This window comes from Triticum urartu, chromosome 5, assembly GCF_003073215.2.
Source record: "Triticum urartu cultivar G1812 chromosome 5, Tu2.1, whole genome shotgun sequence".
Lineage (NCBI taxonomy): Eukaryota > Viridiplantae > Streptophyta > Magnoliopsida > Poales > Poaceae > Triticum > Triticum urartu.
Window position 1 is genome coordinate 532,391,358 of NC_053026.1, and position 71,345 is coordinate 532,462,702.

At 49.2% G+C, this 71,345-nt stretch overlaps 2 protein-coding genes and 1 long non-coding RNA gene across 8 annotated transcripts; 2 read left to right on the plus strand and 1 right to left on the minus strand.

Annotated features, from left to right (window-relative positions):
• Positions 1–905: 905 nt before the first annotated feature.
• Positions 906–4,525, plus strand: LOC125556613 (benzyl alcohol O-benzoyltransferase-like). Its single transcript, XM_048719306.1, has 2 exons — positions 906–1,465; positions 3,463–4,525. Exons 1-2 carry the CDS (start codon positions 1,025–1,027, stop codon positions 4,426–4,428), a joined length of 1,407 nt encoding a protein of 468 aa, XP_048575263.1. The 5' UTR covers positions 906–1,024; the 3' UTR covers positions 4,429–4,525.
• Positions 4,526–23,974: 19,449 nt separating this feature from the next.
• LOC125510425 lies at positions 23,975–27,009 on the plus strand. Its single transcript, XR_007284618.1, has 4 exons — positions 23,975–24,133; positions 24,237–24,401; positions 25,149–25,234; positions 26,670–27,009. It is a non-coding gene; the product is annotated as an uncharacterized LOC125510425 (long non-coding RNA).
• Positions 27,010–27,482: 473 nt separating this feature from the next.
• Positions 27,483–40,534, minus strand: LOC125510424. Of its 6 annotated transcripts, none has more exons than XM_048675599.1 (15): positions 40,262–40,534; positions 39,595–39,790; positions 39,370–39,498; positions 39,199–39,264; positions 38,975–39,111; positions 38,670–38,735; positions 38,426–38,511; positions 37,650–38,116; positions 36,778–37,504; positions 36,273–36,503; positions 36,040–36,164; positions 35,539–35,954; positions 28,716–28,833; positions 28,356–28,591; positions 27,483–28,270 (listed from the first exon to the last, which is right to left on the minus strand). In XM_048675599.1, the coding sequence occupies exons 2-15, from the start codon at positions 39,641–39,643 to the stop codon at positions 28,232–28,234; spliced, it is 2,892 nt and encodes a 963-aa protein (XP_048531556.1). In that variant the 5' UTR covers positions 39,644–39,790; positions 40,262–40,534; the 3' UTR covers positions 27,483–28,231. The 6 variants fall into 6 exon arrangements, with proteins under 6 accessions (XP_048531556.1, XP_048531554.1, XP_048531553.1 ...); XM_048675600.1 differs by having other exon boundaries at positions 28,055–28,207; positions 28,329–28,591; XM_048675597.1 differs by having other exon boundaries at positions 27,483–28,591; positions 39,595–39,707.
• Between the last annotated feature and the right edge of the window lie 30,811 nt (positions 40,535–71,345).

Below are 71,345 nucleotides of genomic sequence, written 5' to 3' on the forward strand. Positions count from 1 at the left end.
CCATCGTGGGCGACCTCCCCGCAACCCCTCCCCAACGAACATGTCAACCTTTGACTCACCTCGCGAACCAACCTCTGCTTGAGATGGTTAGGTGGACAGTGGTATCTCCAACCCACCAGGGTTCAAATCCTGGTGCTCGCATTTATTCTGAACTTATTTCAGGAATTCCGGCGATACGCTTTCAGTGGGAGGAGACGTTCCCGTCGACTACGAGACGCCTACGATGACTTCGTAAAATCTCAAGATGATATGCCGGATCAGTCTCTCGGAGGTGCTTATAGGGGTAGAGTGTGCGTGTGTGCGTTCATAGAGGTGAGTATATGCGCGTTTATATGAGCGCTTGCGTCTGTATTGTGTTAAAAAAAAAAGCCTTTGACTCACCTCCACCGGGTCCACCGATGCCGCATTGTACCCAGCTTCGGGTCGCTCTTGACTTGGCCTCGCTGCGGCGCCCCGTCTCAACCTCAGGGCTACACACTGCTCTCACCAGAAATCGACTGACACAAAAGAAATTTTCAGTTGCATGTGAAATAACAAAATTGCGCTTATGTTGTAGCCTCTTGGTGTGCTTTTGATTGTATCTCTCGCGAAAGTCAAGTTTATATATGGTATCAAAAGCGTGCTTTGGAAGTAGATGGACTAGATTAATTGTTCTCACTTGCCAAGTTGCTACAAGCCTACAACTCATTTGCTCAATAGTATTAGCTATGTATACTTTCTTTTCGCAAAAAAAAAGTTAAAAAAAACTGTGTGTACGTACTTGCCACCGCAAAGAAAAAAAACGTGTATACTTTGCTTGACCGAGAGCCACGCAAAGTCTTGAGTACTTTTGAGCGTACGGTGCAAGCTGTGCTGAAGTTGCGTCATACACATGCTTTGATCGCGGTCAACTTGTTCTGTGTAGCATTACGCTATATATACTCTACGTAGCAGCAGCCGATACGAAGACCCACACACCTCCTACCTCCTCCTAGTGCAATAGCTGCCGGCCGGCCAAGACACGGAGCACCGAGCGCGCATAGGCATGGCGGGGTCTCCGGCGTTGAAGTTCACGGTGCGCCGGCAGCCAGTGGTGCTTGTGGCGCCCGCGGGGCCGACGCCGCGGGAGCTGACGCGGCTCTCGGACATCGACGATCAGGACGCGCTGCGGTTCCAGCTCCCCATCATCCACTTCTTCCGGCGACACGACGGACGGAACGACGACCCTGCGCCGGTGCTACGCGACGCCATCGCGGCGGCGCTCGTGCACTATTACCCACTGGCTGGTCGGTTGAGGCAGCTCGAGGGCCGCAAGCTCGCCGTCGACTGCACCAGCGAGGGCGTGCTGTTCGTCGAGGCCGACGCCGACATCCGCCTCGACCAGTTCGGCGCCGCCCTGCAGCCGCCTTTCGCGTGCCTCGACGAGCTCCTGTTCGACGTCCCTGGCTCCTCCGGCCTCCTCGACACCCCAATCATCCACTTCCAGGTACCTGTGTACGAAAGAATATCTGGTGAAAACAAGTTACGATAGAAACTAAGTTTGAAAGTTCTAAAAAAGTTCTAAACATAATACAATATGTTTTCTTTTCAGTTTTACTATTTTTCAGTCGTCAACCATATGCCATGTGCCCCCGCAAAAAAAAAAGCATATGCCATGTGGTAATAATAATACAATATGTCAATAGGGTGAAGTTCCATTGGCATGTGAAATTCAAGTTCAAGCACAAATTCATTTATCTATACCTACTAATAAAATATGAAGTGCTTCTGCTAATCTGCCGTAGTAGGTTTTATAAAAAGCCCACTGGAATTTCTTTTTAAAATAACCCATGGTCCAGCGAAATCAGTAATTAAAGAGTACTCCTCTCAAAAATCACTCCCACCTTCTCAGGTTGTGACAAGTGAGTGGGAATTTTCCTTTTTTTCATACATCTGTTTATTCAGCGCCCAAATCTCGAAATGTTTTCACCGTTGGATTCATCGTGTCGAGATCTTCAAAACTAGATCCCATGTTAAGATTTTGATGAACTTTTATTCAAAAAAAAACGAACGAAAAAATTGGACGAAAAAACCGAACCGGGAGCACATTTTTTTCCCTTTCCGAAAGAGGCACGACCGTACCCCTCGCGGAAGAAAAAACATAGAACACGTTTTTTTCGAGAAGCACAGCCTTGTCCCTCGCAAAAGCATAAGTGCATAACCATGCCTCTCACAGAAGCAAAACCGTGCCTAAGGAAAAAAACATAAAACACATTTTTTTCTGTTTTCGAGAGGCACGGCCGTGCCTCTCACAAAAACACAATCATGCCTCGCGCGTAAGCAAAACCGTGCCTCCCGCAGAAGGAAAAAAAAAGACAAAAAAACCATTCTTTTTCTGTTTCCAAGAGGCATGGCCATGCCTCTCGCGAAAGCACAATCAAGCCTCTCGCGAAAGCAAAACCGTGCCTCTCGCGGGAGGAAAAAAATAGAAAACACACACACACACACACACACACACACATATATATTCATTTCCGAGAGGCATGGCCGTGCCTCTCGCGGAAGAAAAAAAATCATATTTTTTGGCGCAAAAAAAATTGGTCCAAAGGCCAAGGAAAGCCAGTGGAAAACCAAAAAATTGAAAAAAAAACACTTCAAAAGTCGAAAACGTGTGTGAAGAAAAACACTTAAAAAATCAAAAACACTTAAAAAGCCACGTTCAACCTCAGCCTGTCAGGTGGCACCGTCCGGATGTTGTCGTGTCGCATTGATATACATTTTGATGGACATATCAATTACTTCTCCATTGCAACGCACGGGCATATGTGCTAGTGAACTATGAAAAAATAAATTCATCAATGAATAGTGATATTTACTATTTGGCACTAATCATTATACCTCATGAATGAATTTGTGTTTGAACTTAGAATTCACATGGTAATAGAATATCATATTCATAACATATATAGTTTTAATTGAACTTTTGTTTCAAAATTTAAAAACATAGTTTCCATGTGGGTTTCATGGATTTTCACCATAACTTAGTTTTTTTTTGCGAGATACCATAACTTAGTTTCTAGAGGATATTCTCTCGCCTGTGTACATACAAAAGCTTTTCTTTTCGTCTGCCTACAGGTTAGAAGTAAGAGCTCGTATTGAATGCCTCAAATCTTTTTCAGTCTCAATCAATCTAACAAGAAAAAAAATACCATTTCAGCGAATTGAATCTGTAATTTTTCTAGTAGACTAAGACTTTAGAAAATTACATTTTCTATTATTTGGCTGTGTTTTTTTATGGAGTCGCGCTATCTCCCCTTCTGGTAAGCCTTTTTTTTCTTTTTCTTTTTTGCGTGTTCTGTTTTTTGCGTGTTTTTCTGTCAGTTTCTTTCGTTCTTTGTGTGTCTGGATGTGTGTTGTGCGTTTGGGTTTGTGTGTATATTGTGCTATTCTATTACCAAAACCAAACCTGCAAAAAGTTCTTACTCATGCTGTTAACTAACCAAGGTGACAAGGCTAGCATGTGGAGGCTTCATCATGGCGTCGAAGATACAACACACGGTGCTGGACGGGCCAGGGATGGTGCAGTTCCTGGCTGCCGTGGCGGAGCTGGCGCGGGGAGCAGTGGCACCGACGGTGCGGCCGGTGTGGGCACGAGAGCTGCTGATGGCTATGCACGACGACCCGGCGCCACCTACAGTATTCACGCACCGAGAGTATGACGACGTGCCGGATGCCAGCGGCACCATCATGCCCCTCGAGTCCATGGTGCGCCGCCCCTTCTTCTTCGGGCCCGGAGAGCTCAGCACCATCCGCTCCCACCTCCCGCCGGCCGTCCGTCGCAGCGCCACCGCCTTTGATCTCCTCACGGGGTGCTTGTGGAGGTGTCGCACCGTGGCGCTGGCCCCCGTCGCCCACGAGGAGATGCGGATGATTTGCCTCGTCAGCCCCCGAGGCCGGAAGCAGCAGGACGGCGGCACCCCCGTCGTCCCTGTCGGCTACTACGGCAACGCGTTCGCGTGCCCGGTCGCCATCTCCACGGCCGGCGACCTTTGTGCCAACCCGGTGAGCTACGCCGTGGAGCTGGTGATGAAGACCAAGAGGGAGGTGGACATGGAGTATCTGAGGTCGGTGGCACGCCTCATGGTGCGGCGGGGGCGGCCGCACTTCACGATGGTGCACGCATACGTGATGGCGGACGTATCTAAGTTTGGGTTCCGCGACCACGACTTCGGGTGGGGCACACCGGTCTACGGCGGAATGGCCGAAGGTGGCATCGGCCATATGACCGGGGACACCAGCTTCCTCATCGCCGTCAAGAATTCCAAGGGTGAGGACGGCCTCGTGGTGCCCGTGTGCCTGCCTAGTCCCGTCATGGACAAGTTCGTGGAGGAGATGAGAAGGTTGATGCACCCGGCCGTCGGTGCCGTGGCCGTACCGCGGCAACTTCCTGTGATCAGATCTCCTATATGAACCGAGTCCGGCCAGCCTACCATAAATAAGCCGGAGTTGAGTTATGCATGGTATACTCCCTCCGTTCCTAAATATAAAGTTTTTTACTGATTTTATAATAGGGACTACATACACAGCAAAACGAGTGAATCTACACACTAAAATACATCTATATGTTAAACTCTGTATGATCGTCTAGGCTAGATCCTTAAGGGTAGATGGGATGAGGAGTACAAGATACCTTCACTTCCTTCATATCGAGGAACTCCCGGTGCCGGCCATGGTGGATGGCAGCGGTGTGGGCGTGTGTGTGCGTGAGTGGCGGCGGTGGAGCTTCCCGTCGCTTCAGCGCCACCCTCTGGATCGGACTAGGGTTAGGAGTGGGCAACAGTGGCGGAGGCGAACCTCGTGATGCTAGCCGCCGACCCCACCTCTTTATATAGTGCAGGTGACAGGGGCCCGTCAGGGCGCGGATCAAAGGGTCCGGTGGGCCGTTGGGCCCACACGGTGGAGATCATCCTAACATTCTCCCCCTTGATCTCAACTTTTACTTTTGACCTTATACTTTTACTTTACTCGTTTCATAACAGATCAATACATAGAACATGTTTCATCGTCACAGCTCAATTGCCGATAGAATCAGACAGCCACAACGTACCTCTCTGTTTTGAAACAAATTCTTTAACCTTGGGCCATTTTATTGTCCGAAAATGTTAGACTATACCATAAAACCCATGTCGACTGTGTGTTCTCCGAACACACTGGGCAGTAAGCCTTTAATAAGCAGATCTGCAAACGCTTGTCTGTTGCTTTTATGCTTTAAGCATTTCTACATAATTCCGGACTTTTTCCTTTACAACACATAACTCTGTGTCAGTGTATTTGGCATCAACACTTGACTCGTTGACATAGGAGCAAAACTTAAAATGGTTATCGCTGTTGTCAACCATTATCAACTCCGGGTACAGATCTCCTTAACCATTTTGCCTGTCCCCCAGCCTCATATCATGCTATAAAATATCTTTGCATCACATTGATGATAATTGTTTCATTCTTTGGAGCTTTGCCACACAAAAACTCCAAGTGTGAAAGTTAGCGATAATTGTGGATTTCGCTATATTTTTCACAAGTCCTGTCTTTATACTCACAATCTTTTGAGAGCACTTATTTCTTTCAGCATGAGGCCGATATCTTTGACTCCATTCCAGTTATCTATATATGAGGTGGACATTGCCAAAACAATCTGGATATGTGAACTGTGTTAGGGTAATATATTGAGCTTCCAACAACTGAAGCATATGGTACCATATCCGTTTTGAATCTTTTCTCATGAATTTTTTGGAACACCATAGTTTCCAGTTCCATTACCCTTGACTATAAGAACAGGCGTAGGTTTTCTCGCATGCATACTTTAGAGACCTCTCTTAGCATGTCCATGCGACATCCCTAATACCCCTTTTATTTTTTTCTTCGTGAATCTCGATACTTATAACGAGAGACACTCTACCGAGAATATTCTTTTGAACTTTGAGCTTTAAGGACAAGAACTTCTTTTCTCCTCATGCACTAGATTGACATCACCACTAGCAAGTAGAATGTCATCCACATACACAGAATTAGGAAATGAATTTTCCATTCTATAACTTTGCATGAATACAATTGTCCTCTCATTTTCTTTAACCCAAAATAACATACGTTCTTTTAACTTTTAAAAGCCACTATCTAGAGACTTGCTCTAGTCCATAAAAGACTTCTTGAAACGGTATCCCTTGTGTTCTTTTCTTTCATCTGATGTAACTCAGATCATGATGTCAATCATGATGTGGCACTTAACACTCATTGTAATCTATTTCCTTTGGAGTCATATTGACCTTGTAGACCCTTTACAGCCTACTGTTTTGGCTCCATTGGAAATTACTTATGAGTCTCAAAGCTTGATTGAACGCTTTAAATGAGGTGGGATCAACCTCCATTTGAATTTCACTAACATAGACTTTATAGTAATCAGAAGTATCTGATTATCTCATTCCTTAAGACCATCTGTGTCTCAGTTACTAGCACTTCTTTCATATGGGGTTGTGGTTGCTCTGTCATTGCCAAAAGGCAAATTAATTCTATAGTCTTTGGTATTTTCATACCATGCTCCCCCATATTACTCCATCTTCACTAAAATGGGGTATCTTTAAACTTTATTATTTGGGTTTATTCTGGTAAAACTTTCTTCTTTATGGCACTTTTAAGCACCGTCTTAGTATTCCTTAGTCTGCAGTCGAAACTGTAAAAGATCCAGGAATAAAACTATTTCTTTTCTTTAGGGGTATTATTATGACCGTCGTACTCCCCAGACGATCAAATTCAATTTCATCATTCTTAATTTATCTCATATTTCTTTCTCCCCCTCGAAATGTGGCAAGAACTTTTCTGCCACAATTTCGAAAAAACATTCACAACTCTTGTGAATTGAGAAAACTTCGATTATCTACTTCATTTATCTGATTACTTCATACGAAATGAAGTTATCTATTAACTGGTATGGGAAGTACTTTTTCCTCATTCCATTTCAGAAACTCAACAGAGTTCTTTATCATTAGTACTTTTGCAAGTCACACTTGCATATCATTCTTATCTGTAGGTTCGTCTATAACTTTTATTCTCTTTGGATTTATTGAGAGCTTAATGACCGTTACACATAAGGTGTACGGTCGATACTATAGGAAAGCATAATAGCTACTCCATACTATTCTCCCAGAGTGGGACACATTAAACGCACATGAGCCATCTTATCTTTCTCCTGTCATAAAGGATAAGTCCTTTGCCAAAATTTCTCATGCCATATAGGATTTTTGACATAATACTATGTCAACTTTACCAGTTACGCATGTATTTTCCCAAACTTTTCCCCGCCATGCAAGTTTTATCATAATCATCTTTTCTCACTATGCGGGATAATTCCCTGTAAGGGACATAAATGCGAGAATTGGCTCTTTTGACTGCATATGCAATCAACAAATTCAGAAATAAATCCCAACGCTCTTTGACACACATGCTTAATCCGACGTTGGTCAAATTAAACACACATGTTGCTTGTTTTATGTCAAATCATGCTGACTGAAAAATCTTCTTCATAAAGAGCACATGAAAGACATTCGTCAACCAAGACTCCCAATGATCTATCTTTTTTATTTTATTGGATTAATATCCAAGAATTCTTTTCTTTTGACGCCATTCTTTAGAGAGAACATACTCCCTCACGTTATGAGCTTTCTTGGTCATCTTTCGGGTCACAAGTACCCAGCCATTCGCTTTCACGAATGAAAGCGTGGAAAACTTTTAGTCTGAGAAAACTTAGCCAATAATCAACAATAATGAGCATAAAAATAGCCCTACGTTGGTCTGATTAAAAAATATGCACATTAAACCTTTTAAAACTTTCTTTTATATTCTAAATCACCATTGTGGCAGAATTAGAATAAAACATCATCCTTCTACATTAATTCCATATCACCGTTGGGCGGAAATGGAAATAATGCATATAACTCATAAACAATGTGATGATAGTATTTCTATTAAAGAACTTTGCTAAGAAATAATCATCATCACCAACTTTATTGCAGCGTGTTACGGCATATCTCTCTCAAGGTAGTTTTGGTGATTGATGACAACATGTTTGCGGACTAATCTTGTGCTTTGAATAATTCATAGATTCTCCCCTGGCACGAGACGCTTTCTTCCCCTCGGAGTGTATTTCAAGACGGTGTAGCTCTTTCGTTTCTTTCTCGGTGGACTAGTTGCTTAGAGGGCATCGTACTATCAAGAGGGGGTCCGCTGGGGTATTGCATGGGTGGAATCATCACGTACACATCAGCTTCTCACCCTCCGAGCTTTTCCATTCCATTGTAGAGTTCTCTCCTCTCTTCCTTGTCCTGTCTGGGTCCAAGCGGTAGTATCGCGCAACCAAGCGGTAGTACCGCTGAGGAGCCACAAGCGGCAGTTACTGCTCCACAGCGGTAGTACCGCCCGTGGCTCCACAGCAGTAGTACCGCTGGGGTGCCTGGCACCTCCGCCTCATCCTCGGCATCTTTGGAGAGATTCTCTCTCTCTTATGTGCCCCAGCGGTAGTACCGCACTGCCAGTGGTAGTACGACCGAAGGGTCACAAGTGGCAGTACCGCTCCACGGCGGTAGTACCGCCCGTGACCCCGCTGCCGTAGTACGGCTGGGCTGTGTGGCTCCTACCGCCTCGACTCGAGGGGTCTTTTTCTCGTGTTGGGTTTTGCGGCACTAGTTGCGGTTGTAGAGGCGATAGTACCGTTACAGGAGCGGTAGTACCACCCCTACCACCGCGATAGTACCGCGTTTGGGTCCTATTCCCCCTAGTCTCCTCTGCGCGGCAGTGCCGCTGGCTGGCGCGGCAGTACTGCTGTCCTGGCGGTAGTACCGCCCCCTCAGCGGTAGTACCGCCCTGTGCGGGGCTGGTTGGTGGGGGGCAACGGTTGGATTGTTGCCCCCACTATAAAAGGGAGTCCCCTTCTTCTCTTTGACCCACCTCTTCCTCCCCCAAGCTCCATTTATTGCTCAAGCTCCATTAAATGCTCCAAACTCCATTTTCGCCCGATCTATCTCTCTAGCCAATCAAACTTGTTGATTTGCTCGGGAGTGGTTGAGAAGGCCCCGATCTACACTTCCACCAAGGGATTTTCGATTCCCCCACTCATCCCTAGCGGATCTTGTTACTCTTGGGTGTTTGAGCACCCTAGACGGTTGAGGTCACCACGGAGCCATAGTCCATTGTGGTGAAGCTTCGTGGTTTTGTTGGGAGCCTCCGATTAAGTTGTGGAGATTGCCCCAACCTTGTTTGTAAAGGTTCAGTCGCCGCCTTCAAGGGCACCAATAGTGGAATCACGGCATCTCGCAGTGTGTGAGGGCGTGAGGAGAATACGGTGGCCCTAGTGGCTTCTTGGGGAGCATTGTGCCTCCACACCGCTCCAACGGAGACGTACTTCCTTTCAAAGGGAAGGAACTTCGGTAACACATCCTCGTCTTCACCGGATCCACTCTTGGTTATCTCTTACCTTTACTTGTGCAAGCTCTTTAGTGTTACTTCTCTTGCTTGCTTGTTTGCTTGTTGGTATTGCATCATATAGGTTGCTCACCTAGTTGCACATCTAGACAACCTACTTTGATGCAAAGTTTAATTTGACTAAGAAAAGTTAAAAATTGGTAGTTGCCTATTCACCCCCCCTCTAGTCAACCATATCGATCCTTTCAATTGGTATCAGAGCCTCGTCTCTTTATTAAGGACTTTACCGTCCAAAGAGTATGGTTGATACCGTAGACGGTGTGGAGGAACACTCCGGTGTGAATCCGATCTCGTCTACGGGAGATGGGGGAACCTCGGTCTCTCATGAGGAGTTCAATATGGCCTTGGAGACATTGAAAACCTCCATGATGACCGAAGTTGAAAGCATGTTTACTAAATTTCTTGAGGGGCTTAAACTATCCATCGCACCGTTGAAAGTGGGTGACCCCGCCAACAAGGTGACGGATGCTATCCCCGACAAGGGGGAAGCTAGTAGTGAAAAGGCTCCTTCTTCTAGTGGTAAGAATGGCACCGGCATCTTTGCCCATGTGGAACCACCACTTGTTTATGGTGGACCGGTTCCTTCCACTCATTTGAATCACGCCGGTCCTCCCCCTAAGATTGTGAAAAATGAGGATTTTGATTCTTGGGTTTACCGCTTTAAACGTCATTTAAATCATGTGAATACTAACCTTTGGAGAATTATTGAAGAATGTTTCTATCCACATGATCCAAGCAACTTCACTCCTCGAGAAGCCGCGGACAATCAATTCAATGAGAATGCTCTCTTCATCATTCAAGATGCAATTCCACCCGAAGACCTACCTCATCTTCGTCCCTTCGCCTTGGCCAAAGATGCATGGCATTGTGTTGTCTCTCTCTACCGGGGAAGCGCAAGCATTCAACGCTCCAACTATGAAGTGGTACAAGATGAGGCCGATGAGTTTGCAATGAAAGAAGATGAAGAACCTCGTGAGCTTTATCGGAGAGTAACCAAACTCGCGGTCTCACTACGAGATCACGGGAGCAAGGACACGGATGACAATTGGATCAAGCGCAAATTCCTCAAGGCAATGATGCCCTATCACAAGGCCATGTCCTCCGTCATTCGTCAAAGATCGGACTTCCACACTTTGACCTCAAGCGAAGTGTTGGATGAGTTTGTGGCCATGAACATTTTGGACAAGACCGCCGACAATGCGGTGCTCCATTCTCAACGGGCAAAGAAGCCTAACCTTGCATTGAAGGCCAAGCTCACCGTTGAAGAAGAAGAGGAGAGCAACCCCGAAGATACGAAGTATGCATATCATGAACACATGGCACTTGCTTCAAGGCAATTTTGGAGCAAGAAAAACTCGAGGCCAAACTTTAGCAAAAACAACTCGAGTGGCACGAGGGGCAAGCAACGTGTAAGGACTTGCTACAATTGCGGCAACGTGAGTCATTTTGTTGCGGAATGCGCGTATGAGAAGAGGGAAGACAATGGTGGCAAGCTCCCGAAAGGACAAGGCCAAGTCGTTCCCCAACAAGAACAACTTCATCAAGAAGACTCCTCCCAAGGCATTGGTTGTACAAGAAGAGTACAATGAGGATGATGACGATGATGAAGATGATGAGTCGGTTGCCATGGCCTCCGTTGCCATTGCGACGACTTCACGGGTGTCTCTCTTCGACTCACCCAATGAGATCATCACCGCCAAGTGCCTCATGGCTAAAGACACCAACAAGGTAACCCCCAATATCAAAACTATCATCATTAATCATCCTTCTCCGACGGATAGCATTAATGAACTTGAGGGAGCTAATGTGGAGGCTAACGAGTTTGAGGCCTTTATGGGCAAACTCAAGGGAAAATCCGAGAAGCACTTTGTTGCTCTCTTGGAACAACTTGGTGAAGCCAATGACATGATCGAGGCTCACGAAGACACCATCACTAAGATGGAAGGGCATAGTCGTGACTATGCCGATGAGATTTTGGATCTTTCCAATGCTCTTGAGGAAGAGTGTGGTCTTCGTTTGGCTCTTGAGGAGTCACACAATGTTGATCATGCTAAGTTAAAGAAAGATTATGATCATGTCCTCATAGTTTCTCATGTGCTAAACTCCGAGAAGGCCGAACTTGAGGTTGATCTTGCTAGACTCAAAGAGGAGTTTGATCTACTTGACAAGGCTCACAAGGTCTTGAAGGGTGCTCATGCTAGCCTCAAAGAGTCTCATGATCAACTTCAAGTAAAGCTAACCAAGGAAAAAGCCACTTTCCCTCGTATGATGTTAATTGATAATGCAAATGCTACTAACCCGTGTTGTGAGCATGTGCATCTCGTTGAGGAGAACGCTAAGCTAAAGGGGCAACTTGAGAGAGGTCTTGCGACTTGCATACAAGGCAAGAATAATCTCAACGATCTCTTGATCAACCAAAAGGGAGTTGTGGCCAAGGAAGGGGTTGGGTACGTGCCCGACTCCAAGAACAAGAAGAAGAATGACAAGACCAAACGACCTCTTCCTCTCATGAAAACCTTTGTGAAGGAGGGAGAGAGTGCCTCCGAGGAGAAGAAGAAGAACAATGTCAAGAAGGGCAATGTCACCCCTCCCAACAAAGCCGGCGATTTTAATCCTTCTTATGTGTTATGCCGTGCTAGTGATGGGCATGTTTATGCCAAATTTGTTGGTTCTCCTCATGAATACATTGAATGGTCTATTTGGGTTCCAAAAACCCTTGTTACTAACATCAAAGGACCCATTACAAAATGGGTACCTAAAACCAAGCATTGATCTCTTGTAGGTGTTTGCTTCCGGTGGGAGATCATGGTTGCTCGATAGCGGAGCTACAAATCATATGACCGGAAGCAAGGACTTGGTGGTGGACGTGCACAAGGTTCCATCTATGCCCACCAATGTTGAGTGGGGTGACGCCTCATCTTCTAAGGTATTGGGACTTGGCAAGGTGGTCATCTCTCATGATCTCACGATCGAGAAGGTCATGCTTGTTGCGTCCCTTGCATACAATTTACTTTCCGTTCGTCAACTTGCAATCATGGGCTTTGCCACTTTCTTTGATATCGATACCGTGGCCCTCTTGTGGAGCAAGACTCTTAAAGTAGCTTTTGTTGGGCATGTCGAGAACGGTCTATATGTGATTAACTTTTCAGAGCGACCCACTAAGACCGCGACATGCCTAATGGATAAAGTTGATGTGGGATGGCTTTGGCATCGCCGTTTAGCCCATGTCAATATGAGATCTTTGCAAAGTCTCCTCAAGGGGGACCATTTCCGTGGACTAACGAATGTTAGTTTTGCTAAAGATCGTGCTTCCAGTGCCTGTATCGAAGGAAAGCTACATGAGAAGGCTCACCCTCCCACGACTATCATTTATTCAAAGAGGCCTTTGGAGCTCCTTCACATGGATCTCTTTGGGCCTCCATCCTTCGATAGTCTTGGAGGTAGGAAGTATTGCTTGGTGATTGTGGATGACTACTCAAGGTACACGTGGGTGTTTTTCTTCAAGAGGAAGAGCGAGACCCAACAAACCGTCATTGACTTTGCAAATGAAGCACAACGTCAACACAATGCAAAGATCTTGACAATAAGAAGTGACAACGGCACCGAGTTCAAGAACTACACCTTGGATGAGTTTCTTAGTGATGAGGGAATCAAGCATCAATATTCTGCACCCTACACCCCTCAACAAAACGGTGTTGCAGAGAGGAAGAACTGGACGTTGATGGATGCGTCAAGGACCATGATGGTGGAGTTCAAGTCTCCGTACAACTTTTGGGCCGAAGCCATCAACACCGCGTGTCATGCATCCAATCGGCTCTACCTCCGCAAGGGCTTGAAAAAGACTCCATACGAGATACTCACCGGTAACAAGCCCAACCTCAAGTACTTCTGGGTATTCGGGTGTAAGTGTTTCATTCTCAAGAAAGGTGTTCGGTTGTCTAAATTTGAGGCTAGAGCTTATGAGGGCATATTTGTTGGCTATGCTACAAACTCTCATGCTTACCGTGTCCTCAATAAATCCACGGGACTTATTGAGGAGACGTGTAACGTGGAGTTTGATGAGAATACGGCTCCCAAGTGGAGCAAAGTGGCACTTGTGATGTAGGTGATGAAATTCCTTCCCAAGCCATAAGAAGAATGGGTGTTGTCTTTATCCTACCCATTGAGGAACCCATTTTGGCCGAAGGAGAAGGACAAAGCTCCACTCAAGTGGAGCCATCACCAACCCAAGGCCCACACGCTTCTGAGGTTCAACATGAAGGCCCTCATCTTCAAGAACATGACCAAGGGCAAGATCACGCTCAAGACGGTGTTGACACATCAAGTGATGCCCAAGGTCAAGTTCTCTCCTCCGAGCAAGTTCAAGAACAAGAACAAGCCAAGACGACGCTCAAGATGATAAAGTGACCACTCCTCGTCTCTCCCCCGAGGAGGAATTAGAGCGTCGTGTCGCCAAGGTTGCTTCCAAGCTCTCCACCAAGGATCATCTCATGACGAATGTGCTTGGAAGCTTAAGAAAGGGGGTAAGCACTCGTAGACAATTAGCAAATTATTGTGAGCATCACGCGTTTGTCTCTTGTGTGGAACCCCACAAGGTCTATGAAGCGCTAGAAGATCCGGATTGGCTCAATGCCATGCATGAAGAACTCAACAACATCGAGCGCAACAAAGTGTGGAGATTGGTGCCAAGACCAACCGGGAATCACAATGTCATAGGAACCAAGTGGATATTTAAGAACAAGCAAGATGCCCATGGGATTATCATTCACAACAAGGCTCGTTTGGTAGCACAAGGCTACTCCCAAGTCGAGGGTATCGACTACGGTGAAACCTTTGCTCCCGTTGCTCGTCTTGAATCCATTCGCATGTTGATTGCATATGCTTCTCATCATAACTTTAAGTTACAACAAATGGATGTGAAGAGTGCTTTTCTTAATGGTCCTATTAATGAATTGTTTTACGTCAAGCAACCCCCCGGGTTCGAGGATCCCTACTTTCCCGATCATGTGTATCAACTCGATAAGGCACTCTATGGCCTTAAACAAGCCCCACGTGCGTGGTATGACCACCTTACCGAGTTGTTACAAGACCGTGGTTTTGAAGTTGGGCTAATCGACCCCACTCTTTTTACTAAGAAGGTCAAAGGGGAGTTGTTTGTGTGCCAATTATATGTTGATGATATTATCTTTGGTTCTCCTAACAAAGCTTTCAATGAAGAATTTGCCGCTCTCATGACCTCAAAGTTCGAGATGTCCTCCATGGGAGAGTTGAAGTTCTTTCTAGGGTTCGAAGTGAAGCAAAGAAGAGAAGGAACCTTCATCAATCAATCCAAATACACTCAAGACATGCTCAACAGATTCAAGCTAAGTGACGTCAAGCCGGCTTCCACTCCAATGCCCACCAAGTGCCAACTTGACTTAGATCCCAATGGTAAAGTGGTGGATCAAAAGGTATATCGTTCCATGATTGGATCCTTGCTTTACCTTTGTGCATCTAGACCGGACATCATGTTGAGTTTGGGAATTTGTGCACGGTTTCAAGCCGCACCTAAGGAAAGTCACTATGTGGCGGTCAAACGAATCTTTCGATATTTGGCTCATACCCCAAACTTTGGCTTATGGTACCCAAGAGGATCAAACTTCAAGCTTGTAGGGTACTCGGATTCCGATTGGGCGGGAGACAAAGTGGATAGGAAGTCCACTTCCGGAGGGTGCCAATTCCTTGGTTGCTCTTTGGTAAGTTGGTCTTCCAAAAAGCAAAGTTGTGTGTCTCTCTCGTCCACTGAGGCGGAGTATGTTGCCGCCGGTAGTTGTTGTGCACAACTCCTATGGATGAGGCAAACTTTAAAGGATTGTGGTGTCACTTGTGACAAAGTGCCTCTTTGGTGTGACAATGAAAGTGCCATCAAGATCTCTCTCAACCCGGTGCAACACTTCAAGACGAAGCATATTGAGATTCGGTATCACTTCATCCGGGATCACATTAGGCGAGGAGAGATCGAGCTCAACTATGTCAACACTCATGACAACCTTGCAGATATTTTCACGAAGCCCTTGGATGAAGCAAGATTTCGCGAGTTAAGGCATGAGCTAAATATCATTGATTCGAGCAATGTGGCTTGAACCCTTGCACACCCCACCACGCTCTTTTTGTTGTCTAGTTTAGGTGTAGGCATGGACATAGGGGGAGTGTTGTTCTCTCAATGAACTCTCCCTCCCCCCATTATGCATAAATTGATCAAGTCTTTCACTTTAGCCATTGTTGATGGTACTTGTGCTTCAAAGACGAGTTTTGGTCATGGGCCCAAGGTTAAAATCTTCGCGGCGCCATACCTTTTGACTCAAACATAGGTGGCCTCGGCCACCGCCCTCTTTTGAAGAGGTGTGTCTTGGTCGTTTGCTGGTGTGCTCTTTTTCTTGCCATTTTTGTCTTTTCTTCGAGCAAAAGCCTTGTTTGTTTGGTTGCCGTGGCGTGCTAGGCGGTACTACCGCTGGTGGTGCGCGGTACTACCGCTCATAAGCGGTACTACTGCCCCCAGCACGGTACTACCGCTGAGGGACGGGACCAGGGGGTTAAGTCGGGGCAGGGGGAGGTTTCTTCTCCCCCATACCCATTCACTTCGCCCCCTCTTTCCTCTTCCTCTCTCCAGCCTCCACTCGCCGCGGGAGGGCTCCGGCGGATCTCCGTCTCCGGGGCGTCCCTCTCCATTTCCTTTGGTGGAGTCGATCCCCACCTCGTTCTCTTGCCATGGATGCCGGTATTGCCCCCGTTCCTTCTTTCCTTTTGTCTCGTTTTCAGATCTTGTTTCTTAGGGGCAATGGTGGTTGCATCTCTAGATTTTTGGCTAAATCTAGGCTTGAGTTGGTTGGAGAAGGCAACTAGACTATCTCGATTAGAGTTTGGTAGGAATATTTTTGAATTTGGTAGGCCGGTAGTGCCGGATCTGACCACGGTAGTAGGAAACCGCTGTTTCTCTGCCTCGTGCGGTAGGAAACTGCTGTTTCTTTGCCTCAAGCAATACTACCGCTCTCGTTGGAGCGGTACTGTCGCTTGACCTCGAGCGGAACTACCGCTCTCTTTGGGGCGGTACTACCGCGGGCATGTCACGGTACTACCGCTGCATGTCAAATTCCATCATATTCCTGCTTTACCTTGATCTTTTTTGTTGTGTTTGTTGGCTTATGCTCGTTCTTTCTGGTTGTTTTGCGTGTTCTTGTGTTTGGCTCCAGGTGATGACCATTCCGAGCAGCAAGGTCGCCGTATCAACCCCGGGCGTGCTACATCAAAACGCTACCACACCTCAGAGCCAGCCGGTGGTTCCTCGAGCACCCAACCGCCTCCAGCAAGTGCATCTGCAAGTGTTCCTCCACCTCCTCAGCAATCAAAGCGATCCACCAACAAGCCAAAGGGGAAGACTGTGACTGAGATGACCAACAAGGAGTTTTGGGAGAAGCGTCGCCGCAACCCCTATGCGGTGGACCAAGAACCCACTTTGGTCAACCGCCCGTTCTGGAACCATTTTCAGTTTGCCATCTACTTTGATGTGATCAAGGCCAAGAAGAATCTTTTTGTTGATGTTCGCTCCATTGACACTGATGCTATGGAGAAGGACCCGGAGTACTTTGGCGAAGCCCTTCAGATGTGCACTCAGCTGAACATTCTCAGGATCATGCAATTCAACAAGGATTTCGATGCGGATTTGGTGGCTCAATTCTATGCCACCGTCCATCTTGGGACGGATGTCGACAGGACTCTGACATGGATGACCAATGGCAAGCTGCTTTCCGTCAAGTGGAAGGCTTTCATGGAGTTACTTGATGTGGTGGATCACGGGCTTGAGACTCCTGTCGGTTTCCGCCCTCACCGCAATGCTACATCCACCCACAAGCAAGCCCTTTGGCCCTACTACACTGTGAAAGTTCACCCAGTAACTGATAAGAAGACCTATGAGCTGCCTCCGTATCTGGACATTCTTCATCGCATCTTCCGTGAGACTCTCTTCCCTCGGATCGGGAATCTGGATATGGTCCACTCTTACCTCGTGGACATGCTCCTTTTCTGTCAGCATGAGAAGGAAGCAAGCACTGGAGAGAGCCTGGATATTTCTCATGTCATGTGGTCTGAACTTCTCTCTGTCGTGTCTGAGCGCAAGTGCCCTATATATGGTCCATTCATCATGAGGCTCATCGAGAGGGCCTGGGCACAGACTTATCCCAGAGTGTTGCTAGAAACTGGAGACTTGGTTTCTCATGAGATCAAGCGTCTGAGGAAGAAGGACAATTGGACCACCCCAGCGCCTCACACAGGGGGTCCGTCTGCTGCTGCTGCCCCAGGGGGTCCGTCTGCTGCTGCTGCCATGGGGGATCCGTCTGCTGCTGCTACTGCCATGGGGACCCAGGGTGGGGCTGCTACTGATGATCATGAGGAGGACTTTGGGCCCTCTAGTACAGAACCGTCGTGGGCACAGAAGCTTAAATGCAAGATGAAGAAGCTTTTCTGCATGGAGTCTCATGGTCAGTACATGACTCATGTGGCGGAGAAGCATGCCAGGACGCACCACAAGGAGCTCATGCGTCAGATGGGAGCAACAGTTGCCAGTGGGTCTGAGGGTCAGATCACTGAAGAGGAGGAATGGATTCATCAGCATTGCCCTTGGACCGACTCCGATGCCGAGAAGTTTTCGACCCACGATGAAGATGCAGAGATGTGATGTTCGAGATCTTCTTCTTCCCATCACCTGGAGTCGTAGCGTCACTCTTTGCCCTTTTTTGGTGTCTCGCTACCAAAGGGGGAGAGAGTGTAGGGATTTGTGTTGTTGCCGTGCTTTGAGTCGTCTTGTGGTTTCTTGTGTGTTCTCTCAGTGTCTTTTTTTGGTTTGGTTTGGTGCCTGTGAGACCTAAGTTCTAGACATATGGTGTGAGACATATGCTCCCTATCACTACTTTATTACTTATGTCTATTCAGAGCACTGTAGTTTATTATGACATGCATTCTTGTCCTGTTTATTCTCTTCTCTCATATATCTTGTGCTTAGTATTGTTGGACTATAAAATATAGGGGGGGTGTTGATCCGAATGTGTGTGTCTTGCCCTATCTAGGTGCACACATTTTGGGGGAGCCCGTCTATATTTTGTAGTTCTTAATTTTCTTTGTTTATTTCTTTTCCTTGCGCAAATCCCTAGTTGTCATCAATCCACCAAAAAGGGGGAGATTGTTACGGCATATCTCTCTCAAGGTAGTTTTGGTGATTGATGACAACATGTTTGCGGACTAATCTTCTGCTTTGAATAATTCACAGATTCTCCCCTGGCACGAGACGTTTTCTTCCCCTCGGAGTGTATTTCAAGACGGTGTAGCTCTTTTGTTTCTTTCTCGGTGGACTAGTTGCGTAGAGGGCACCGTACTATCAAGAGGGGGTCCGCTGGGGTATTGCATGGGTGGAATCATCACGTACACATCAGCTTCTCACCCTCCGAGCTTTTCCATTCCATTGTAGAGTTCTCTCCTCTCTTCCTTGTCCTGTCTGGGTCCAAGCGGTAGTACCGCGCAACCAAGCGGTAGTACCGCTGAGGAGCCACAAGCGGCAGTACCGCTCCACAGCGGTAGTACCGCCCGTGGCTCCACAGCAGTAGTACCGCTGGGGTGCCTGGCACCTCCGCCTCGTCCTCAGCATCTTTGGAGAGATTCTCTCTCTCTCTCTTATGTGCCCCAGCGGTAGTACCGCACTGCCAGCGGTAGTACGACCGAAGGGTCATAAGCGGCAGTACCGCTCCACGGCGGTAGTACCGCCCGTGACCCCGCTGCCGTAGTACCGCTGGGCTGTGTGGCTCGTACCGCCTCGACTCGAGGGGTCTTTTTCTCGTGTCGGGTTTTGCGGCACTAGTTGCGGTTGTAGAGGCGGTAGTACCGTTCCAGGAGCGGTAGTACCGCCCCTACCACCATGGTAGTACCGCGTTTGGGTCCTATTCCCCCTAGTCTCCTCTGCGCGGCAGTGCCGCTGGCTGGCGCGGCAGTACCGCTGTCCTGGCGGTAGTACCGCCCCCTCAGCGGTAGTACCGCCCTGTGCGGGGCTGGTTGGTGGGGGGCAACGGTTGGATTGTTACCCCCACTATAAAAGGGAGTCCCCTTCTTCTCTTTGACCCACCTCTTCCTCCCCCAAGCTCCATTTATTGCTCAAGCTCCATTAAATGCTCCAAGCTCCATTTTCGCCTGATCTATCTCTCTAGCCAATCAAACTTATTGATTTGCTCGGGAGTGGTTGAGAAGGCCCCGATCTACACTTCCACCAAGGGATTTTCGATTCCCCCACTCATCCCTAGCGGATCTTGTTACTCTTGGGTGTTTGAGCACCCTAGACGGTTGAGGTCACCACGGAGCCATAGTCCATTGTGGTGAAGCTTCGTGGTTTTGTTGGGAGCCTCCGATTAAGTTGTGGAGATTGCCCCAACCTTGTTTGTAAAGGTTCGGTCGCCGCCTTCAAGGGCACCAATAGTGGAATCACGGCATCTCGCATTGTGTGAGGGCGTGAGGAGAATACGGTGGCCCTAGTGGCTTCTTGGGGAGCATCGTGCCTCCACACCGCTCCAACGGAGACGTACTTCCCTTCAAAGGGAAGGAACTTCGGTAACACATCCTCGTCTTCACCGGATCCACTCTTGGTTATCTCTTACCTTTACTAGTGCAAGCTCTTTAGTGTTACTTCTCTTGCTTGCTTGTTTGCTTGTTGGTATTGCATCATATAGGTTGCTCACCTAGTTGCACATCTAGACAACCTACTTCGATGCAAAGTTTAATTTGATTAAGAAAAGTTAAAAATTGATAGTTACCTATTCACCCCCCTCTAGTCAACCATATCGATCCTTTCACAGCGGTAACAAGAAATATACATTTCTTTAGTTCAAGAGCATTTCTTCATCTTTAACTGTTCTCTGAAAATTGATCACTTTGATACAAAATTTATCAGAGATTTAAGCTTTGATCATAAAACTCATAGAATTATAGGACTGTTATCATCAACGTTGGTCAGAAAATAACAATACTATATTTTAACTTTAAAACAAATATCTTACTTTTGTCATAGAGGAAACTATGTGAATCTGATTTCACCCACAGGGAAAAAAACATTGCTAAGAACAGTTCTTCCAATTAAATTTTCCCGTTGGTTCCAATTTAATTGGAGGATAAAACTTTTACTTTGCAGCGGAAACTTTTCAATATTCTATACAGAAATAATTCTGTACTCTTTTACTCTCTAAGCAATTTTAACCGGTTAGTTCAAAAAAGCATTAGAGAAGCAACAATTTAATCTTTTACTTTAGCTCTATTCACTTTTAAAAGAGCACTTTTATTTTTATTTGCAGTGGAAAACATGAAAAAAAAACCATGAACTTTTTTCTTTTTCAGAAACTTTTCTTTTACTTTTCCATTTTCTAGACAAATTTTTTATTTTGAATAGAAAATAAGCTGTGTGCCCAAACACTGAACAGAAAAAAACAGCACCTCAACGTGGCCTTGGCCCAGCGCGCACCGCTGATGGGTCCGGCCCAGCGCGTGGCTGCGGATCCGGCCCAGCGTGCCGCTGCGGCCTGACGCGGCCCAGCTACCTCTCTGTGCTGCGGCTGGGGCTCGAGGCCACCCCCTCTTTCCCTTCCTTTTTCTCCCTCCTTGCTCTGCATCCTTCTCTGCAGAGAGAGAGATAGAGATCGATGTGGTTGAGGAGCAGCGGGTTGGAGCCCCGCCGGCCGCCGGCGACGGCGTCGCCACCGTGCCGTGCGGGCCGCCCTCTCTTTTCCCTTTCCCCTCCTGCTTCTTTCTCCACCTCCAACAACAGAGAGAGAGAGAGAGAGAGAGATCCGGGCGACCTTCAAACGCAGCGCCCCCGCTGACCCCTTTGCCGGCGTGCGCGAGCACCTCGAGGGTGAACGCGCCGCCGTCAAACGACTTGGTGGTGGTGCTCTTTGCCTTGTATGGGGTTGGTTCTTCTTCCGGACGGCTCGGCATGCCGATGCCCGTCCGGATCGAGAGGAACAGGCGCGGCCTTGTGGCGGCGCACTTTGCCGGCGAGCACGAGGCCCTCTCCGGTGATTTCTTTGCCCTGTAACTTTAGGGTTCTTGTGGGAGGGGAATTTTTCTTTCTCTATGATTCTTTTCTACCCGGAACTTAGCCTAGTTCGAATCTGATACCATTGTTAAACTCTGTAGGATCATCTAGGCTAGATCCTTAAGGGTAGATGGGATGAGGAGTACAAGATACCTTCACTTCCTTCATATCGAGGAACTCCCGGTGCCGGCCATGGTGGATGGCAGTGGTGTGGGCGTGTGTGTGTGTGTGAGTGGCGGCGGTGGAGCTTTCCGTCGCTTCAGCGCCACCCTCTGGATCGGACTAGGGTTAGGAGTGGGGAATAGTGGCGGCGGCGAACCTCATGATGCTAGCCGCCGACCCCACCTCTTTATATAGTGCAGGTGACAGGGGCCCGTCACCCATAATGGGTCGAGCGCCCCCGATCAGGGCGCGGATCTAAGGGCCCGGTGGGCCATTGGGCCCACACGGTGGAGATCATCCTAACACTATATGCATCCATATGTAGTCCGTATTGAAATATCTAAAAAAAGCTTATATTTAGAAAATGGTGGGAGTACTTATTTACTCCCTCCGTTCTAAAATGTAAAATGTTTTTGACACTGCACTGCTTGTATATATATGCCATACTTGAGTTTTAGTTGTGTCTGAATTGTAGTATGTAATTAAGTTGGCCATGTTGCTAAGTCTGGTTTTGGTTTGTGTTTGTGCATGGAATTATTCATCAGCTGTCTTTAGTCATATGGAACATTTTATCTCTTGAAGATTTAAAAAGGATGTGAACGCTTTTTCAGGCATAAATGAGCATTATATTGACATGAACTAGAATTTTATAACGTGTTTTTGTACTCCCTCCGTTCACTTCTATAAGACGTTTTAGAGATTTAAGACAACACCCAAACAGTTCAATTTGAGTTGTCTTAAACGTCTTACAAAAGTGAATAGAGAGAGTAGAAAAAAATGGAGGTGGCTAGGGGTCAGGTGACTGATTTTGTAATTTGGGTCAAAGGGAGTACTAAATAAATGCCTAACTAAATGGATACATACATAAAATCGACGCCGACATTTCCATATCACCGCCTCAATCGGTTGATACTCCCTCCATTTCATAATATAATGCATATAAATTTTTTGAGAAGTCAAAGCTCATCAACTTTGACCAAGTTTGTGGAGAAAAATATTTACATCTAGAATGTCAAACATATATCATTAGATTCATCATAAGACATAGTTTCATATTTTATATATTTGGTGTTGTAGATATAAATTGTTTTCCCTGGAAACTTGATCAAAATTTACAAAGTTTGACCTTTTAAAATATCTATACGTATTACGTTATGAAACGGAGGGAGTACTAAAACTACATAACGAGTTCTTAAAAAAGTAGCCAGGGATTAAATAGTGAACCCGTGCAATTAACAACTAAACCATCTAATCCTAAACCAGCCCATTTTTGTTTATGCAAAGACATATTCCTATGGAATAATGGGTAATTGCTCATGCATTGTAATGAGGGCCATAATTTGTACACAAGTAGCACTAAATTTTAGTGAGTTCTTTTATGAAACAACGGTTTACATATCATTTTATTGTACTTAGTGTACCCATACAACTAACAGCTACAACCATCCAATCCTAAGCCATCCCTTTTGTTTTCTTCATTACCTCCACGTCTTGATCAATCTACTCCACAACATATTCATAATGAAATATCTCTAAGTGGTGTGGTATATATCAGTATATTTTTCTAACATATACCATCATTTACAACTCCAAACTAGTTTAATTAGATTGTTACTTGTCGGAGAAATGGATAAAAATGGATGTATCTAAAACACGTCCATTTCTCCGACATATATCCATTTCTCCAACAAGTATTTTCGGACGGAGGCAGTAGTACACTCGTAGTATATGTATTTGATGTAGCATACATTGGTATATGTATTTGATCAAATTTTAGGAATATGATATTCAGACAAAGATATAATTTGGTGTTTTTAAGATAAGATATAATTTAGTTTTTTCAGATCAATATATAATTTTGTTAATTTGCTATTTTAAATTTACCTTTTTAGCGGTGGTTTTTTATTCACCAGAATGGAGAAGGTACAACATATATGTTTTTTAAACCAGCTACATGGTTGCCCACAGTGAGCTTCTCACGGCTAACTGATGAGGCCCACCAGAGTAGCCCGCCATCAAATCAACCCTACTTGTCCGCCGGTGGCCTGCATAGGAAAAACCCACCAAAACTCTCAGGATGACAAATGGCACACACGCGCTGCACCGGGAGCGACTACAATAGAAAAGCAGGTTGTGGTGCAAAAATAGAAAAAACTGATCTATTCTATTGGATGGGAGATTGATGGCTCAGATTCGGGTGGGGAGGTCTGTGCGTGAAATTTGCAAAAAAGTCCCTCCCTGATAGCTAATTTCGTCCCGATGCCCCTCCTCGTTGACCCAAATCCTGTGGAGGCAGCGCACGAACCAAATCTTCTCCGAGGGCGGCGGCGGCGGCCGCCGCCGCGCAGATCCCTACTCCAAGTTGGGTGAGCACTCCTGGTAGAGGTGATGCTCCTTCTCCTGATGGCTCCTTGCCGTTTTGTGGCTGGCGGCTCAGTTTGAGGCGGACCAGATCGGAGATCATCACCAACTAACCTCCGCCCCACAGCTTCCGTCGCAGATTCCCTTCTGAAGCTTCCAACATCGGTGGGTTCGTCGCCTCCTCTCTCAAGTAACAGCTAGCGCCCTCCTCCCCCTCGTCGGCGGCAAGCCAGTGGTGGTCTCCTCGGCTCCTTCCCCTCCAGCCCGTGCGACGAGGTGGTTCATTTTCCTGGTAAATAGATGCTAACTTTTATTTGCTAGTGAATTTGTGCTACATCCCAATTTTACTATCAAGTAGATTTATGCTGCATCTCTCTAGTTCTATTTTTTGTTCATGTCAAATCTTCTCAGTGAATGATGCACAATAACTTCGATTTGATGGTGTATTGCTACTGTACTAGCGTTTTGGTACTCGAATTTGGAAGTTTTGTTTCACTCATAAGTAATCTGGAGAATCAAGTTGGAAGATTGAATGCAGTCAGCTAATTTCAGCGTCTTGCAGTTTAGCATATAATTCACAAAAAAGATTAATACTCGCAGTTCCGTATTCAAAGGAGCTGTTCAGGATCCCTCCGCTCTGCAACTCCGCTGTGGAGCGGAGCGGGATGCAGCTATATTTCGGCGAGCTGCTAGCAGGGTGCTCCGCGCGCTCTGCTCCGTAGCGAAGGAGCAGAGGGTTGCCGAACACAGCCAAAGTCAATAGCATGAAAACTTGGAAAGAAAGTAAATTGATTCTGCTAGGCAAAAAGTAAAATGAAATTTGTATAATTATCAGCATATCAAAATCCTGATTCACGTATATATGATTCATCGTTGAAATTGCTCCAGTTTAACAGAGAATAAGAAGTGTCCTAGAATATATGAATTATGATTCCCAAAGATGGTGATATTGAGGGTCAACAATTTGTGCATCGAATACTAAGAGTCAACAATAGGAAGTGTCCTAGTATATATTCTGACACACAGACTGTTGCCATAGGTGGTGGGCTCCTCGGCTCCTTCCGAACCGACCTGTGTGACGTGGTGCAAATCTACAAGGTGTCAACACGATGGTTAATTTCTCTGGTAAATAGATGCTAACTTGATTTAGCTAGTACATTTGTGCTCGATCTTAATTTTATTAGCTAGTTGATTTTTGCCGCATCCCTACAGTTCTATTTTCTTGTACTTGTTCATGTCAAACCTGCTCATGTGTGAATGATGCATATTAGTAACTTCATTTCATTATGTATTGCTACTGTTTGTGGTGGTTTGAAAGTCTATTTTGCTTCTTCTGTTTCACTATTAAGTACTCTGGAGAACCAAGTTGGTAGGTTGATGATAATCTTCGATTTGAAGTTTAGGACATTTTACTGAAAATATTAGTTTATGTGGTTGTTCCATTTTATTTCCCATATGCATTCGTTGCATTCATTGTGGTCAAACAGAGTTTTTGTTTGGAGATTTATTTGTATATACCAGTGCACACAATAATCCCAAAAACCCAACTGATATAGAAAATCATCAGTTGTACTTGGACCTGGATTTCACATTTTCCTGCGGCTTTGAGACCTTATTATGAGCTGTGAGTCACCAGAAAGCCAAGGTTCTTGCTTGTTGTTTGAAAGATAGACGATCTCGGCCTCCATGAGCCGTGACAATTGAGTTATTGTTGTTAGTCTTCAATGTCGGTTTTCACTAAGACTGATTGATCATCATAGATTCTATAGCTCCTAACCAATTGTTGACCACGAGTATTCTGATGCACAAGTTGCAAACCGGATAAGTACTATTCCTTTTCTTGGCGAAACTATAGAAGAACTGTTGTTGTAGGCCGTGCCTATAGTGATGATGTTATGGTAAGTGTAGAAATGACTGTGAGGCGTACAGATTTGTTCATGCTTCACAATGTCAAGAATAGAGATTTTTATATGTCTATTCTTATACTAGGTACATGGTTCGCTGGTTATATTAGGGAGTCGCTCTGCTAAAATTGTTCTTGTCAAACTCATAACCAGTTTTGAGTGATTAAAATGTCAATGGCTTCGAGGGTTTGACACATCATTTTATCATACGATATATTTTTTTATTTGTACATACGATACTATTTGAAAATGCCAAGTTTTATAAAGGATGGATTTCTAATAGGATAATTATGTAAATAACTGCATTCCCTGATTCAGCCAGTTGTTGCGAATCTCTAGAATGCACTAGAGTGGTTTTTCCTGTACAAGTATTATTTATATAAATTTTTCATTATTAGTAAGTTAGGATTATCCTCAAAACATTTGGCTTGTCTGCCAATTGCAGTATAGAAACGTACTTTAGGTTGTCTTTTGTGATGAATGTGATTTCTTCTCTATTTTTCGTTCTGTGTGGTATGTGCAACACGCCGTCAGGTGGTCTTGTTGATGCATATTTATTTGCTCAGCTCATGATTACAAAGTTTTAAAGTGAATGTATGACACATACATGGACTTGCACTAACTGAATTGTACTTGTTATGTATGATCTCTCCCAGAACAAGAAGCTCGATGAACAAGAAGCACTTCATCTAGAGGCAACTATTGTGTGCCATCAAGATAGCAACGTCGATCTAGTTCTTAATGGCAATGCTTGCTCAATGATGATTATCATAGTCCTTCAGACTTAGCATAGCCCGCCATGTACGAAAGTTGAAGCAATTTTCGCTAGTAATTCTTGTTGATCTTGTCAGGTTATTGATAGCTCAGTTTGACATGTACTAAAGTAGTGTTCTAAACGCTCTTATATTAGTTTACAGAGGGAGTACTAAAAAATGTGCCGTGGATGCTTATGTGCCTAGAATGGTCCATTTTAACGTATACCCAATTTTCTGTTCCTGAGATGCTTCAGCTTAAACGTACTCACATATTAGTGCCTGTGAGCTGTGATACTCCAGTTTGCCCGGCTGGTTTAACTTTGTCATTTACTCAAATATCTTTGACATCCAATACGTATGCCCAGAGGGAGAGAGCAGGAATGAACACTGGAGACATGACACGGAAAATGGAGGTGGTTAGTGCAAAAGTCTATTTGACATCCAACTACTAGTAGGGGGGTTTTCATAAAATACACATTAAGTGGCATGGAATCCCTCCACTTGAATCTGTACCATCTACAATGGATCCGGTGGCCCAGATTCGTTTTTCTATTTTTGCACCACAACCTGTTTTTCTATTGTAGTCGCTCCCCGCTGCACCACTTCTCACCACAAGGAGTTTGGGAGTAATCTTTTGCAATGGGTATCCCTCAACTAGTGATTTCATCAGTATATTAAGATATCCCAGAGATAATTTTAAGGCAACAGGAAAGGTAACATATATGTGCCAATTTTAGGCGTATACACCACCATTCCCCCACAATATATCGCACTGTTGAAAGGTAAAGACAAAATCTGACATGAGATTTATTTAAAATGCAGAGACTGGATGATACTTAAAATGCAGAGTCTAAAGCTCTGCTCAAATCTCTACCGATGCTTGAAAGAGCAGCTGGATATTTTTTTTTTCTTTACCAAAACAAGCCATGATCCACATTCTCAAGTTCTTCGCAATTCAATACTCAAGATGGGTGTGACGCCAGGAGCATGTAAAGTCGTCAAAATGCACTCTAAAAGATGCCATCTGTTTGCACATTGACAAGATAGTTGTGTCTTCAGCAGACTCCTTGTGCAGTGGGTTGATGCTACAAAGATGCATCACGCAAGACATCAGGAATGCAAACGCAAGGAGCCATCATCACTGGATAATCGAAGACGGTTTATTCCTACTGCTCATCTCAGGCTTCTTTGCGATTCCGGTTGCATTTTACCAGCCTATTGTTCCTTTGATGCTGGAAATGCGAGGGAGAGGGAGAGCGCGCCTGACATATCAGTAGGCTGTGTATCTCCTTTATTCAACTTTTCTTCAACCATGGGCTTTCTAGAAGATATGTTGTCCCCCGGTGCTGGCTTAAGATCTTGTGTGTTCTGTTCAGGTAAATCTTCAGACAGACCGGTTATGCTATTTCCAGTCGCTGCATCATCCACCATGTCTATATCTGCATCATCCACCACGTTTAGATCTAGTGGAAATGTGCACTTTCCATTACTCTTCGAGATTCCTGCCATGGTCTTATTGTCAGTGCAATCATGAACAGGTAAAGCTGCTAGAGGGTGTACCTTGGATGATAACCTTCCATCTCTGACCTTCCCACTTAAACTAGACTCCACAGTGGACGATACATTATCCAATTTAATTTTCTTGTCTACTGATCCATTGGCTCCGTCAGTCCAGTTTGCCATATCCACATTTCTTTTTTGTGCACTACGTGATGCATGTGAAACAAGATCCACTGTATCTGAGTTCAGTTCAATATTATTTGCATGATCTACATCCATCAGGCTCTCTGCATTGTTAAGGTTGATGGCTCTGTTCTGATTATCTGGTTCGTTAACAAGAAAAATCAGACTACTTGGTTCATTACCAAAATAATTTGGACTGAAGCTAAGACAAGGTAACGTTCATAAATAACAGACCCCAGCTGAGATGGAGAAATAATGCATTACCTTGTTTGTGGATTGATGAGATAGAGCAAGTAACTGGCATCGTATTTACATCAAAAATGGGTTCGACAACATTGCCACCATCGCACATTTTCTTTTGAGAGTCTGGATATACAATTATCTGCACAGTTACAGCTAATTGATAAATTTAGATATCAAGAAGAGCAACCATCTGAATATTGTGCAAACTACAGCACATAAATTTAGACATTGAGAAGAGCAACCATCTGAATAACTGTGCAAACTAAAGAGCATAAATTCAGGGTTTAGAAGAACAAAAACACAGGCAGGCACGCATTGATAGTCTGTCCACAGTTGTTAAATTACTGAATCAAATGCATCAAGAAGAAAGCCCAAGAGAAATGAGAACAACACAAATAATAAAAATTATGGATCACTGTGAGGAAAATTATGGAATTCTCTCTATTCTCTATTCTTCTCTCTGCTATACATACTAGTGTACACACAGCCCAAAACAGCCGACACTCCCCCTCAAGATGGGCCATAGATATCTATCATCCCCATCTTGTCACATGCTGACAAAGACTCCTTGATCCCTAACCCCTTTTTAGACAATCAGCTATTTGTTCTGCAAGAGTAACATGGCTTAGCTTCAGTGTCCATCCCCTCATCAGGCCTCTCTTTGATGAAAAGCCGATATATCTCCATGCATCGTTCGGTCATGCCGAACTTGATTATTTGTAATGTTGATTGTTGACCTGTATCACACAGAGCAGAGCTTCAATGGCCCTCTCCTTAGTAGACTTGACTCCGATAGGAGGGCTTTGATCCACATTGTAGAGGGATTTTCGTTGGGTCCTAACAGTGGTAAAAGAGCTAGTATGTGAATATGTGAATTTGTATCGTGGGAGCGTCTCATCAGGTCACCAAGGTAGAACAATGATGAACACCATATAGTATGGTAAGCTTAACCCCTTGGTCAGCAATGATCGATTGGGTTCCCGGGGCTGTACCTTGGCCCAGAGGGGCCCAATTATACGGCCTTCATAGCGCAAGGCCTTGAGTAATTTTACTTGCTGTCAACAAACCTCCCATCAGAAGCCGTAAAAGAGCCCAGTCCGCAAGCAAGATCAATGTACATACTTGCAGGTTTTTGTGGTCTTCGACTGCCGAGAATCATCTTTGTTGCTCGTTTAGAGTCACATATACTTGGTCAATTTTGGTTGCTGATAAAGGTTGCTCCTTCCCAAAAAATTGTGATTAGATCCTTAAACATGTGCTAGCTCTGTGCTGGCTCAAGATGGTCGGGCAACTGGAAAGAGGTTAGCCTTCCCTGCCTCGCACGGGGCAGAAATGATGAAGCGCCAACAGGAATGCTCAACCAAGATTTCCATTCCTTCAACCCCACTATTCCAAATTCCCCTCTTCATGATCCTTATAGGGCCGCTCCGACGGGCTTGAGAGCTCATCATCGCCACAAATCTCCCTTCCAATTCAGAGGTCGCTGGGAGGGCAGGGCCTCCAATGAAGAAATCTCGATGGTTACCACCTCAAACAACATCCAGGTATGTTGCTCCTTGCTTCATTGCATGACTCATCTATTTCTTTATTTATTGCACGGTTCTTTTTATCATGTTGTCACCAACAACAGCTCACACCCTTAACCGCGTCTCAGATGGAACTTGAGTCCGCCATAGCTCACGAAAAGGAGTTGCAACATGTTGTTTCCCGCGTCCAAGAGGAGCACAACAGGTAGACTTAGGTGGTCGTAGAGCTTAGGGCCAAACTGGCTACCTGCAATGGGTCAACTAGTAATCATTTGCCATCAGATAGCGTGTGCGGCTCTTGCGCAAGTAGAAACCTTGAAGGGTGATCACCAAGCCTCCCAGGCCCCCACCTTGGAAGGTCTGTGAGCTTCTCCGCGAGGTAATGTTGGCTCAAGGCTTTCCTAGTTGTCCTTCGAGACCTTGATCTCCACATACTCCAATGGGTCAGTAGATCCATCGTAAGATGCAAAGGTCTCGGCCATCATCTTTGGAATGTGAGCTTGCCATAACTGCGGTGCTAGGGCACAACAACCTCTGACCATGGCCTCAACATCGTGGTCAGAAGAAGCGTACTCCCCCTTGAGCGCTCTCGACATCTGTTGTGACTTCTACATCTTACTTCATGAAAACGCTTGGCTTCAATATTTTGCTCGTCCTACGCCGATTGTGACAACGGGGAGAGCGGGATCCCCCATGGTGGTTGCGGCCTTCATCTGAAGGATTCAGCGGATTCATTCTCCGAGCGCACCTAATTAGTTCACTTCTCTTGTTGCTTCTAGGCCCCTGATGGTAGTCGTCCATGTTAATGGTTCAGTGAGTTGTCTACCCCCACAATGTTCTGGCATGGCATAGCAGTCGCCCACCATTCTTTCATCTTCTCCACTATTCAGGGTCTTTTCTCATGATGCGCACCTTGGGGCCCTCCTAGGAGTCGGGGACAACAGAGGATAGTATCTATCCTCGAATCATGCGGGCGGATCCCCTCGAGCATGTGCTTCAACAAACTCAACCTCCTAGTCGGCCAAAAGATCTTACTCATATTCATCATTGATCATTGAGCGAAAATTATTAACCTTGTTTACCAAACTCACATTGTGCTTCTTCTCTAGGATGCGAGGGACCAACCTCCGGTTCCTCCGCGAAAGGGCGTCCACAACCTGATGTCCTCATGCCTAACTTGTAGTGCTTACTCCTGGGTTCTCCCACCCAAGTGGGTCATTCTTATAGCCATTGGTTGATGATGGGGACGCGTCTCCAACTCCCGTGTGGTTATCTATGAAGTTACACTTCCGGGTTGATGTTGCTGCTGCGATGACATGTCTCTCTACTTGCCTCGAACTGCTTCCAACACCCGGTTGAACTCATCGATTTTAGAGAATCCTAATTAAAGTAGTCGTAGTATGCCATAAGTTGTAGGTCAGGCAAGTAGTGGGTGAGTCCTCCGGCCAACCCAAACCATGGGAAAAGATCGGTTGATACCCAGGTAGGCTATAGGCGATAGCATACTTAGGGAAGGAGATGTCACTAGGACTAGAGAACTTCGTTGGTGTAGCCTTGGTTATCATAATAGCCTCCACTACATACCCTAGGATGCCAAAATAAGTCTCACCTTTGTATCCCATAGGTAGCTCGAGCCATACATCAAATTTTCCATCTCGTCTAGAGAAGCGGGTGCAGAGGATGAAGAAATGGACATATATCCAATTTGATGTCGTGAAACCGCCACAATTGGCAGGAGCTGTCATGGGATTTTTCATAGGGTCCTAACAATGGTACAAGAGCTAGCACGTGAATTGGTAGTCGTGGAAACATCACTTCAAGTCACCAAGAGATTTAGAACATAGATGAAATGGGGACAAATACCAGGTTCAGGCACCCAACGTGGGTAATTGCCCTATTTCCTGACTTGTTCTCTTTTATATGTGTGTGGAGAAATACGAAGATTGGTTACAAAAAAGGAGGGTACTCGGCAAGTTAGAAGAACTCAACGAGATATAAGCAGATTTAGACAAAAGTGTGAACGATCCACATGGTGCAAAGGCTCTAGATTGTGTGTCCTCTCAATGTGTTCCTTGCTACCTTAGTGCATCGAGTGTATAGGTATGGGAGTTAGGACCAAGCAAGTGTATAACCCATCGGTCCCTTCCCAACGTATGCCATCGGAACTTGGAAACTCCCGAGTCTTACCCCCATAGTTGATGATCAATTGGGTTCCTTGGGCCATACCTGAACCCGACGGGTCCAATTTTCATAGGACCTGGCCTTGAAATTTGACTTAATGTCGACACATAGCATCTCACTCAAACAAACCGACATTGCTCTATATTCTACTTCTTGTAGATAAAGAAACCACCGGCTACTTCTTGCTCCTCAAGGATATTAGGTCTCCTCCATCAAAGATACATAAGCCAATTGTTGACCTTCTATCATCAAGGCAACTAGCCCAACTGACATCAAGTAGCTCTCTACATTTAAGTGCACATTGGCCTTAAACCATAGACCTCTTCTAGGACACCCTTTTAGATAGCGCAAAATATCCGTGTTGCCCCTAAGTGCCCGCTTCTTGGGTCATGCATGCAGCGACTAACCACACTCACTACGTAGGATATGCAAGGTCTCGAGTGGCACAAACAAATGAGCCGACCTACTAGCCGCTAGTAGCTCTCTCTATGTATTAATTGAAACTCCTGCGCACAAAGTCAGATGGAATTTCACTTTCTCATGAAAAGAATGCATGTTTCACGTCCCACTAGCATTGCATATGATATCAAAGTTCCCACGGTACTCATCTTTGCCACGAGTGCAAAGGTATCATCATAGTCAGTTCCATAGGTCTGCTGCAAAAAAGGGCAGCCCGGTGCATGTAGCTCTCGCTTGCGCAGGGAATAGCGCAAAATATCCGTGTTGCCCCTAAGTGCCCGCTTCTTGGGTCATGCATGCAGCGACTAACCACACTCACTACGTAGGATATGCAAGGTCTCGAGTGGCACAAACAAATGAGCCAACCTACTAGCCGCTAGTAGCTCTCTCTATGTATTAATTGGAACTCCTGCGCACAAAGTCAGATGGAATTTCACTTTCTCATGAAAAGAATGCATGTTTCACGTCCCACTAGCATTGCATATGATATCAAAGTTCCCACGGTACTCATCTTTGCCACGGGTGCAAAGGTATCATCATAGTCAGTTCCATAGGTCTGCTGCAAAAAAGGGCAGCCCGGTGCATGTAGCTCCCGCTTGCGCAGGAAGCGGGGTAGGGTCTGACCACTTTGGGTCTTTTGTACCTCCGGATCCATGTGGGTTGGTCTTGCTTCACAGTGTAGACCCATTTGCACTTAACTGCCTTCTTGCCTTTTGGAAGTGTTGTAGGCTCCCATGCCTTAACTCTTCTACTGTTCTCAATGGTTGTCATCTCCTCCAGCAATGCTTCATGCCAGGAGCTTGCTTCGCTCCTCTACAATCAGTTGGGATTACCATTGACTGTATATACTCAGGTGAGAGTCATATGGCACATAGTTTGCACTATCATGCTCAAAAGTCTACCTTTCAGGAGGTTTTCCTACCCTCCAACTCTTGGCTCTTTCCTCTAGGCAATCTGGCTTCTCCACCTCTCTTCACCCATAGGTTGTCTCGTATACACCCTCAAAGTTTCCTCCTTATTTGGCTTTCTCCATCTTTCTTCACTCATAAGACATAGAGTAGTACCAACAATAACTCTCGATGGTCTGTCTTCCTTTGTCCACAATGGTATACGCCCCACCCCACCCCCCCCCCAATAGCATCACCTTTATTAAGAGTTGAGATCCTTTTTCTCCATGGAACGGCTCAAGACTTCCCGAAGCCACATCCATGCTCACAAATGTTCCTTCCAATCTTCCTCTCCTCAATTACACAACCGCTTAGTTAGTAATTAATGCATTCAATCAGCAATTAATCAACAATCAATATCGTCAACCAAGGAGCTCATAGACACCAAACTAACCGGAAATGATGGAACATACAAAACCAAAGACCACATAATAGGAGTGCATTTCACCATGCCAACTCCTTTGACATGTTGATAAGTTCCATTGGTGGTTTAGATGGTCTCTTCATGCAGGATGGATGTGTAGCATATGATGGAAACTCGCTCCATCTACCCATGAGATGTGACGATGCTCCTGAATCCAGCATCCAATTTGAGCAAGAGACATCAGTTGAAGTCGGAACCTTATTCGAGTTACCTTCTTCAATTTGAACAAGATTAACAAGATTGTCAAGGTTGTTTTTCACTTTGTTTTGGAATTTCTGCACTCTTTATTTATCTCAATTTTTCTAACTCTTTGGCTAATACTTCCAAATTTTCCTCTGAATCTTTTCTCATAAAAATTAGTTTGCCCTTGTTCTTCACCTTAATCACTTGAGCCAATTTCTCAATTAGTCGCTCCATATCTTTGTAATCCCCCATTGCTTAAAACTGATGCACACCACTGAGCAGCAAGCACAAGTATAGTAGCAACCATTGAGCTCTTTCGAATGCTCTGCTTGGAACTTATCACCTCGGCTGCAACCCACTGTTCCATCTTCTTTACTCCTCAAAAACAGATCCAAATTTGGTCTTCTTCACTGCAGTTCAAGCTACTCCTAGCTGCGTACTTTTCCTCAACCATTCAAGCTGCCTCTCCTGGCTGCACACACACCACCGACCACCTCCAGCACACCTTCCTATTTTTGTCGTCCCTTCTTATTTTTGTCTCGATCCAGCCTGCAGCAACCCAGCCAAGAATCTTCCCCTCTCCAAGTGACACCTCCTACCAGGTTACCTGCACACCTCCTGGTTATACGCACTCACGGCCTGCAGCTGTACACTAACCACCTCCACTCCAGACCTTGCTGCCCTGCCGCCATCGCAGCCTCCGGAACCAATTTCGTTACTGCACTTGGCCACAGTGCTTCCCCCACACAAACTTATGTGCCTTAGTTGCCTCCAGCAGACCCACAGGTCATCTTACTCATGCACGCTGTTGGCCGCCGGCTCTGTACCAACGCAGCTGCACCTGGGCCTGCTGCCCTAGATTGGGGCCGATTCCCACCTGCACTCACACCTATGGGTGCCTGGAACTCCACCACGCTGCGCTGAATCACCACCCCTCCCACTCCCGCTCTAATACCATACCCCCCCCCCCCCCCCCCCCCCCCCCCTAAAACCCAACCCCCCCCCCCCCCCTTCACACACACATAAAAAGAAACAGCCAACAAATACAACATAGAATAGAGGATAAAACAATATAACAGTCAACGAGCATGGCATAGCAAGCAGAACAAGCTATAAGCACCCACCTTCTGTTTTCCTGCCGGAGCAGTGGAAAAATCATTTATTGCCCTCCTGTTATTTGTTAAACAACATGTCATACTTGAATCATGACAGTGATCTTCCAAATCTCTTCCGCCCACAGCCTGGGCCGAAGAGTTATCTCCATTTGAACATCCCTGACGATTAGCTTCCGAAGTTTGCAAACATTGATGGTCTGCAGAAGTAGCTGACTTAACCAAATAGCAGGCAGGGTCAGCGGCATTATTTTGGTCTTCAGACAATGAACGGCTAGAGGACAAAACAGAGGTATGCGGATCCACAGTCAGGGGATCCTCATTCAAATTAGGTTCACATTTACTTATTGGTACATCAAGTGGAAGGTTCCAGTGATCTTCTCTTTTCACTTTAAACACACCCCATAGAAAATAAAACATGTTCCATCCTGAAACAGAACAAGGAAGAATAAGAACTATCACAGAAGTTATGACAAGATAAAATATCACTTGAATTTGTGGAAGAATTCCAACTTTGAGAGTTCTTTGATAGGATGTTAGAAGGGAATATAATTAATTCAGCTGTTTCGATATTTCCTCTGAGTGCCAAATCATTGATTAGCATATTCTGAACCAATTTACTGTAATGATGTTCATAGCTGCAGAAAAATAAATAATAGAATTTCAGTTAGATGTGTGAATTCGAATAAGATGCTATGTGGACAGCTGCAGGAAGATATGAACAAGCACAGTTGCAAGGAGCTTACCTCTGAGCATCTCTAGCAAAGAAGAAAACACCAATATTCTCATATGTGGGTCCATTTTGTTGAAACTGCGTGGGCCATGAGTTTCGACGAGGCAGTTCTTCAAGCTGGACTCTGGAAGGGAATTTTTTTGCTACTTCCAGCACTTTTGGTGAAGCAGAACATGACAAGTGAGCTTGAAAGCCATCACATAGCTCAGGTGATCTTCCAGTCCTCCACAGCTCAAAATCACCCCTACAAAACAGAACTTTCAGTGCACGTGATGGAAACGATCTATAGAACAAATAAATGATTGCGACAGAGTGGGTTAAGTGATAATCATGTTTAACAATCAGATGATACTGAACCATGACATGTAAATGAGATGGCAAATGTATGATCATGAGGGACCACCCAACAAAAGCACTAAATATTCCTCGTTGGTACTAAAAGCATGCATGACAAGTGACAACCTTTTATTCTAAATAAGAAAATAGTTAATTACTGCTAGGAAGGGAATATATCGTACTGCCAAATATAATCCAACTCTGGAACAGTTGAAACTATTGTTTTATCAAGGGGTGAAAAGCCTCGACTTGATTTGTCCATCGGATCACTTGATATAGTAGAACTGCTGGGAACAGATCTTCCAGATGACGTATCTTTAGGCCTGTACACTGGGTCATGATAAGGACCACATTTGAGGATGCGATCAGATTGATCTGCTGATCTGGAAGTAGCTTTCTCAGTAGCTTCAGACGTTTTATTCCTTTTGGCAGAGGCATCCTTCAAGTTTCGCTCACTCAGAGGTTTCATTGCAGACAAACCTAATTTATCAACACCACAAAATTGGGTAAAATGGCCTGAATTGCTAGAGGCAGACATGTTGTTTCCTGTAGTGAGGCGCTGAGCTGCAGATTCTGCTTTTGATTGAACTGGAAAAGCCAGTGGTCCAGTAATTGAGGGGCATCCTAATATAGAAGTGCCTCTATCATTACTTACATTTCGGCTCACTGGTAAATTCATCACACTTAGCTCCTCGGCAGGTGGTATAGACTTTGCCTTATTTGCTGGCTCACAAGTTTTGGGCTTTTTGAATGATGCTGACTTAGTTGAAAAGCTCGTTGGCCCCTCTTTTCTCATACTACAGGACAACTGATCCTTCAAAGTTTTGGTCTTCTGAGGAACTTCATTCACTAGTTGCTTCACCTTGGGCACCTTAGAGTTGTTGAAAGAAGTGGACTTGGAGAGTTGACCTGCATCAAACCTTCATAAGTAAAGTTCTCTCCGATTGAGTCCCGCGGGAATGCCCTTGCAGAAGTAGTGCTACTAACTAAATTGAACATTGCAGGATTGTAGGTAAAGTCTCTTAATTAGAAATATTCATAGTAACAAATTTACCAGTAAGTGGTGGTGCCTGATTCTTGCTAGCATTAAACCCCAGTAAGATTGGCGCTTGGGGAGTAGGTTGCTTTCCTTTCTCTATATCCAACCTGAATGAGCTCTCGCGTAGCAGAGGTACTCCTTTTCTGGAGTAAGACTCCATTGATGAACCACCAGGTTCAGGAATATTTTGTTTAGCCACAGGCGGAATCTTTGCATCTTCAACCATACGAATGCCTTGATTTGCTTCATTCCGTTCTTTTCTGCCAACAGTTTCATCCTCCACTCCATTCTCACAAGGACTTCTGCTGTTTGCATCATTGAAAGGTTTACTGATTTTCCCTTGAACAGACTCTTCCTTTGAAGTGACAAGCCTCACCTCAGGTTTTTCTAACTTCTCCTTTTCATATTCTACTTCAGTTTGGCACTCTTCACAAAACCACTCACCATCCGGAACCTTTTCCATCATCTCCCGCATACAATAACTGTAGTAAAGAAAAGAGATACGAACTTTAAGAAGGCGAACACAACATCTTCTGAAAGATATTATGGAAAAGAAATGCTCGATGGATCAGCTGTTTCAAAAAAAATCATGTAAATTGACGAGCATATTAGTACTTATTTAGGCATAGCACTACTTGCAGTTGCAGAGTAGTTGTTGTTAGAGTTACAGCCAACAGTTCTACAGGCCATGACAGTAGAAGTGCAACTTACCATAATGGTATGGTGTCAAGCAATGTGATCAGTCCAGTTCTAACTTCTAAGGAAAAGGAAATGGAACAGAAAAAACTTACGTATGCTCAGCACCATCGTTGCATCTATTGCAAACAGCGAGCTTCACCTCATCACCAACATCTCCACATATGTCACAAACTTTCACCTATTGTCGTTTAAACAGATTACAGAGGTCAGGCAATTCAAACCTCAGAGCAAACTCGATAACAGAAACAAAGAAATGTCTCAGCGTAATGTAAATGCATCATAATGTGGAGCAAGTAATACAAAAAATACAATGGGAAGTGAAAATTCAAAACTTACATCCTCAACTTCTTCGGCACTCTCATCATCTGAAGACGTGGAATCCATTTCTGCATTAAAAACCTGCTAGACATTGAAAGCATGCCTAAGAGATTTCATTTTGCAACTAAAAGTTGAGGCACATAAATTATATATGTATTATGTTTGGATTGACATGCCAATATATCAATTAACATGATGATCACCAACATGACAATCCACAGAAAAGATTAAACACTGAACAGGCTCTGCATGAACAAAATATGTACATGCAAATGAAACAAACAGTCTCTGGAGTAGAAGAAATTAACAACTAAAAAACTCACATCATCCATGATTGCTCGAGAAGTTTTATCCTCAGCAGTAGTCTTCTTAACAGCAGTTGTTTGCACATTAGAAGTATTTTTCAATGCCCTCGAGTTTTCACGTGCTTCATTTACAGAGACACTCTGGGCTGTGGGATCTGTAACAACACGATCACGTTTCAAATGAAATGCATCTTGATGGATTTTCCTAGTATTATTTTCTACACAGGGAGATTTCTCAATACCAGCTGAGCTTCCAACAGCTATCTCTCCATGATTTTGTTCTTCTGCCTTCCTGCTTGAAGGAGAGGCTGCAAAATCAGAAGAACTGCCTGAGAAACCAGTTTTTCACAAGTCCAGTCCACCAGTTTTCCAATCAATAGATTCCTTAATGTGTGTAGTAGAGTGACTTTTACCAGCATGGCCTTCTTCTGTGATAGCGTCATCACTGCTCATGACATTATCATCCTTTTTACCACGTAAACATCTAGAAGATGGAGGTGCTCTTGTCCCTCTTTTCTTCCTAACAGGCGCACTGAAGGTCCCTTCAAGCTCAGAAAATGAAACATCATTATTGCAATGTTCTGTGGTGTGCCTCTTTCCATCAAATGACTTAGAATAAAAGCATAGGTCCCTCTCACCTGGTGAACCAGAGTCGTCCTGCTTTACTCTCGATCCTCTTAACTTCATCAGCAATGAAGGGTGGTTAAGATGCACAAAAGATGAGCAGGAAGCTCAGCGTGCATTAATGTCCCTGGTTCAGGTTTATTGATAAGATCACTTCTTTCTTCCTCTCTTGAAAGGAAAAGTTCCCTATTAACAGCAACGCACTAAATCCTGGAAAAGTGCTTGTTCTTAGTTCAAAGTTTCCAATTGACAATAGGTACATGGGGAGAGAGGGGTGTAAAAGGGGAATAAACTTGTTCTTCTATGAAATAAGGATCTTAGAACATAAGCAGCTTACAAAAGGGGGTTGTTATGACATCGTGTTTTGACATATGTATCTACATTCCTAAAATGAATCTAGTTGAAATCCATATATCGGTCAGTTGGGAAACAGAATGAATAGCTCCCAGTCATGTGGATGTAACCAGGTAACAGATTAAACATTAGATCAGATTCTGGAATGAGTCCATCAGATCTTACTGTCAATTTATAAGTTCATCCCCTGACTAAAAATCTGAAGGAATTGGAATTTACATATATATTACATCCATATAAAAGGCACAAGCTCCAGGAAATCCTCATGGAGGGACGGAGGATGGGGGAAGAGTGAGGAAGGAGGGAGGACGAAGGAGTGGTGGCTACCTGCCTATGGACTGGTCGCCGGGGTAGCTCCGGGCGGGAGCGGCTGCTCCAGGGAGGGAGGCGCTCCTCGGCGGAGGAAGGCGCTGCTCGGCTCCTGTACCGGCGGCGGGCGGCGGAGGCTTCGGCCGGCTGGGCCCCCCGCGGCGGAGGGCCGGCAGTAGTGGCGGCGGGCCGGCGGTGGCTAGGAACCCTAGCTGTCGCGCTCGCGAAGGGGGCCTCTCTGGTCGTTCGCTGGGGAGGGAGGCGTTCTCTTCGAGGGTAGGGCTGCAATTCTTTTTAATTTTTCCTTTTTTGCAATTTTATTACTAATTACCTGTGGACACTGTGGGACATGGATATCAGGTACCCGGTGCCTTCTTGGTAATATGGCTGGGCCGTATAAAAAGGTACTACATCCAAGAGTATCCGTCCTGTATCGCTAATAATGGCTAAGAAAATGTATCGCTAATACAAAAGGTTTATATTATTCATTTAATTTCCAATATTTTTTATAAATATTTTGGATTGCTTACCACGTATCAAAAGCGTATCGGAGTCAAATCCATATCAAATATAGTATCCGGTACAAACATGCAAGGTATGGGACTATCCGTATTATCTTATTGAAATCAGCAATCAATATATTTTTATATTATAATAGCTCATATGTTTGTGTGTTGCAGTGGAAGAGATAGTTTTTTGCGAGAAGCAACAAAAGAGATAATTGACGTGTCTATAAAAAATGGTCTCCATAACGGTGGGCGATAGAGTGAGGAGCTGCGGTCTTCTCATAGGTCATGTTTTGCTCCGCGTGATCTTGATACTGATGGGGTTGGTTGGTCTGCAGTGACCATTCAACTCGTGCCCTTTTTTTTCTTCGGGATCTGCCTTCGTTTTGGGGTTCTGGCTGCCTCCTCATTTGATGGTTGCGCGACGACCTTCGTGTCATGGTTGATTCAACCACTCTCTCCTATGACAGCATAATCAGATAGATTACTAATAGCGCATAAATCTCGTTTCATCAGCATAATCAGACATGAATGTCCCTTTTTTAATCAGGGTTTATGCTCTATGATTATTTTAGGACTGGCGTGTTCATAACTTTTTATAATTAGAGTCAAATCAGCATAATTTCTTTTATTGCTACATGTCCACAATTGCTTTCGATTATAATCAGTCAACATATTCTCTTTTATTGCTATGTGTCCACAAATTCTTTCGATTATAATCAGCCAGCATATTCTATTTAATTAGCGTGTGCAAGCTACCACCCACAATAATTAATATAGTCTCTCGTTCTGCTCATGATTCTCAATACAACTTCCTTATCTTCAGACAACCTAGGGACATATAAAAACTGATGTGATTTAGTATAAAGCTCCAATGTGGGCGAAAATGCCAAACGGAGACCGAGCTTCATGAAGGCCTTTATTTGAAAACTTTAAAATCCAAACTTTTCAGTTTCAAAAAATTCTGAAAATAAATACACATATACCTAGATACATAATGTGCATGTGTGCAAATTTTCAGGTTGAAATACATTAAAATATAAGCTACACAAAAAAGACAAATCCAGAGCCTTTTAGCATATGTGTTGTTCATCTATAAAGTCCATGATATTGGTTTTTTTTGTACAGCTCGCAATTCAAGGTATTTCATCCTGAAAATTTTCACACATACACTTTACATCCTTGCATACATGTGTATTTTTTCCAGAAATTTTTGAAACTAAAATTTATGAATTTTGAATTATTTAAAATAAAGGGCTTCATGGAGCTCGATCTCCGAAATGCTCTACTTACGTGGGACTTTTTCTATTATAATTGCAAGCTAACTAAGTTGGTTTTGTCGATCAGCATAATAGGGAAGGGCCATAGTTCAATCCCCTTGTGGCCTTGGATAGAAAAGAAATGCATGGTAGGCCCAGTTCACCCCGGGGGGGGGGGGGGGGGGGTGGATCGGGAACTACGTGCGGAATGGATAGAACAAAACCTTTCCGTATATTTAATAGGAGGACCGGCCGTTTTTATGTAACAAAGGCGACCTTAACTCAGTTGGCATCTGCTTGAGGAACTGGATGAGACGCCACAAGTTCGATTCCTTATGGCCATAAATTAATTGTGCCTCCCTCGGTGAGGACCGACGGGCCGGATGTAGAGCAGGCCCAATAGGAGAGAGCGGTTGAGGCCCAATACAGCCTGGGCGACATAGCAATTACTTTTGCTTTTCCTGTTCGAGTGCGGCTAGCTACTCGAACAAACGCCTCCTACTAACTAATGGCTAGCGTGAATATATCATATTGAAGCATTATATTTGAAATGTTTTTTTTTCTTTTTTTGAACTTTTTCAAATGAAATTAACAATTATGAATTGCTGAATATTCTTGGACATATGAACAATTTTTAAAATTACAAAATAATTTAAATTCCATATATTTTTATAAAACATGAACAAAATTTGAAAGACAACCATTTTTGAAATTCACAAACTTTTGGGAAAACATGAATCTTTTATAGAAACACAAACATGTTGGGGATCGTTGCAGAAACTTAAAATTTTCTACGCATCACCAAGTTCAATCTATGGAGAAACTAGCAACGAGAAAGAGAGAGGGGAGTGCATCTTTATACCCTTGAAGATCGCGACACGGAAGCGTTACACGAATACGGATGAGGGAGTCGTACTCGTGGTGATTCAGATCATGATTGATTCCGATCCAAGCGCCGAACAACAGCGCATCCGTGTTCAACAGACGTGCAACCCGATGACGTCTCCCACGCCTTGATCCAACAAGGAGAGAGGGAGAGGTTGGGGAAGACTCCGTCCAGCAGCAGCACGATGGCGTGGTGATGTTAGAGCAGCGTGGTACTCCGGCAGGGCTTCGCCAAGCGTTGCGGGAGGAGGAGGAGGTGTTGGGGAGGGGGAGGGCTGCGCCTTGGATGTGTTGATCATGTTTTGCTCGTGGAAGAGGTTTAGTCAACGGATCTGCGACATTCAGGTCCGTATGCACTTTACAAATATCTATGTCTCCATTTTGAACATTTTCACAAATGGAGTTGAAGCGACGCTTGATATGCCTGATCTTCTTGCGAAACCCGGGCTCCTTGGCAAGGGCAATGGCTCCAGTGTTGTCACAGAAGAGAGTCATCGGGCCCGACGCATTGGGAATAACTCCTAGGTCGGTAATGAACTCCTTCATCCAGATTGCTTCATGTGCTGCCTCCGAGGCTGCCATGTACTCCGCTTCACATGTAGATCCTGCCACGACGTTTTTCTTGCAACCGCACCAACTGATTGCCCCACCATTCAAAATATACACGTATCCGGTTTGTGACTTGGAGTCATCCAGATCTGTGTCGAAGCTAGCATCGACGTAACCCTTTACGACGAGCTCTTCATCACCTTCATAAACGAGAAACATGTCCTTAGTCCTTTTCAGGTACTTCAGGATATTCTTGACCGTTGTCCAGTGTTCCATGCCGGGATTACTTTGGTACCTTCCTACCAAACTTACGACAAGGTTAATATCAGGTCTGGTACACAGCATGGCATACATGATAGACCCTATGGCCGAGGCATAGGGGACGACACTCATCTTTTCTCTATCTTCTGCCGTGGTCGGGCATTGAGCCGTGCTCAATCTCACACCTTGCAATACAGGCAAGAACCCCTTCTTGGACTGATCCATATTGAACTTTTTCAATATCTTGTCAAGGTACGTGCTTTGTGAAAGACCAATGAGGCGTCTCGATCTATCTCTATAGATCTTGATGCCTAATATATAAGCAGCTTCTCCAAGGTCCTTCATTGAAAAACGCTTATTCAAGTAGGCCTTTATGCTTTCCAAGAGTTCTATATCATTTCCCATCAATAGTATGTCATCCACATATAATATGAGAAATGCCACTGAGCTCCCACTCACTTTCTTGTAAACACAGGCTTCTCCATAAATCTGTGTAAACCCAAACGCTTTGATCATCTCATCAAAGCAAATGTTCCAACTCCAAGATGCTTGCACCAGCCCATAGATTGAGCGCTGGAGCTTGCATACCTTGTCAGCATTCTTAGGATCGATAAAACCTTTCGGCTGCATCATATATAATTCTTCCTTAAGGAAACCATTAAGGAATGCTGTTTTGACGTCCATTTGCCATATTTCATAATCATAGAATGCGACAATTGCTAACATGATTCGGACGGACTTCAGCTTTGCTACGGGTGAGAAGGTCTCATCGTAGTCAACCCCTTGAACTTGTCGATAACCCTTAGCGACAAGCCGAGCTTTATAGATGGTCACATTGCCATCCGCGTCTGTCTTCTTCTTAAAGATCTATTTATTTTCTATGGCTCGCCGATCATCGGGCAAGTCAGTCAAAGTTCATACTTCGTTTTCATACATGGATCCTATCTCGGATTTCATGGCTTCAAGCCATTTGTTGGAATCCGGGCCCGCCATCGCTTCTTCATAGTTCGAAGGTTCATTGTTGTCTAACAACATGATTTCTAGGATAGGGTTGCCGTACCACTCTGGTGCGGAACGTGTCCTTGTGGACCTACGAAGTTTAGTAACAACTTGATCCGAAGTTTCATGATCATCATCATTAACTTCCTCTCTAGTTGGTGCAGGCACCACAGAAACATTTTCTTGAGCTGCGCCACTTTCCGGTTCAAGAGGCAGTACCTCATCAAGTTCTACTTTCCTCCCACTTACTTCTTTTGAGAGAAACTCTTTCTCTAGAAAGGATCCATTCTTGGCAACAAAGATCTTGCCTTCGGATCTGAGGTAGAAGGTATACCCAATAGTTACCTTAGGGCATCCTATGAACACACATTTTTCCGACTTGGGTTCGAGCTTTTCAGGTTGAAGTTTCTTGACATAAGCATCGCATCCCCAAACTTTCAGAAACGACAGATTAGGTTTCTTCCCAAACCATAATTCATACGGTGTCGTCTCAACGGATTTCGACGGAGCCCTATTTAAAGTGAATGCGGCAGTCTCTAAAGCATAACCCCAAAATGATAGCGGTAGATCGGTAAGAGACATCATAGATCACACCATATCCAATAGAGTGCGATTACGACGTTCGGACACACCATTACGCTGAGGTGTTCCAGGCGGCGTGAGTTGTGAAACAATTCCACATTTCCTTAAGTGTGTGCCAAATTCGTGACTCAAATATTCTCCCCCACGATCTGATCGCAAGAACTTTATTTTCCTGTCACGTTGATTCTCTACCTCATTCTGAAATTCCTTGAACTTTTCAAAGGTCTCAGACTTGTGTTTCATTAAGTAGACATATCCATATCTACTCAAGTCATCAGTGGGGTGAGAACATAACGATAGCCACCGCGAGCCTCAACGCTCATTGGACCGCACACATCAGTATGTATGATTTCCAATAAGTTGGTTGCTCGCTCCAGTGTTCCGGAGAACGGAGTCTTGGTCATTTTTCCCATGAGGCATGGTTCGCACGTGTCAAATGATTCATAATCAAGAGACTCCAAAAGTCCATCTGCATGGAGTTTCTTCATGCGTTTGACACCAATGTGACCAAGGCGGTAGTGCCACAAGTATGTGGGACTATCATTATCAACCTTACACTTCTTGGTATTCACACTATGAATATGTGTAATATCACGTTCGAGATTAAACAAGAATAAACCATTGACCAGCGGGGCATGACCATAAAACATATCTCTCATATAAATGGAACAACCATTATTCTCGGATTTAAATGAGTAGCCATCTCGAATTAAACGAGATCCAGATACAATGTTCATGCTCAAAGCTAGTACTAAGTAACAATTATTAAGGTTTAAAACTAACCCCGTAGGTAAATGTAGAGGCAGCGTGCCGACGACGATCACATCGACCTTGGAACCATTCCCAACGTGCATCGTCACCTCGTCCTTCGCCAGTCTCCGCTTATTCCGCAGCTCCTGTTTTGAGTTACAAATATGAGCAACCGCACCGGTATCAAATACCCAGGAGCTAGTACGAGCGCTGGTTAGGTACACATCAATAACATGTATATCACATATACCTTTGGTATTGCCGGCCTTCTTATCCGCTAAGTACTTGGGGCAGTTCCACTTCCGGTGACCGTTCCCCTTGCAATAAAAGCACTCAGTCTCAGGCTTGGGTCCATTCTTTGGCTTCTTCCCGGCAGCTTGCTTACTGGGCGCGGCAACTCCCTTGCCGTCCTTCTTGAAGTTCTTTTTACCCTTGCCTTTCTTGAACTTAGTGGTTTTATTCACCATCAACACTTGATGTTCCTTTTTGATCTCCACCTCCGCTGATTTTAGCATTGAATATACCTCAGGAATGGTCTTTTCCATCCCATGCATATTGAAGTTCATCACAAAGCTCTTGTAGCTAGGTGGAAGTGACTGAAGGATTCTGTCAACGACCGCGTCATCCGGGAGATTGACTCCCAGCTGAGACAAGCGGTTGTGCAACCCAGACATTTTAAGTATGTGCTCGCTGACAGAACTGTTCTCCTCCATCTTACAACTGTGGAACTTGTCGGAGACTTCATATCTCTCGACTCGGGCATGAGCTTGGAAAACCATTTTCAGCTCTTGGAACATCTCATATGCTCTGTGTTGCTCAAAACGCTTTTGGAGCCCCGGTTCTAAGCTGTAAAGCATGCCGCACTAAACCAGGGAGTAATCATCACTACGCGACTGTCAGGCGTTCATAACATCTTGAGTTGCTGGGAAAAGAGGTGCGTCACCTAGCGGTGCTTCAAGGACATATGCTTTCTTGGCAGCTATGAGGATAATCCTCAGGTTACGGACCCAGTCCATGTAGTTGCTGCTGAGGGAGTCCTGGATTAGGGGGTCTCCGGACAGCCGGACTATATCCTTTGGCCGGACTGTTGGATTATGAAGATACGAGATTGAAGACTTCATCCTGTGTCCGGATGGGACTCTACTTGGCGTGGAAGGTAAGCTAGGCAATACGGATATGCATATCTCCTCCTTTGTAATCGACCTTGTGTAACCCTAGCCCCTTCCGGTGTCTATATAAACCGGAGGGTTTTAGTCCATAGGACAATATACAATCATACCATAGGCTAGCTTCTAGGGTTTAGCCTCTCCAATCTCATGGTAGATCAACTCTTGTACTACCCATATTATCAAGAATAATCAAGCAGGACGTAGGGTTTTACCTCCATCAAGAGGGCCCGAACCTGGGTAAAACATCGTGTCCCCTGCCTCCTGTTACCATCCGCCTTAGACGCACAATTCGGGACCCCCTACCCGAGATCCGCCGGTTTTGACACCGACATTGGTGCTTTCATTGAGAGTTCCTTTGTGTCATCGCCGTTAGGCTTGATGGCTCCTTCGATCATCAATAGCGATGCAGTCCAGGGTGAGACTTTTCTCCCCGGACAGATCTTTGTTTTCGGCGGCTTCGCACTACGGGCCAACTCGCTTGGCCATCTGGAGCAGATCGAGAGTTACGCCCCGGGCCACCAGGTCGGGTTTGGAAGCTTAAACTACACATCCGATATCCGCGGAGACTTGATCTTCGATGGATTCGAGCCCCTGCCTAGTGCGCCACACGGTCACGATGAGCATGATTTAGCTCTGCCATCGGGCAGTATTCGGGAGATCGCGCCAGCAACCGCTCCAACCCTCAATTTGGAGCCAGTTGCGCCATCCATGGATGGGTGGATGGACCCCGCCACGGAGGCCATATCCTCAGCGGCGATCGAGCCGAGTATCGACCTTACCCTTCACAAGAGCCGTGATGCCAAGCTGCCGGATCCTTCCCTGGCCACTGACTCCGAACCGCCTGCGCCCGTGCCTATCGAATCCGACTGGGCGCCGATCATGGAGTTTACCTCTGCGAATATCTTTTAGCACTCTCCCTTCGGTGACATACTGAACTCGTTAAGGTCTCTCTCCTTGTCAGGAGATTCCTGGCCGAACTATGTTCGGCAGGATTGGGATGCGGATGATGAAGAAATTCGCCGCCCACCCACCACCCACTTAGTAGCCACCGTCGACAATTTGACCGGCATGCTCGACTTCAACTCCGAAGACATCGACGGTATGGACGACGATGCGGGAGACGAAGAGGAACCACTGCCCACAGGGCACTGGACAGCCACCTCATCATATGATATATACATGGCGGACACACCCAAAGAAGGCAATGGCGGCGAGACAGCGGAGGATGACCCCTCCAAGAAGCAACCCAAGTGCCGACATCAGCGCCGCCGCTCTAAGTCTCGCCAAAGCAAAAGCGGTGACATCGGCACAGGAGATAATAGCACTCCGGATAGTGCCGAAGACGACAACAATCCCCTCCAGCAAGATTTAGAGCAGGAGGATAGAGAAGCTAGCCCTCCCGAGAGAGCGGCAGATGGAGAGGTGTCGGGTGGTGGGTGCGACATATGCCAACGGGTGGCTTATCTTTGTGGGAACCAGTAAGACATCGCCGGTGCCTGGAAGCGGGATGAGGTGAAGACATGCACGCCGGCGGATCTTACCCAGCTTCGGGGCTCTCCGAGGAGATAACACCCCTACTGCTGCTCTGCGGGGTCTCCGCATGCTCACTAGATGAATCGAGTAGCTACACCACGCTCCTTGAGCTGTTTTGGGGGGAGGAGGAAGAAAGGGCACGGCTAGCCTGCTTCTTCTCCTTGTATGGTGTCTAGAACTAGCAGGGGGTCCAACCGTTTGCATGGGTGCTCCGGGGGGCTTATATAGGCCTACCCCCCGGGGGTACAATGGTAATCCAGCTGGGCGCGGGGCCCAGCCGTCTGTGACTGCGCTCGCCGGCTTCTGCGCCGACTGCTGGGGCCCGCCGACTGGTGGGTCCCGTCGGTTGCCAACTCCTTGGTCACTGTAGCCTCATCTTGCTGACGTGAGCTTCGTCGTGGTAAGCGCGGCTACAGTACCGCCGCCTGTCGGACGATCACTGTAGCCTTACCGTGTCTTGTCTCCTTAATGGGGCGTCCTCTTCGGGGGAGGCGGCGAGCCGGCTACGGGGAGCCGGCTCCGTCTCGGGCCGGCTGGTTGGAAGCGTGGCCGCCTTCGGCCGTCTCTTCGCACAAAGGGGGCCACCGCCTGTGGGCCGTGCTGGCTGCCCGTCGTGGATGACGCCAGGGGCAACGTGGCTACAGTGCTGCGCCGGTCGGGTCATGCCCACCTCGTACGGCGCACTGTGCCAGGCGTGCCCCGGGATTCGGGGGTGGCAGGCTCTACTGTAGCCACGCCCCGTCGCACCGCCGTTAGGTGGGTGCAAACTTTGTGGGTACGGTCTTGACTTCTTTACGGGGAGCCGGCTCGAAGGAGTCGGCCTTCTCACGGCCGGCTTCTTGGATTCGGCCTTCTCTTGAGGGCTAAAGTCGGCCCTCGATCGCAGCCGGCTGGGGGAAGGCGGCCCCATGTCTTGGGTTCTTGAGAGCCGGGCTGGCTCGTAATTTTTGCAGAAGTGCCAGGGGAAGCCGGCTAGGCTACCCATGGCTATTTACTCCGACAGTAGTCCCCGAAGCTGACCGAGCTCCGAGGTGAACAAGGGGACGAGAAGGTTGGTCAGCTTCCTATCCTGAAGAGCCGGCCTCGTGGGCGTACGCCGACTTCAGATAACCCCGCGTTGGCGGGAGGAGAGGGGGCCTGCATGCTGACCACGGGCCCTCTCGCGGTCGCGTGGCGGCAGAACCCTGCGAGCGCACGCGCGCGATGGGACGCCGCCGCAGGCCCGGGCCCGCCACTCGTGAGCCTCGGTCCAGGCGCGGATCTCCCGTGGCCCACAGGGCCGCTCGCCTTCTCAAGGCAGTTTTCGCCTCGCCATTATGGATCGGTAATCGCGGGACGTGGGAAGTGGGCATGATCGACCCCCGCGCTTCCCCATGCCACGCCTTCTTGGCTCCGCCACGTGAGCCTATAAGTAGGGGGAAGAGGGGGAGCGACAGAGGCTCGTGCGCTCCCTCCCACTCCGTCCCTCCTAGCCCTCATCTTCTTCCTCTCGTTGTCGCCGCAGCCTCCTGTCTCAGCGCCGTCGCGTCTCCATGCCACCTTGCTTCCATGGCCTTGTCAAGCTCCTGGGACGGCTCCAACGTCCATGAAGACCACGTGGAGTTCCTTCGCCAGACCCGACGCCTGCCCGATGTCGACCGCGTTCAGGTCCGCCTGGCGCCCGAGAAGGAGATCTCGCCGGCGCCGGAGGAGGGCGAGCGGGTCGTCTTCCGCTCGCACTGCCTGCGCGGCTTCGGCCTCCCGGTGAGCGGGTTTCTTCGTTCCTTCCTTGAATTCTACAACCTCCAGCCGCATCACCTCACGCCTAATGCGGTGATGTTGCTGTCGGCCTTCGTCTCCCTCTGCGAAGGCTTCTTAGGGCTGCTCCCCACGCTGGAGCTCTGGGGAGAGTTCTTCCAAAGCAAGCTCGGCACAGTCGTCGCTGGCGTGCCCGCCCCCTGCGGAGCCTTCATCGCCATGAGGAGGGCGAGCGAGAACAATCCGTTCCCGCCCATCCCCCTGATCCAGTCGGTGAAGGTCTGACATATATCTTATTTCTATGTGAAGAACGTCGCCGAGCAAGAAGACTACATCAACTTGCCGGCTTACGTAGCCGGCCCGCCGGCTGGAAGGCAGCCCTCGTGGAGCTTCCGGTCCCGGTCGCTGTCTCCGGCCGGGAACGCCGCCATCTCCCGGCTTCGGGTGCTGATTCAGTCGGAAGGCTTGCGCGGGGCCGACTTGGTGGCCGCCTTCGTGGAGCGCCGGATCCTTCCTCTCCAGAGCCGGCCCCATATGATGTGCCAGATGAGCGACCGCTTCGACCCAAGCCGGCTGAGCACATGGGAGATGCCCCACGCGGAGGTGGCCCTCATGGTCAACTACATTGCCAACTACAAGCTCAGCGGGGACTGGCAATACGGCAAGGCGCCGTATTCTCGCGCAAATCCTCCACCCGTGGTAAGTTTCTCTCTTTATCTTCTTTTTCGTCGTCAGCCGGCTTCGCGACGGCCGGCTTCTGACCAGCCGGTTCTCTGTGCAGAACCCTCTTCTCCCGCCGCCGGCCGGGGCGGCAGGGATCGAACACCAGTACGCCCCCGACCGTACGGTGGATGATGTTGACGACCCGGACTTGGGGGCGGCTGCCATGGAGGATGCCGTCGTGGGGGACAGCGCCGAGCCCGGAGGCTCAAAGTTCACCGCGAGCTTCGAGGACTGGCCGGACGATTTCGAAGTCGAAGTCGCTCCGCGTCGCCAGCCGGCGGCCGACCAACAGGGCGCGGGCTCGTCTGTCGCGCCGGCTGCCGGCGGCGCGCAGAAACGCCGGGCCGCTCTAGGCCTCTTCGGCAGTCGGCCGAAGAAGTCCAAGCCTTCCGCCGCGGCAACGAAGCGAGAAGAGGCGGCCGCGAAGGCGGCCCGCTTCCGCAAGGCCGTAAAACAGCCCCAGGCGGTCTCGGCGTAAGTCTTTACTTGGTTTGCCGTAGTCTCGTCGTTGTTTTTCTCTTTTCTTCAAACGTCTTCTTAACTTTCCTTTGCTTGCTGGACAGGGCGCCGCTTTCCCTTGAGCGGGGCCCGGGTGGCTCCGTCGTGGGGCCGGCTGGAGGGTCTTCGAGCTCCCGCCGCGTGGACCCCCGCGCCGATCTTAGGGAGGCCACCGAGCGGAACGCCCGCGAAGCGCGGGAGGAGCGCGAGGCGGCGGAGAAGGCGGCCGCCCAGGCGGCAAAGGGGCAGGCTGAGGCGGTAGCCAAGGCCCAGAGGGAGGCGGCTTCCGCGGAGACGGAGGCAGAAAGCTCGCGCAGCCAGCCTCCGCTGCTCGCCATGCCCCTCCGAGCCGTGGCCCTCGACACCCCGTTGCCCATGGCGGAGGAGATCGTCCAAGACCCGCCGCTGTTGGAGAGGGAGGAGGAGCCCGTGGCCTTGGCCGGAAGAGCGCCGCCTGCGGCGCCAACCGGAGCGGGCCAAGGCGGTCAATCATCGGCGGCGCCGGAAGAGCCGGCCGGAGGCGAGCCAGAGAGCCGGGCCGGCCTCAAGGTGCAGCTGGCGACGGGCCGGCGTGCTGGAGGAGGCGCAGCTCCGCCGGAGTCGCGCCGAGCCGCGGGCGTAGGCCAGCCGGCTGGAGATCTGGAGGCGGCCAGCTCCGCCTTGTCCGAGTGGACTCCCAGCGGGGGAACCGGCGAGCTGGAAGCAGCGGCTCAAGGGGTCCGGAGCCGGCTACGAGCTCAAGCCGCCCTGCTGCAACAGCTCAACCAAGAGTTTTTGTCGACGCGAACCACTGTCCGGGTGAGTCCTTTGCTCTTGGCTGCTTTGCTTTCTTGATTTCTTCCGTGGGGGCGCGCCAGCGCACCCACTGGGTGTAGTCCCCGAGATTCGGGCCGACTGCTGCGCAGTCGGGTCGGATCTTTCTCAACGGCCACCTTACTTTGCTTTCTTTCTAAACTTTCAGGAATACCACAACCTTCGTGTTGCCGCCTTCGACTCCCAGGCTCGAGAGTTGAGCCGGTGGACCGACGACCTGGCCGACAGCCGAAGTAAGTACTTGGTTTTGTTTGTCTCCTGTGGGGGCGCGTCAGCGCACCCACTGGGTGTAGTCCCCGAGATTCGGGCCGACTGCCGCGCAGTCGGGTCGAATCTTTCTTGACGACACTTTCTTATTGATTTTTCTTCTTCTTTGTCTTCAGGGGCCAACGCCGACTTGCGGAAGGAGCTTGGCGAGGCGAAGGCCGCCCTTTATACCAAGGAGGCCGAGTGCGCTGCCTTGGCCCAGGAACGGGATCGCCTGGCCAAGAAGCTGGCCGACCAGGAGGAAAGCCACAAAGCGGCCCTTCAGGCGGCGAAGGAGAGCGAAGCCACCTTGCTAGCGGAATATGAGATGGAGGCGGCGAGCTGGTCTGAGACCCGGTGAGCTCTGGACGAAGGCTTCGGCCGGATTGAAGACTTGATCGACGGTAAGCTGCCTTTCTCGGCCCTTCTCCTGCCACTTGCCGCTTGGGTTTTTTGACTTATCTTGAACTCTTGCTTGTTGTTTCTTGCAGATTACTTCCCAGGCTACTCCGCCTTCGCCGCCCAAAGCATTGAGGCCCATCGCGAGGCGCGCCGGCAAGCGGGGGCCGACATCGCGCCGGATGCAAACCGGACCCTTGAGGAGCAGCTCCTGGCTGTCCAGGCAAGGTTGCAGCCGGCTCATCGGATGCTCCGCTGGCTCCAACGTGCCGGGGCGCAAGTGCTGGCCGCCCTCTGGCCCGGCGAGACGATCCCCCGTACTCCAAGCCGAACCGCCGACTGGCTGGAAGTCGCAGTCGGCCGCTTCGAGGCTTGGAAGGCATCAGCGGCCCGCCTCGGAGCCGGGCAGGCGTTGGAATTCGTCCGGGCTTGGTACCCAGGGCTCAGCCTCGACCAGCTGCGCACTTGGCGGATGGAGGCCGACGCGGAGCTAGAGGCGGTGAGGCCGGCTATCGCCCAGCGGGCTTCAACGATCGCCGAGTGCACCGACATCAGCGTCTTCGCACCCGAAATCGATGATGACGGTGTCGCGCAGCCGGAGGAGTGGTTCGGGCTGAACCCGGCGATGGGCGAGGACTCGGCGGAGGAGATCGCCTCCAGCGACGAGGGTGAAGAAGACGAAGACGACGACGGCGGAGACGTCGAGCCGGCTGGTGGAGCAACCAGCCGACCTCAGGCCGACCGTGCCTCCAGCAACGAGGCGCGTGGGAGCGCACCCTCTGCGGGAGGCGACGACCAAGCCGAAGTACGTCAGCCGGCCGCTCCTTCAGCCGGCGCGACCGTCTCCGCCAACCAGTCGGCCGCTCCGCCAGCTTGACCTGCCGTCTCTATCTTTCCTGCTTTGTTGTCTTTGAACAATCTTTGTTAAGTTTCGCAGTTCCACCCACTGGGGGTGTATCCAAACTATGTTGAATGCTGGCCTCTTGGAGGTCTTTTTGTGTAAATATTATCATGTGCATGTTTGGTTTCCATTCGCGTATGCTTGTTTATCCTTAGGCTTTTTCCTTTGCCGCCTTCCCTCTTTGGGGAGGCAAGTACTTGAGCTTTCTTGGATTTAAAGTAAAGTGAATGGACACCGGCCGGCCGGCTACTCTTGTAGCCGGTCGGCGGTATGGGAAAAACCGTCTTTGTTTTATTAGTCCGTTAGTCCCTAGCCGTTTTTCGTGTGGGCAGTCGTTCCTACCTTTAACTCTTGGCAGCCGGACAGCCGGTTCTTCGAACTGCGACTTTGGCAAGGGAAGGCTTGAGAGCCGGCACACTACTTGTCTGACTGCGGGTAGGACTTCTAATATAACTTCAGTCGGCCAGTCCCCGAGCCGACTAGTCGAACTCGGTGCCGGACGGAATAAGTAAATGATACAACAAGGTCATAAGCATGATATTTTCCTTTCATAAATAAGGGATGGCAGTCCCCGAGCCCTCCTCGGGGAGCCTATTGTCGTGTACTTAATACAAAAGTTAGCATGATACATACTGCCTTTCAACTGTAAAATCTTCGAAGGAGGTTGGCGTTCCATGGCCGTTCCGACTCCTTGCCGGAGTCGTCTCTCTTGCGTGCCTTCGGCTTCTGCGCGTCGATCAGGTAGTAGGAGTCATTGCCTAGAGCTCTGCTGATGACGAAAGGGCCTTCCCAAGGGGCTGAGAGCTTGTGCTGGCCGGCTGTTCGCTGAATCAGCCGGAGCACAAGGTCGCCCTCCTGAAAAGATCTTGGCCTGACCTTCCGGCTGTGGTAGCGGCGCAAACCCTGCTGGTAAATTGCAGACCGGCTGAGGGCTAACAGCCGGCTTTCTTCCAGCAGGTCGACGCCGTCTTCTCGTGCTTCCTTGGCCTCCGCTTCCGTGTACATGGTTACCCGAGGCGAGTCGAATTCGATGTCAGTTGGGATGACCGCCTCGGCACCATACACAAGGAAGAAAGGGGTGAAGCCGGTTGACTTGTTTGGTGTAGTGCGCAGACTCCAGAGGACAGCCGGCAGCTCATCGAGCCAACAGCCGGCTGAGCGCTCCAGAGGTACAACCAGTTGGGGCTTGATGCCGGAGAGGATGAGGCCGTTGGCTCGCTCGACCTGGCCGTTTGACTGCGGGTGGGCGACGGACGCTAAGTCCAGCCGGATGCCTTGGGCTGCGCAGAAACGTGCCAAGGCTCCTTTGGCGAAATTCGTGCCATTGTCGGTGATGATGCTGTGCGGCACGTCGTACCGAATTGTTATGTCCGCGATGAACGTCACGGCAGTCGGCCCATTCAGCTTCTTGATCGGCTTCGCCTCGATCCACTTGGTGAATTTGTCCACGGTGACGAGTAAATGCGTCATGCCGCCGCGCGCCATCTTGAATGGGCCCACCATGTCCAGTCCCCAAACGGCAAAGGGCCAAGTGAGGGGAATGGTCTTGAGTGCCGAAGCCGGCATGTGCTGCTTGGAGCTGAAGAGCTGGCATCCCTTGCAATGCTTGACTAATTCTTTGGCGTCGTCCAAAGGAGTCGGCCAGAAGAAACCATGGCGGAAGGCTTTGGCGACAAGTGATCTTGAGGCCGCATGGTGGCCGCATTCTCCTTGGTGAATGTCTGCGAGGATTGCGATGCCCTTCTCTTGCTCGACGCATCGCTGGAGGACTCCGGTGACGCTGCGCTTGAGTAGTTCTCTGTTGACGATTGTGTATGCTCCGGCTCGACGCTGGACTTGTCTTGCTTCTGTTTCGTCAGCCGGCAGGTCTTGGTTTACTAGGAAGTTGAGGATGGACTGAGCCCAAGACGGAGCCGCGACTTCTTCTACTGCCAAAGTGGCTATTGCCACCAGGGTGGGTGGGCTGGGCGGTGAGGTGCTGGAGTCGGCCGCCGGCTGTAGTGCTGGTGCAGTCCCCGGGCCGGCTACCGCAGTCCTCGAGCCGGCTGCCGAAGTCCCCGAGCCGGCTGCCGAAGTCCCCGGGCCGGCTACGGAGGTTTTGGGGTCGGCTACTTGATTCTTCGAGCCGGACCTGGCCGCATCGGGGTCAGGCGGCACGAAGATGGAATCGGATTCCGGAGACGGCTTGATAGATGGCTTGAGTAGGCGTTGTAGAGCGACGCCGGTTGGAATTGCTTGCCGAGTGGAGCCTATTCGAGCCAAGGCATCGGCTGAGTCATTGTCGGCTCGTGGTACGTGGAGGAACTCGCACCCTTCAAAGTATCCGCTGAGTTGTTGGACCAGGAAACGGTAGCTCGCCATATTCACGTCCTTGGCGTCCCAGTCGCCGGATGACTGCTGGACTACCAGGTCCGAGTCGCCATAACATAGGATCCGGCGAATGCCAATCTCGTTGGCAAGCCGGAGCCCGTGTATGAGCGCCTCGTACTCGGCCACATTGTTGGAGGCGGCGAAGTGGATTTGTAGCGTGTATCTGAGCTTGTCGCCTTTGGGAGAGGTAAGGACGATGCCGGCTCCCAAGCCGGTGCGCATCTTGGATCTGTCGAAGTGCATGCGCCAATGGGTGGAGTCGGGAGCCGGCGGCAGGTACTGGGTCTCGGCCCAGTCGACGAGGAAGTTGGCCAGTGCTTGGGACTTGATGGCAGTGCGGGGCTGGTAGAAGATCGTGTATGGGGCCAGCTCGATGGCCCATTTCGCCACCCGGCCGGATGCATCCCGGCTGCCTATGATCTCGGCTAGCGGGGCAGTGCATACGACCGTGACGGGATGCTCTTGGAAGTAGGGCTTCAGCTTCTTGGCGGTGAAGTACACGCCGTAACACATCTTTTGGTAGTGCGGGTAGTTCTGCTTTGAGGCGGACAGCACCTCGCTCAGATAATACACCGGCCTCTGGACCGGCTGGGCTCGGCCTTCTTCCGGGCGCTGGACTACAATGACGGTGCTGACCACCCGGCTGGTTGCAGCGATATAAAGGAGCATGGGCTCTTTCTCGGTCGGTGCCGCGAGGACAGGCGGCATGGCCAGCATCTTCTTCAACTCGTGGAAAGCTTGGTCGGCCTGGTCGTTCCACTCGAAGTGAGTGCTCTTCTTCATGAGGCGGTAGAGGGGGAGGGCCTTCTCTCCGAGCTGGCTCATGAAGCGGTTCAAGGAGGCCAAGCACCCGGTGAACTTCTGAATGTCTCGAAGCTTGGTGGGGATCGCCATTCTCTCGATGGCCTTGATCTTCGCTGGGTTGCATTCGATGCCGCGTTCGGAGACCAGGAAGCCTAGAAGCTGGCCGGCTGGCACCCCGAACACGCATTTCTCGGGGTTGAGCTTGATTTGGAACCGGCGCAGGTTCTCAAATGTTTCCTTGAGGTCCTCCAGCAAGGTGCCACGCTTCTCCGTCTTCACCACGATGTCGTCCACGTAAACGTGGGCATTCCTGCCGAGCTGCTTGAGGAGGCACTTCTGCATGCAACGCTGAAAGGTGGCACCGGCATTTCTCAAGCCGAATGTCATAGTCAGGTAGCAGAAGGCTCCGAACGGCGTGATGAAGGCGGTCTTCAGGCGGTCATCCGGGTCTAGCTTTATCTGGTGGTATCCGGAGTAAGCATCCAAAAAACTCAACAGCTCGCATCCGGCTGTGGAGTCTATCACTTGGTCTATCCTTGGCAGGGCAAAAGGATCTTTGGGGCAGGCCTTGTTGAGACTTGTGTAGTCTATACACATGCGCCACTTGTTATTCTTCTTCAGCACAAGGACCGGGTTGGCGAGCCACTCTGGAAAGAAAACTTCCATGATGAAGCCGGCCACCAAGAGCCGGGCTATTTCCTCCCCCACAATCCTGCGTTTCTCCTCCGACAGTCGGCGGAGGGGCTGTCTGACTGGCTTTGCGTCTTCTCGAACATGTAGTTTGTGCTCGGCGAATTTCCTCGGGACACCCGGCATGTCCTTGGGGGACCACGTGAAGATGTCCCGATTCTCACGGAGGAAATCGGCGAGCTCGCCTTCCTATTTGCTGTTTAGGTTTGCCCCGATGATGGCAAACCTCTCTGGATACTCGGGGTCAAGGGGTATTTTCTTCGTCTCCTTGGCCGGCTGGAAAGACCCTTGAGGATCATGCTCCTTGGGGTCGGGGGACACGGCCGACTGCTTGCCGGCCATGGCCACGACTCGGTCCAGCATCTTCTTCTCTTCGGCGATCACAAGGGACTCGGCCAGCCGGCTGCTGGCCGCGACGCACTCGGAGGACTTCTTGTAGTCGCCGGCTACGGTGATGACGCCTTTGGTGCTTGGTATCTTCATCTTGAGGTATGCATAGTGGGGGACTGCCATGAATTTGGCCAAGGCAGGTCGGCCCAGCAATGCATGGTAAGGGCTCTCCAGGTCCACCACTTCAAACCAGATTGCTTCCCGGCGGAAATGCTCCTTGTCCCCAAAAAGTACATCAATCTTGATTTTGCCAATGGGGGCGCAGGACAGGCCGGGTACGATGCCGTGGAACACCGTCCGTGTGGGCGTGAGCTGTTTTGTCTTGACGTTCAACTTCTCCAGGGTGTCACGATACATGATGTTGATGCTGCTCCCGCCGTCTATCAACACACGGGAGAAGCAGGCGGCGCGTCTGTCCGTCGCAAGGGTGGCTTCCAGGACCATAGCGTAAGAGCCGGGAGACGGCATCACCTCCGGATGGTCGGCCCGGCTCCAGCTGATGGGCTTTTCTGACCAATGCATGTGTTCGGCGGGGCTGGCAGCGACCACGCCGACTTCCTGGTGCTCTCGGCGTTTGCTGCGCCGGTCTTCGGGTTGGCTGGTGAAGACGACGTAGGTTGCTTGCTCGTCAGGGAATTCGTCGTGCACGGCTCCGATTGCGGGCCGAGCGGCCGGAGGCGGTGGAGGCGGAGGCGGCGGGCCGGCAGGCGGAGGCGGCAAGAGCCCCTTGCCCTTAGAGATTCTGGTGAGCCAGTTGCACTTCCGGGTCGTGTGGTTGGACGGCTTCGCGCCGCTGTGGAACTTGCAAGGGGCGTCGAGGGTTTGCTCGTAGGAGAAGGCGGGCTGCCAAGCCGGCCTGCCGCCCTTGGGCTTCTTGGGCGCCGGTCGTTCTTCAGGCGGCGCATCTTCGACCGTGGCCACCTGCCGGCTGGCGGGAGGCGGCGCGGGGCCCTTGCGCTTGTTGTCGTTCGAGTTGGGGTGTCGGCCGGGTTCTCCAGCCGGCGTCTTGGGCGCCGGGTTGAGCACCTTCCCGGACGCGTCTACCCGAAGCTCGGTCTTCATCGAGGAGTCGGCGGTGGCGTACTTGTCCGCTATGTCCAGAAGCTCGTCGAGGGTAGCCGGCTCGTCGTAGAGGAGCTTGTGCTTGAGGAGGGTGCCTTCTCGGCATCCGGCTATGAAGTATTCTATGGCTTGCACCTCGTGCACCCCTTCACAGGAGTTGCGGAGCTCGGCCCAACGCGTGAGGTAATCGCGAGTGGACTCGGCGGGGCCTTGTACGCACAAGGAGAGCTGTCTGGGCTTGGGAGCCCGCTTGTAGGTGCTGGTGAAGTTGCGGATGAAGGCTTCTGTGAAGTCTAGCCAGCTGTTGATGCTACGCGGCCTGAGGCTGTTGAGCCAGGTCCGCGCCGTGCCCTGCAGCATGAGGGGCACGTACTTCACAGCGACTCGCCGGTTGCCGTTGGCTATGCTAACTGCGGTGGAGTAGTCAATCAACCAATCTTCCGGCTTCACGGAGCCGTTGTACTTGGGCGTGTCTCTTGGGAGCGAGAACCCTTTGGGAAAGGGCTCGTCGCGGATGCGGGGGCCAAAGCAAGGCGGGCCGACATCATCTTCTTCTTCCAATGCCAGGGATCGCGCCAGGCGGTCGAGCCGGTGACGGGCGTCGTTCTTGCCGATTCCTTCGCGGCGGCCCAGCCGGCCGCTGAGAGTCGGGTGCGCCACTGGCAGTGAGGCGGGATATCTCTCTCCTCGGGGCGGAGGCGGAGGCGGGTCGCCCCGCCACTCCATGGCTCGGGGATGACCGTCCGCGTCCCGCTCGATGGAGATCCGGGTCCGGCTGCGGCTGGTAGCCGGCTCCTTCACGCGTCGCGCGCGGGTATTGCTCGTAGTCGGCGTCTGGGACGTCGCGCCGTGCTCTCGGCGCGGAGGAAGGCTTTCCGCGCGAGCGTCGGCTTCGTGCCGCTGCGCGGCGGCGTCAATCAACTGCTGGATGCGCCGGGTCATGTGGGGAAGGTCTTCGGCCTCCAGGCCGTCCAGCTCGTCTACGGCCGCCTGGGCGGCACGCAAGTTCTCGAGTGGAGTGGCATAGACCGGGCGGTCGACTCCCAGCGTGTCGGCGATGACGGCGCCGCGTTGCCTGACAAGGCCGGCCCGGCTTGGCCCGCCCGGGGCCGGCGTACCGAAGGCGGCGCGGTCAGCCTCGCGCCGGTAGGCCTCAGTGAGGCATCTTACGGAGGCTAGCCCCCGGCCCTCTGCGAGGAGAGCGAGGCGGCGTGCTTCCAATGCTTCGTCGTCGGCGTCGGCCGGGAGAGGGGCGGACAAGTCGTGGGCCACCGCGCGCGAAGCGTCGTGGGCGTTCTCGTCGGCCGGGCTGCTGTGGCCGACAACCATCACTTCGGCGATGACAGCATCGTGGCCGTCGGCTCGAGGAAGCGGGTCGTTGTAGATCGCGACGTTGGTGGGGAAGGCGTCGTAGGAGGCCGCGTCGGAGTCGACAGGCATCGGGTCGGTGGAGCCAACCGACTCCAGGTCCGCAGCGGGCTCGCTGGAGGCATGGAGCCGGCCGAGAAGGTTGGCGGGGCGGTCAGCGCCCGCATCGGAGGCGAATTCGTCGGAGGTGAAGGTCTCGTCGGGGAGATCGGCGAGGCCGCTTGCCGCGCAGATGCTGGTGACGCCTTGCAGCGCATCGTGGCAAGCGCCATCGGGCGTGCCGGGCTGGCTACGCTCGCTGGGGAGGAAGAGGGTTCCCGTCCAGAACAGGTCTCCGGACGACGGTGTGCCTGGCCCCACGGTGGGCGCCAAATGTCGGGTGGTGGGTGCGACATATGCCAACGGGTGGCTTATCTTTGTGGGAACCAGTAAGACATCGCCGGTGCTTGGAAGCGGGATGAGGCGAAGACATGCACGCCGGCGGATCTTACCCAGCTTCGGGGCTCTCCGAGGAGATAACACCCCTACTGCTGCTCTACGGGGTCTCCGCATGCTCACTAGATGAATCGAGTAGCTACACGACGCTCCTTGAGCTGTTTTGGGGGGAGGAGGAAGAAAGGGCACGGCTAGCCTGCTTCTTCTCCTTGTATGGTGTCTAGAACTAGCAAGGGGTCCAACCGTTTGCATGGGTGCTCCGGGGGGCTTATATAGGCCTACCCCCCGGGGGTACAATGGTAATCCGGCTAGGCGCGGGGCCCAGCCGTCTGTGACTGCGCTCGCCGGCTTCTGCGCCGACTGGTGGGGCCCGCCGACTGGTGGGTCCCGCCGGCTGCCAACTCCTTGGTCACTGTAGCCTCATCTTGCTGACGTGAGCTTCGTCGTGGTAAGCGCGGCTACAGTACCGCCGCCTGTCGGACGATCACTGTAGCCTTACCGCGTCTTGTCTCCTTAATGGGGCGTCCTCTTCGGGGGAGGCGGCGAGCCGGCTACGGGGAGCCGGCTCCGTCTCGGGCCGGCTGGTTGGAAGCGTGGCCACCTTCGGCCGTCTCTTCGCACAAAGGGGGCCACCGCCTGTGGGCCGTGCTGGCTGCCCGTCGTGGATGACGCCAGGGGCAACGTGGCTACAGTGCTGCGCCGGTCGGGTCATGCCCACCTCGTACGGCGCACTGTGCCAGGCGTGCCCCAGGATTCGGGGGTGGCAGGCTCTACTGTAGCCACGCCCCGTCGCACCGCCGTTAGGTGGGTGCAAACTTTGTGGGTACGGTCTTGACTTCTTTACGGGGAGCCGGCTCGAAGGAGTCGGCCTTCTCACGGCCGGCTTCTTGGAGTCGGCCTTCTCTTGAGGGCTAAAGTCGGCCCTCGATCGCAGCCGGCTGGGGGAAGGCGGCCCCATGTCTTGGGTTCTTGAGAGCCGGGCTGGCTCGTAATTTTTGCAGAAGTGCCAGGGGAAGCCGGCTAGGCTACCCATGGCTATTTACTCCGACAAGAGGCGGAGGATGATAATTACATGCCTCCCTCCGAAGATGAGGCAAGCCTCGACGACGACGAATTTGTCGTGCCGGAGGATCCCGCCGAACAAGAGCGCTTCAAGCGCAGACTTATAGCCACGGCAAATAGCCTCAAGAAAAAGCAGCAGCAACTTCAAGCTGATCAAGATTTGCTAGCCGATAGATGGACTGAAGTCCTTGCGGCCGAGGAATATGAACTCGAACGCTCCTCCAAGAGTTACCCGAACCGCAGGTTGCTACCCCGATTGGAGGAGGAAGCATTAAAACCTACATCCTCAGCGTATGATGCGGCTGATCGGCCACCTCGTGGCCGCGACAGAGAGGCATTTCAGCCAAAAGCTCAGCTCGCACCCCGACGCCACTCAAATAAAAATGTCAAGGCACGGGGAAACACGCTAGACCTGCGAGACGTATTGGAGGACAAAGCAAAACATGCAAGATTGATCTACGGATCACGAGGGCGCACCACCACGCGGGACGATAACCGTCACGCCGGATACAGTAAAAGTAAATCCGGCCGGGCCGAACACAGCGGACAAGACTCATTTGAGCTGCGTCACGACATAGCCCAGTACAGAGGCGCCGCACACCCCCTATGCTTCACAGACGAAGTAATGGATCATCAAATCCCAGTGGGTTTCAAACCCGTAAATATAGAATCATACGACGGCACAACAGATCCTGCGGTATGGATCGAGGACTTCCTCCTGCACATCTACATGGCCCGCGGTGACGATCTACACGCCATCAAATTCCTCCCACTTAAACTCAAAGGACCAGCTCGGCATTGGCTCAACAGCCTGCCAGCAGAATCCATTGGCTGTTGGGAAGATCTGGAAGCCGCATTCCTCGACAACTTCCAGGGCACTTATGTGCGACCACCAGATGCCGATGACTTGAGCCACATAATTCAGCAGCCAGAGGAATCGGCCAGGCAATTCTGGACACGGTTCCTGACAAAGAAAAATCAAATCGTTGACTGTCCGGATGCAGAGGCCCTAGCAGCTTTTAAGCACAACATCCGCGACAAGTGGCTCGCCCGACACCTTGGCCAGGAAAAGCCGAAATCTATGGCAGCCCTCACGACACTCATGACCTGCTTTTGCGCGGGAGAAGACAGCTGGCCGGCTCACAGCAATAATATATCAAACAACCATGGTACTTCGGATACCATGGATGGCAATGGCAGGTCACGTCGCAACAAACACAAGCGCCGCATCAACAACGACAATACCGAGGATACGACAGTCAATGCCGGATTCAAAGGCTCTAAACCCGGTCAGCAGAAAAAGCCATTCAAAAGAAGCACTCCGGGCCCGTCCAGTTTGGACCGTATACTCGATCGCTCGTGCCAAATACACGGCACCCCCGACAAGCCAGCCAACCACACCAACAGGGATTGTTGTGTGTTCAAGCAGGCCGGCAAGTTAAATGCCGAAAACAAAGATAAGGGGGTGCATAGCAATGACGAGGAGGACCCCCGGCCGCCGAACAATGGAGGACAGAAGAGGTTCCCCCCACAAGTGCGGACGGTGAACATGATATACGCAACCCACATCCCCAAGAGGGAGCGGAAGCGTGCGTTAAGGGACGTATATGCGTTGGAGCCATGAAACGCCCTCGATGCGGCTATATCTCCCACGTGTCGAAGCACGACTTAGAGGCATAACCGCATTGAAAGCAATGTCGCAAGTGAGGTAATCTTCACACAACCCATGTAATACATAAGGAAAAGGGATACATAGTTGGCTTACAATCGCCACTTCACACAATTACATGAATAAAGCATTACATCATCCAGATACAATCAAGGTCCGACTACGGAACCAAAATAAAAGAATAACCCCAAATGCGACACGGTCCCCGATCGACCCCAACTGGGCACCACTACTGATCAACTAGAACGAAACAACACAAAGGACAAGATCTTCATCGAGCTCCTCCTTGAGCTTGGTTGCATCACCTGCACGGTTCAACGACACCTGCAAGCTGGTTTTGGAAGTATCTGTGAGTCACGGGGACTCAGCAATCTCGCACGCTCGCGATCAAGACTATTTAAGCTTATGGGTAAGGTAAAGGTATGAGGTGGAGCTGCAGCAAGCGACTAGCATATATGGTGGCTAACATATTCGCAAAAGAGAGCGAGAAGAGAAGGCAAAGCACGATCGAGAAACTATGATCAAGAAGTGATCCTAGAACAACCTACGTCAAACATAACTCCAACACCGTGTTCACTTCCCGGACTCTGCCGGAAAGAGACCATCACGGTTAAACACGCGGTTGATACATTTTAATTAAGGTCAACTTCAGGTTTTCTACAACAGGACGTTAACAAATTCCCATCTGCCCATAATCGCGGGCACGGCTTTCGAAAGTTCAAAACCCTGCAAGGGTGTCCCAACTTAGCCCATCACAAGCTCTCACGGTCAATGAAGGAATAGACCTCCTCCCGAGACATTCCGATCAGGCTCGGTATCCCGGTTCTACAAGACATTTCGACAGGGTAAAACTAAACCAGCAACACCGCCCGAATGTGTCGACAAATCCCGATAGGAGCTGCACATATCTCTTTCTCAGGGCACACTCAGATGAGCCAGACGTCGGGCAGGCCAGCCCAGAGTTGCCCCTGGTAGCCCTGGACATCGCTCAGTTGGACCAACACTCAGAGGAGCACTGGCCCGGGGGGGTAAAATAATGATGACCCTCAGGAGCGCGACTCCCAAGGGAAAAGAAAAGGCTAGGTGGCGAATGGTAAAACCAATGTTGGGCATTGCTGGAAGAGCTTTACTTAAGGCGAACTGTCAAGGGTTCCCATTATTACCCAACCGCGTAAGGAACGCAAAATCCGGGAACATAACACCGATATGACGGAAACTAGGGCGGCAAGAGTGGAACAAAACACCAGGCATAAGGCCGAGCCTTCCACCCTTTACCAAGTATATAGATGCATTAATTAAATAAGATATATTGTGATATCCCAACAAGTAAACATGTTCCAACAAGGAACAACATCTCCATGTTCCAACAAGGAACAGACTTCAATCTTCACCTGCAACTAACAACGCTATAAGAGGGGCTGAGCAAAGCGGTAACATAGCCAATCAACGGTTTGCTAGGACAAGGTGGGTTAGAGGCTTGGTTCAACAATATGGGAGGCATGATAAGCAAGTGGTAGGTATCGCAGCATAGGCATAGCAAAAGAACGAGCAACTAGCAAAGCAAAGATAGAAGTGATTTCGAGGGTATGATCATCTTGCCTGAAATCCCGCAAGGAAGAAGAACGAGCCCATGAAGAAGAACAAACGGACGTAGTCAAACGGGTCCTCACAAATGCGACGTTACCGGAACCAACCCGAAGAAGCAAACACCGGAAAGAAGCACACAACAAAGTAAACAACCAACACATGAACATGGTATGATATGCGGGATGCGGTATGCGATGCATATGCATGATTTGCAAGGGAATGCATGAACCTGGCCTCAACTTGGGAATCCAAGTGTGCCACTGGAAAGATGAGGTGAAATCGCTTGAAAACAATATAAAGATCACCGGAATCGGAGTTACGGTTTGGAAATGGCAAGCAATTCAAATAAGACACCGGTCTGAGATTTACAGCAAGTAGCCATCTAAATGCAATGATATGAACATGCTACAGCACCCAAACATGGCATGAAAATACATAGAAGGAATCCATTCATGATGCTTAACAAAAGATGAACACTAAGCTACGGCCAATTCATCCATTAACAGGTTCAAACAAGCATGGCAAAAATGCATCTGACAAACAGATTTCAGACTTAGTGAAATTAACACATGTCTGGAATTTCAGATCAGGTAGCCCACTTTGGAGCATGAAAACTATATGCTACATGACCTGAACATGGCAAAGTAAAGCATGGCATGGAGCTAGGATCAGAAAATACAATTGCAAGCATGTGAACATGGCAAAAACATAATCAGTTCTCAGACTTAGTGGAAACTGGAGCATGCTGAAACAGATATCAAGTAGGCATGTTTACGAGCTCGATGCACTCACTACAGAGCAAGTCATGACAATATAAGCATACACCCGTTAAGAATACACAAAATACAAGCTAGACATGGCAAGAACAACAACATAGCATGCACGGATCAACTACAACATCCTCGGCAAAATCGCTAACAAGTAGACAATCTGCCCAGATTCACGAAATGACAAAAGTAGAGCTGGATTGACTCAAGCTAGGGTGCTCCATAATTGCAAACAAAGGCATGGATGGATAGAGCACTACAAGATTAACAGAACATCCTTACTGATCATCCTCAAAAGAGGCACGGATCACTAGGAAACAACATGAACATATGAGATAAACAGCTCAAGGACCTAGTGGAAATGCTAAGTCCCTGAAATCAGTATTACCAAGTGCCTCACTTGACAAGCTTGTGCTAGTCACCACACACATCACAAAAATACATGGGTTGCACCTCTGGAAAGATGGCAAAACCCTTAACAAAACATATGTAGAGCTCAGGGGCATATCATGCACACAATAATCATGGCAAAAATGACAAATATCTAAATGGAGCAGCAGATCTGACAATTATCTCAAGTAGCACTCTTCTAACAGCATTTCAGGCATCAAGATGAACTCAAATGAAAATGATGCAATGAGATGAAATGATGTACTCTCTGAGGTGAACATTTTGATATGCTATATGCATGAATCGGAGCTAAGGATGCAAAGTTACGACACGATGAACATGGGCATATGAAACATGGAAATCTCGGGAAAAAGTCAACGCGGCGCGGAGAACGAGGATGGCGGCGGATCTGGCCGGAACTTCGCCAGAGATGGCAGGGAGAGGGGTGGATCTCGCCGGAGATGGCAGATCCGGGCCGGATCTCGCCGGATCCGGCTGGATCCCGGCGCGGGCGGCGTAGGGAGCTCGGCGGCGGCCGGTTGGCAATGGCGCGCGGCGACGGTGACCTGGGGCGAGCGGGGCGTCGTGGAGGAGCCCGCCGGTGGGGCGAGGTCGCCGGAGCAGCGGCTCCGCGACGGAGCGATGATGAGGTGGCCGGGCGGAGCGCGTCTCGGGAGGCCGCGGGCAGGCGGCGGTGACGGATGGGCCCGCGCGGGCCTGCGATGGGCTCGGCGGGCCGCGCGGTGGAGAGGCGGGGCGCCGGGACGACGTGGCGGCGCGCGATAGGTGGAGGGAGGAGAACGGGAATTTCGGAGGGGGTCTATTTATAGGCATAGGAGGAGCTAGGAGAGTCCAAATGAGGTGCGGTTTTCGGCCACGCGATCGTGATCGAACGCTCTAGATGATGGAGAGGGTTTTGGTGGGTTTTGGGCCAACTTGGAGGGGTGTTGGGCTGCAACACACACGAGGCCTTCTCGGTCCCTCGGTTAACCGTTGGAGTATCAAACGAAGTCCAAATGGTACGAAACTTGACAGGCGGTCTACCGGTAGTAAACCAAGGCCGCTTGGCAAGTCTCGGTCCAATCCGGAAATGTTTAACCCCCACACACGAAAGAAGGCAGAAATGACCACCGGAGGAGAACGGAGCGCCGGAATACAAAACGGACAACGGGGAAAATGCTCGGATGCATGAGATGAACATGATATGCAATGCATGACACGCAAGCAATGACAAGGCAACAACAACGAATGACTGGATGACACCTGGCACATCGGTCTCGGGGCGTTACAAGCCAGTCGCCCCAAAGTTCAACCCATGGTCCTCCTGTCCGATCACCTTCGATCGCAGGGACCACCCCACTAGTATCCGTCATGGCGGATTCGCCGCACTAGTCCTAGACCCAATCATCGACGGATTTCACCTCACTCGAGTCCTTATGGACGGTGGCAGCAGCCTGAACCTACTTTATCAGGACACAATGCGCAAAATGGGTATAGACCCCTCAAGGATCAAACCCACAAAAACGACCTTCAAAGGCGTCATACCAGGTGTAGAGGCCCATTGCACAGGCTCAGTCACACTGGAAGTGGTCTTCGGATCCCTGGATAACTTCTGAAGCGAGGAATTAATCTTCGATATAGTCCCATTCCGCACTGGCTATCATGCACTGCTCGGGCAAACCGCATTCGCGAGATTCAACGCAGTACCGCACTATGCATATCTCAAGCTCAAGATGCCAGGACCTTGGGGGGTCATCACAGTCAATGGAAACACAGAGCACTCTCTCCGTACGGAGGAGCACACTGCGGCCCTCGCAGCAGAAGTGCAAAGCAGCCTCTTAAGGCAATCCACAAGTATTCAAGACCCGGACACCTTCAAGCGCGCCCGGAGTAATCGGCAACAAGACCGCCTGGCATGTTCCGAGCTCGCATAGCAATGCAGCCCCCACCCCAGTACCAGCCAAACGGCGAAATCCGTGCCACGCGTACATAATTACGCATTAAAAATACCATGGGCACAGGTGGGGAGGGGGGCACGACTACGATGCGCCCCAAGACGCGGCTCAACCGCACTAGGGGCTTTCCGCTTTGTTATTTTTCTCTCTTTCAGGACTTTAATCTCTGGAAACCCCGTCCGGCAATACGGTTGCCGGACACACGATTCAACAACCAAGGAGGCAGAAAGCTACGTCGCACCACGGAACTCCCAGGTGGTCTCTGACAACGAGTGAAATACCTGCTTTAAATACCATTCCTCAGCTTGCCCTTGGAGGGGACATGTCAAATAGTCCTACTTTTTTCTTATCGCACTACTTGTATCATTTTGCTTCCATGCACCTTTTTGAATAAACAATGCATAGCACTAGACTATTACCGCATTCTCTATTCTTTCTTTATATATATATATATATATATGTTCATTTATGACATTCACGCTGGTATGGCCAATACGCCAGGGGCTTTGGCATACCCCATAATATGGCGTGAGAAGTCCGAACACTTTCGACAGTGCGGCACCCCGAACTTATAGCATTATATGCATCAACTCTGAATCATGACTTGGGTCAATAGTTGGGTTTGCCCGGCTCCCATGTTTTGGTACCTTACGTTCCGCTATATCGGCTAAGGTAGCACTGGGAGAACTACTGCGATTGTGCCCCGGTTCAGTTGGGCTAAGCACCTCAATAGAGAAAGCTAAAAATGACTGTCATGATAAGGCGAGAGCTAGTCGCTGTTCGAGAGGTCTCGAGTCCCTAAAGACTTATGCCGCTTAGAGTGAGGAGTCGGCTTTGTCCGGCTTAAGGCGTGCATAGCGCCCCGAATTCGGCCTTCCGAATACTAGGGGCTTTGCCAAAATTTAAAATTCTAGAATTCTATGGCTAAGTGAGAGTGATAAAGCATTATAGTCCGGTTGCCTTGTTCGTTGTGCTGAGCACCTCCCTCGAAGGACCCAACAATGGGAAAAAGAGTGCTCAGGTTTATCCCGAACACCCCAGCACTCGTGGCATGGGGGCAGAAGCCGACGACTAGCCATCTCTCAGATTTGATAAACAGCCGCACATAAGGTAATATTTTAAATTCAAATAAGCGTTGCATAGCGCATATGAACAAGTTTTCATAATACAGGATCACCCAAGCAAGTTTATTCAAAAATTACATCCTTCGCACACTCGTCCGCCACAAGACAGGCACCCTTCAGGACACCCTCATAATACATCTCAGGGTGGCGATGCTCCTTTCCCTGCGGCGGCCCCTCCTTCACCAGCTTCTTGGCGTCCATCTTGGCCCAGTGCACCTTCGCACGGGCAAAAGCCCGGCATGCACCTTCGATGCAGACGGACCGCTTTATGGCCTCCAGCCGTGGGAAGGCATCCACAAGCCGCCTCACCAGGCCAAAGTAGCTATTGGGAAGGGAGTCGCCAGGCCACATCTGGACTATAAGGCCCCTCATGGCCTGTTCGGCCACCTTGTGCAGCTCGACCAGTTGCTTCAGCTGGTTGCTCATAGGCATCGGGTGTTCAGTCCCAGTATACTGAGACCAGAACAGCTTCTCCGTCGAGCTTCCCTCCTCGGCCTGGTAAAATTTCGCGGCATCCAACACGCTGCGGGGCAAATCTGCGAATGCTCCTGGAGAGCTCCGGACTCGGGGTAAGTAACAAGTAATTTACTTTCACATGCTTGCTTTGCATATTGAATGCCTTACCCGCTGCTATCCTCCTCATCGCCTCAATCTCCTGGAGGGCCTTTTGGGCTTCAGCCTTGGCATTCTTTGTGCTCTCGAGGGCCGCGGCAAGCTCGGACTCTCGCGTCTTCGAGTCAAGCTCCAAAGCCTCGTGCTTCTTCACGAGAGCCTGGAGCTCTTGCTGCACCTCGCCCACCCATGCCTCTTGCTTTTCCCGCTCGGTGCGCTCCTTGGCCGCTTTGTCTTCGGCCTCAGACATCGCTTGCTTCAGGGTTGCCACTTCGGTCATGGCCCCTGATACATTCATGATGATCCTGTCATTTCGCAACCACATTTTCTTTTATATATAGACAAGGTATTACTTACCTTTGTTCTCCTCGAGCTGCCTCTTGGCAAGGCCGAGCTCTTTCTTGGACCCCTCGAGGTCCTGCTTCAGTGCGGCGACCTCCGCAGTCAGTGCGGCAGAAGTCAACAGCGAAGCCTGCGTACGCATACAGACATACTTATATTAGACTCCTGCATATTATTGATCATCTATTTGGCTTTTCTTTGAACACCAAACAGAGCATCAGGGGCTACTGTTTATGCGGTAATATTTTTCCTATATTTTAAATACTTACCTCAAAGCCTGTTAGAAGGCTGGTACAGGCTTCGGTCAGTCCGCTCTTGGCGGACTGAACCTTCTTGATCACCACACTCATAATAGTGCGGTGCTCTTCGTCGATGGAAGCGCCGCTAAGCGCTCCCAACAGTTCGTCCGGTGCCTCTGGATGGACAGAGGTCACCGGCACGGACGGCTTGCCCCTCTTGGAAGAGGGCCGCCTGCCCGAGTCCGGAACCACTGGAGGTTTCGGTGCAGTGTCTGGCTGCGGGCCAAACTTGGAGCCCCTGGGAGCCTTGCTCCCTTTGCTCCTGGAGTGCGGAAGGTCGCCTTGAGGCGCCTCCGGGACTATCTCCCCCCGGCTCGGTGCCCCTTGAGACAGTACCTCGGCATTGTCCATAGGGCAAGGAGAGGT

Bases quoted from the DNA above. Each gene is read 5' to 3' on its own strand.
- LOC125556613 (XM_048719306.1), top strand. From the start codon at position 1,025: ATGGCGGGGTCTCCGGCGTTGAAGTTCACGGTGCGCCGGCAGCCAGTG. The intron at 1,466-3,462 runs GTACCTGTGTAC...TAACTAACCAAG, and splicing joins CCCCAATCATCCACTTCCAG to GTGACAAGGCTAGCATGTGG.
- LOC125510424 (XM_048675597.1), bottom strand. From the start codon at position 39,643: ATGAAGTTAAGAGGATCGAGAGTAAAGCAGGACGACTCTGGTTCACCA. The intron at 38,117-38,425 runs GTAAGTTTTTTC...TCTTTACTACAG, and splicing joins AACGATGGTGCTGAGCATAC to TTATTGTATGCGGGAGATGA. The intron at 37,505-37,649 runs GTAAATTTGTTA...GGTTTGATGCAG, and splicing joins TCAGGCACCACCACTTACTG to GTCAACTCTCCAAGTCCACT.